The sequence below is a fragment of the Sycon ciliatum genome, chromosome 1 (assembly GCF_964019385.1).
Source record: "Sycon ciliatum chromosome 1, ocSycCili1.1, whole genome shotgun sequence".
NCBI classification, from domain to species: domain Eukaryota; kingdom Metazoa; phylum Porifera; class Calcarea; order Leucosolenida; family Sycettidae; genus Sycon; species Sycon ciliatum.
The window spans coordinates 92,861,871-92,931,904 of NC_088643.1; the positions used below are offsets into that span (position 1 = coordinate 92,861,871).

The 70,034-nt window shown below is 46.2% G+C and overlaps 6 protein-coding genes and 1 long non-coding RNA gene across 9 annotated transcripts in view; 2 read left to right on the forward strand and 5 right to left on the reverse strand.

Moving 5' to 3' along the window:
• Window positions 1-4,496: 4,496 nt before the first annotated feature.
• Window positions 4,497-10,214, reverse strand: LOC135806541 (uncharacterized). The gene is made up of 5 exons (XM_065320738.1): window positions 9,719-10,214; window positions 8,934-9,205; window positions 8,182-8,541; window positions 5,807-7,154; window positions 4,497-5,111 (listed from the first exon to the last, which is right to left on the reverse strand). The coding sequence occupies exons 1-4, from the start codon at window positions 9,896-9,898 to the stop codon at window positions 6,539-6,541; spliced, it is 1,428 nt and encodes a 475-aa protein (XP_065176810.1). The 5' UTR covers window positions 9,899-10,214; the 3' UTR covers window positions 4,497-5,111; window positions 5,807-6,538.
• Window positions 10,215-11,609: 1,395 nt separating this feature from the next.
• On the forward strand, window positions 11,610-15,044 carry LOC135806542 (protein arginine N-methyltransferase 6-like). 2 transcript variants are annotated; one of them, XM_065320739.1, is made up of 2 exons: window positions 11,610-12,778; window positions 14,550-15,044. In XM_065320739.1, exons 1-2 carry the CDS (start codon window positions 11,800-11,802, stop codon window positions 14,633-14,635), a joined length of 1,065 nt encoding a protein of 354 aa, XP_065176811.1. In that variant the 5' UTR covers window positions 11,610-11,799; the 3' UTR covers window positions 14,636-15,044. The 2 variants fall into 2 exon arrangements, with proteins under 2 accessions (XP_065176811.1, XP_065176812.1); XM_065320740.1 differs by lacking the exon at window positions 14,550-15,044 and adding an exon at window positions 13,879-14,242 and having other exon boundaries at window positions 11,611-12,778.
• Window positions 15,045-17,020: 1,976 nt separating this feature from the next.
• On the forward strand, window positions 17,021-36,154 carry LOC135806544 (VWFA and cache domain-containing protein 1-like). Of its 2 annotated transcripts, none has more exons than XM_065320742.1 (16): window positions 17,021-18,251; window positions 19,114-19,263; window positions 20,048-20,236; window positions 20,400-20,639; window positions 21,126-21,342; window positions 21,758-22,026; window positions 25,785-25,932; window positions 27,737-27,829; window positions 28,573-29,051; window positions 30,257-30,412; window positions 30,706-30,958; window positions 31,896-32,011; window positions 32,271-32,478; window positions 33,161-33,268; window positions 33,759-33,949; window positions 35,382-36,154. In XM_065320742.1, the coding sequence occupies exons 1-16, from the start codon at window positions 17,245-17,247 to the stop codon at window positions 35,569-35,571; spliced, it is 4,014 nt and encodes a 1,337-aa protein (XP_065176814.1). In that variant the 5' UTR covers window positions 17,021-17,244; the 3' UTR covers window positions 35,572-36,154. The 2 variants fall into 2 exon arrangements, with proteins under 2 accessions (XP_065176814.1, XP_065176815.1); XM_065320743.1 differs by lacking the exon at window positions 17,021-18,251 and adding an exon at window positions 18,665-18,692.
• LOC135806545 (uncharacterized) lies at window positions 22,661-24,755 on the reverse strand. The gene is made up of 2 exons (XM_065320744.1): window positions 23,489-24,755; window positions 22,661-23,390 (listed from the first exon to the last, which is right to left on the reverse strand). Exons 1-2 carry the CDS (start codon window positions 24,752-24,754, stop codon window positions 23,388-23,390), a joined length of 1,269 nt encoding a protein of 422 aa, XP_065176816.1. The 5' UTR covers window position 24,755; the 3' UTR covers window positions 22,661-23,387.
• Window positions 36,155-36,183: 29 nt separating the features above from the next.
• LOC135806546 (uncharacterized) lies at window positions 36,184-43,431 on the reverse strand. The gene is made up of 3 exons (XR_010551240.1): window positions 43,340-43,431; window positions 37,941-38,118; window positions 36,184-37,365 (listed from the first exon to the last, which is right to left on the reverse strand). It is a non-coding gene; the product is annotated as an uncharacterized LOC135806546 (long non-coding RNA).
• Window positions 43,432-46,620: 3,189 nt separating this feature from the next.
• LOC135806543 (large ribosomal subunit protein eL38) lies at window positions 46,621-52,083 on the reverse strand. The gene is made up of 5 exons (XM_065320741.1): window positions 52,015-52,083; window positions 51,859-51,884; window positions 49,606-49,666; window positions 47,618-47,740; window positions 46,621-46,687 (listed from the first exon to the last, which is right to left on the reverse strand). The coding sequence occupies exons 1-5, from the start codon at window positions 52,055-52,057 to the stop codon at window positions 46,662-46,664; spliced, it is 279 nt and encodes a 92-aa protein (XP_065176813.1). The 5' UTR covers window positions 52,058-52,083; the 3' UTR covers window positions 46,621-46,661.
• A 5,325-nt stretch (window positions 52,084-57,408) lies between these two features.
• The window catches only part of LOC135806547 (voltage-dependent calcium channel subunit alpha-2/delta-1-like), a 36,933-nt gene continuing 24,307 nt past the window's right edge, over window positions 57,409-70,034 (reverse strand). Inside the window, exons 13-16 of the mRNA XM_065320745.1 lie at window positions 69,121-69,328; window positions 66,378-66,485; window positions 65,614-65,804; window positions 57,409-58,241 (exon numbers count right to left, since the gene is read on the reverse strand). Coding sequence (XP_065176817.1) covers window positions 58,040-58,241; window positions 65,614-65,804; window positions 66,378-66,485; window positions 69,121-69,328 — 709 coding nt within the window. The 3' untranslated portion in view covers window positions 57,409-58,039. The remainder of the gene's footprint in view (window positions 58,242-65,613; window positions 65,805-66,377; window positions 66,486-69,120; window positions 69,329-70,034) is intronic.

The window sequence follows — 70,034 nt, forward strand, 5'->3', positions numbered from 1 at the left end:
GGGGGGGGGGGGTATATTCATACTCATAGGTTCGAAAGAACCGCACACACACTTTGTTGCAGACAGCGGCAAGCTTTGGCCATCGTACTTCGAAGAGGGAGCAATCCACTGCGCTACGCTTGCGATTAACAGCAAGCTTCGATCTTTCAAAGGTATGACTCATCACTGGCTCTGGGGTAATGTTCCTGGAACAAATGCCCCATTGCCGACTGCGGGCCAGGGAGCACGCAATCTGCCTTCCTGGGCGAGAAGTGTTCCAGCACAAGAAGCAGCACGAATACATGCTTACAAAGACCACCATCACCACCAGCCGGCACACAGCACTTCAAACACCATCCACTCCTTCCATGTGTTTGCACTGTCCTCCTCTAGCTCTTCACGCTCAACAAATACCACGCACTGCTCATCGTTTTTTTTTTTATGCTTCCTCTGGGTTGGCTAGCCCTTCGACTTGACAAAACAGCGATCACCACTGCTATCGTCACCTCATAGCAGTCGCTTCCACCAGTGGCTTTTCCTGTCTTTGCAAGGTGTCCAAGGATGGCTGCTGTTGTCACTACAGGCAAATCAGAAGTACTTTAGTGGCTGATGTCCAACCAGATCGTTGGAAAATCGATTTTTCCACTTCAGGGCTGCTGATCGCGATCGCGACTTGGTGACTTCGCAGCACCACGGTTACCTTCATAGAAGATGGCTCTGGAGAGGAAAAGGCAGACCAGAAAAAGGTTACTATTATCTTCAGCACCGATCTCAAGGAGAAAGAAATACGGTCTGCTGTAGCCTAGGCACAAAATAAATCTCACAACACGATTCGCGATTCGAATAATACCAACAACAAAAAAACTCACCTCTGGAGTAACTCCTGTTTGTGGCCCGAGATCGTTCTCTCCCGCGCCTTGAAAAAATCCTGCAGCTGCATCACAGTCCATGTCTCTCTCGAAGACTCTGCTCCTACCAGCAGGAGGTTCAGCACCGCTCGAAGCCATCGCAAACCACTTGAACTAAGCAGAAGACATTCCATAACAAACCTGAAACACACTGTCAAAGATGCTGTCACGTTCAAAAACTAGCTCGATCGCGAGTGAGGTTGCCCCCGTGCTCGAACCCAGTATAATAAGGGGATCGGTCTATTGTCTTTCATCTGAGCCCTACTTGAAAAATCGATGCACTTCCCCTTTAATTCGTGGAGGTCAGTGCCACACCAGTTTCACTGACGCATCCGATCGACTTATGAAGTTATGATGCGACACATAAGCTGTAGATCTATCCCATTGCAAAGATTGGCAACATGATCTGTTGACGCGAAATCACTGGTCTGGAGGCATGCAGTGCATCTAACGATGCAAAGCCACCCTATTGCCATGCCAATGTATGCTACCGGCATCATCCCACTCGCCAGAGGCAGAGTCGTCTCAACAGCAGGGCCGAGGGCCTACAAGCTAGTAGTGCCAAATCTGGAGGGAAACTAGTTACTTGAGCGATTCCGAGCGTGGTGGGATAGCTTCGCTCGCTTCGGCCCGAAGTTTGGATACACCTCTAACCCATTGAAGTCTATCCGCAACCGCTATCACCTTTATCATATACATGTACTGGGGTAAACATCTCAAATCGGATGGAGTGCTATACCTCGGAACCACCCCTGGATGATGAGTCGGCCGGATCAGCTTGATGTCTTTGTGGGACCACTGGCTCCCTGAGATGGTCGCCACCTGGGAGGCACAGCTCAGTGAGATCACAGCAGCACAACCACAATCAGCATATGCAGCTTTTGTCCAGAGTCTTCGAGGAAGGGACATTTCTGAGTTGTGTTATGCCTAATGCAGCACAATGCCTGCTTCCTCCTTTGGATGAAGCCGCCAACGACCAATGCAATCGACCGTAAATTACCCTGTAATGATGGTGTCCTCGTCATGCCTGTGGGGTGGCTTCCATGCATGCTCCTATATTATGGCACCCAGTGTTCATCATCAGTCACCATATTCTATGAAATTTTTCATCGCATATTGCGGTAAAAGCACAGTCCGGGCATTGCTGTTCCCCTAATCCGTAAAGCAAAGTACGAAGTAGAATCTGTTGCCCAGGATGCAATCGGGACTCATGCCGTTACCTTCACTACGTCCGTTCCTTCAAGAGGCTGTCCTTAGAATGATGGCTACTCGCTGGATAACTTGTCATTCGCTACGTCGCCTGTGATTGGTTCGCTCTCACCAAGGGCCCAGTGAATTTCGCGATGCCATCTCTTTTATAGGGTCATTCACATTACACAAGAGAGATTGGAAGCTGTGTTACAACTCTGAGTTTCACGTATTACTACGATCATCAGGCAACTGATGGCTCCAAAACGGGCAGCCAGAACATAAGGGGGAGCAAGGTGGGAAATTCTGAGGGGTATCATAGGCGGCGTGTATCATAGCGCAAGAGATTATGCGAACGCTCCTTGAAAGTATGATTAGGGCCACAGAACAATACAAACGTGTGTTCTGCAATGCCAGCAGGGCCCAATGCACCAGTGCATGAGTAAAATAGAATACACTGGTAAATGAATGGTCATTGGTGGCGTATGTAGACGGGTAGCGAGACAAGATACCCACATACACGTAAATTTACTCAATCTGCGGACAGAACTGTTTCGTCCTTTGTGGACTCATCAGCGCAGCACAGAGGAAATGAGGCCGAACCTGATAGCAATGGAAATAAAAATTTCCAATCAGGCCCGAACGTACCTTGCCAGAGTGCTCAAACTGACAAGTCAGTGAGCTCTGCATAAAGCAAACAGCAAAGGCACTACCCCACGCAAGAGTGCTCAACTGCTACAAGAGCAGGAGCGAAATACTCAATCTGCGGACAGAACTGTTTCGTCCTTTGTGGACTCATCAGCGCAGCACAGAGGAAATGAGGCCGAACCTGATAGCAATGGAAATAAAAATTTCCAATCAGGCCCGAACGTACCTTGCCAGAGTGCTCAAACTGACAAGTCAGTGAGCTCTGCATAAAGCAAACAGCAAAGGCACTACCCCACGCAAGAGTGCTCAACTGCTACAAGAGCAGGAGCGAAATACTCAATCTGCGGACAGAACTGTTTCGTCCTTTGTGGACTCATCAGCGCAGCACAGAGGAAATGAGGCCGAACCTGATAGCAATGGAAATAAAAATTTCCAATCAGGCCCGAACGTACCTTGCCAGAGTGCTCAAACTGACAAGTCAGTGAGCTCTGCATAAAGCAAACAGCAAAGGCACTACCCCACGCAAGAGTGCTCAACTGCTACAAGAGCAGGAGCGAAATACTCAATCTGCGGACAGAACTGTTTCGTCCTTTGTGGACTCATCAGCGCAGCACAGAGGAGGAAATGAGGCCGAACCTGATAGCAATGGAAATAAAAATTTCCAATCAGGCCCGAACGTACCTTGCCAGAGTGCTCAAACTGACAAGCCAGTGAATTTAGATAGAACAGACGATCTGGCAGTACTACATCACACTTGCCATGCAGTGGCTGTCCAATGAGTCAGTGAACATTAAATCCATGAAGATCGGTGTGAAAGCATAGGGGCTTTTTGATTGCAATAATATTATTTGACGCATGCAGGTACTGGATTCAAGTTTACAAATGATCGGAGCGTTACAGTTTCAGCCTGTACTGTCATGCTGTACCTTGGAAACAAAATTTTAGCTGCGTCAAATTCTAGACCTCAAAGGCTCAAAGGCTGTCGCCAAAAATATAGCAGAGAATAAATACGCACCGGATACTTGTTGACTTGCAGTATATCAAATTATGATCGGATAATCTCTTGATAATTCTGCCAGCTATATCATGATTTAAAGGGAAACTGAACGCCAAAAATAAGTATGGCTTATCCGAAGGAGAATTGGGCACTGATTCCGATGAGCTATGTCTCGAGCCGATCAGAGAAGAGGAACTGTGTCAAATTCCATAAATAACACCTCCCATATTTGGAAATTGGCCTTGATGACGTGCGTACTGCTTAGCTGTCACCATGCTGTGCATGTTCAGCAGTGTAATTGAATGGAAGAAAACAATAATTATTACTTTGGTGTTTTGCAGCTCTGTTTCGTTCCCTGACGGTAACCAAATCTAGATGTAGGAATCTGTTGAGCAGGAGAGTGACACATGTCTTCCCGAAGGCTGTCCAGGCTGCAGTGGTGATGAAGAAGACACGATCATCACCCCGAGATCGATCGTAGCGAATTGGAAAACTCATGGTGAATTTGCTTCCACTCCAAGGCAATGTCGAGGTATGAATGGTGCTTGTACTGCCTTCCAAAGTGAAGAGGAGATGAACATGGCTTTGCATAGCTGTTGTTCTATGCCAACTTACCTACTCTTGCTGGTACCGTAGTGGCATATTGCAAATTTCGTGGACGAACAACTCTAGTCACTAGTGGCTAGTGAGCAACACTAACAGGTGAGATTTTTCAATTCGACAAAAATTGTTTTTGTTTGAGAACTGACAGTGGCAGTCATTAGACTCAGTACGTGTCTCTCTGCTGCTTCTTTCCCTTCATCGGTAGGGTTGTGCTTGAAGTAAAAATAAATAGAAAATGTGGAACAAAAATCTGATCATGTAATTCGAATTTGAACTTCAAAGTATGTGTACATCAAATCACAAAAATGACTGTCAAGGTGGTGCTGTGCATTGAAAAAGACTGGGAGCTGGCAGCAATGGAAAGGGTAGAAATGAAACCAGTAATGCAGAGTATTCATAAGGTAGAGGGAGATAAAAACGGGAGAGGAGTAGTGAGCACTTCAATTTGAAGTAGTGTCAATAGACAGCATCGTGTTGCATACGTTGTGAATATTGTGTGAATCTAATAATTGTCACGAAATTGATATCCAAAATTATTATCCCCTGAGTAGTATTATGGTGTTCTCCTGTGTTTACATGCAGAGCCTTGACGTTGCTGGACGAGCGACAATATAAATTACATAAACATGTAGCTCGTGATGTGGGATGACTGCCGTATCGCATTGCCAACGCAAACCCATCCGGTGTCAGTGCAGCCATCCAGCAACTTGAACTCCCCGGACCAGATGCCGCTGCACCTGAACACCATGCCGATGGAAAGCCAGGAGTTGATAGCGAAGCATTCTGGTCTGCACAGTACAAGGCAAAGAACAATTACGAATTATAATGCATTGTAATCTTTCCCACACTTCTTTGTAAAACGAACAAACAGTGCCAGTATCACAACACTTGATCAAGCATCTTGATGGAGGTATTTTCCATTGTGCTGGCTCAGCATCTGCACCAGGAAGACCATGTACACTTACACGTATCTTGTGTGTGTGTGTTCGTGCGTGTGTGTTTGTGTATCTGTATGTGCACACGTGTGTGTGGGGGGGGGGGGGGGGCGCACATGTGTATGGGTAGGAATGTGTGTGTGTGTGGGGGGGGGGGGGGGTACACGCACATGTGTATGGATGTGCGCGCTGCATGCGTGTGTCTGTGGGATGGGGTGGGGGTGCACGCACATGTGTACATGTGTGTGCGCAATACAGCATGTGTAAGTGTTCGTTGAACACAGGGTGTACTCCTGATTACATAAACTTCGTGATCATTGTGATTTCATGTGCTTTGAAGTTGAACTTCGCAATACATGTACTGATGCTTGATTAGATTTATGTTCCACATGTTCTATTTATTTTATTTTACTTCAAGCACTTGTACTATTCAAGCACAACCCTACGAATGAAGGGAAAGAAGCAGCAGAGAGACACGTACTGAGTCTAATGACTGCCACTGTCAGTTCTCAAACAAAAACAATTTTTGTCGAATTGAAAAATCTCACCTGTTAGTGTTGCTCACTAGCCACTAGTGACTAGAGTTGTTCGTCCACGAAATTTGCAATATGCCACTACGGTACCAGCAAGAGTAGGTAAGTTGGCATAGAACAACAGCTATGCAAAGCCATGTTCATCTCCTCTTCACTTTGGAAGGCAGTACAAGCACCATTCATACCTCGACATTGCCTTGGAGTGGAAGCAAATTCACCATGAGTTTTCCAATTCGCTACGATCGATCTCGGGGTGATGATCGTGTCTTCTTCATCACCACTGCAGCCTGGACAGCCTTTGGGAAGACATGTGTCACTCTCCTGCTCAACAGATTCCTACATCTAGATTTGGTTACCGTCAGGGAACGAAACAGAGCTGCAAAACACCAAAGTAATTGTTTTCTTCCATTCAATTACACTGCTGAACATGCACAGCATGGTGACAGCTAAGCAGTACGCACGTCATCAAGGCCAATTTCCAAATATGGGAGGTGTTATTTATGGAATTTGACACAGTTCCTCTTCTCTGATCGGCTCGAGACATAGCTCATCGGAATCAGTGCCCAATTCCCCTTCGGATAAGCCATACTTATTTTTGGCGTTCAGTTTCCCTTTAAGAGCATTCAGTAGCCAACGGTGTATGTACAACGGTGTATGCCTCTCAAGCAAGTAGTCAACAATCAGCTTCCAGGCACATACAAAACAACGTGGCATCATCATTGGTGTATTCAACTCGTCTGTTCAGCTCTACCTCAACTGCATGCGCAGGCGTCTGATAAGTCGCCGTGTTTCTTCAAGTCGGTCGCCACCGCGTGGAATGGTAAGCTCCGTGGCTGATTGTTGCGGCAAACTCGCACTTCTGGAAGTCGTGCATGTACAACACTGTCTCCGGCCCCAAACCGGAGGTGCTGGATGTTGTGAATACACCGGTACATGACTACTAGTGTATGGACTGGCTGTGTGCTTTCCTTGGACTCTCAATGTGGATGAATGGCGGCTACGGAAGGGTGCAGCTTGGTCATAGTGGTTGTGCTGACAATGTGTGACTCCCACATCCCTGTTTAGATATGGCATGTGAGCATGATGTAACCCTGACTCTAAGGTTGCAGGATGACCCATTGCACGATAATAGCGATGCCGACGTCTCCATCTCTCCAGAACATCAGTACAATGATCGTCTTTGTCATTTCCAGCATTGCCCTGCGTCTGGACCTCATCCTTGATTGGAGCTTCTAGCGTACTCCTGTTGCCTATATGCTTAGTTCGGCCTTGCTCGCTCTGTATCTGATCACCAGGAGTTGGCTGGGTCCCGTGGCCAAGACATGTGTGCTCTAACACAAGCTGCTGACGTACACCTTCTCGTCTAGGTTGAACAGGTAAAGGAAAAATGACATGAAAGACTATAATTATGGCATAGTCATTATGTGGCATTCGATCACTGAACCCCCACACCCACCCACCTGTCGACCGTGCGGGCCAAACCGCGGCTGACCTTGTTAATCAATCAACTTTCTTGTAATCATGCCAAGTTTACCATGACAAAAAAGATTGTGATGGAGGACAGTAAAAGAACACGCATAGTGTGCAGGAAACGAGAACCAGAGTATGGGGTCTGGGCATGCTATGGCAGTAAGCAGTGCACCGTACAGTCACTGCCTCTATGATACAGTATTCTGACATGTCACAAGACTGTAGGCACGGAGATGACCAATCGCATTGCATCTAGCAGGGCCTAGATGAGGCGATCAAAGCATGCTACAAGAAGTAGAACTCCATATTTAGTGGAGCGGGCTTTGATTTTACGATCAAAGCCCGCTCCACTAGGGCTTTGATTTACTGATCAAGCTCGCTTTTTTTTTTACTCGACTCGGTCTCCAGAAGGTTGAGTCGTGCTTTCAAGCGCGATAGGAAGATCGAAGTGCGAGTCATGTCAGAAATCCAATCAAAACCGTCTTGTTCATGTTCTATCAGCCAATCACAGCCCTTCGCGAAGTATTTACAAGTAAGTTGGATATGAGTTTCAAGCGTGGGTGTATGTCAGAATTGTAATCAAAACACTCATACTCGTGTTCGATCAGCCTACATCACAGCCCTTTGCGCTTCGCGCGGCGGGCTGTGATTAGGCGATCTCACACTCGTACTCTTGCTTGATGCCATGCTTCTGGCAGTCAGGATTGTGATGCTAAGCCTAAGCAACTACAAGTATGGTAGCATGTAGTGACTCGGTTTGGCATAACCGTAATCCGGGCCCAGCCTCGGCACTGTAGACTCCTTGGGTCACACTGCACCCAGTCACTGTTCAGTATGATATTCACTGAGTGTTGTGCAGCAGTGCAAGCCTCCAAGGTCGTGTATGCCACACATCATGACAGATTCACATTCGTACTTACTCGGATGTTGATTCGGAAGTTCCATCCTGCGCAAACTGCTTATCTAGCACATGAGGCAGTGGCAGGTTGAGAGCTGAACTGATAGATGATCCACTACAACAAGCACCGATACTTGAACCATCACCACCAGCACTGCTTGTCCCAGATGATTGCGGTGATCTCACAGCACATGATGTACATGCGCCCGGCTCCGATGATCTACCAGAACCAGCCTCTTCATCTGATGTAGCTGTAGACCGAGATGAAGTCAAAGCATTGGAAAAGTTGTCTTCATTGTGCCACCAGAACTCAGACTCCTCCATTGACCCATCCCTACTAGCAGTCGTTACTCCATCAGCTTCTCTGAACCTCTGAACGTAGCTGCATGCGAAGATGCCAAACCACAAACACGCACAGTCAAGCCTTATCATAGCACATTTGTCCAGACTCTTCCATTGGAACTTGTAATAATGTGTAGCTACACCAGTCATTGGTTTGGTTTGGTTTTTATTATTAAATGTTCAGTTCGTTGCCTCAACGGTACAGAGTGCAAATCATTTGTATAATTTGTACTTCGTGCAAGAGGGACGAACGAAAAGAGATAGGTAAAACAGAGCAGAAAGGAAGATGCATCATTGTGCCATGCAAGAAGACACTATGGCTTGTTAGGAATGCCCAAGTAAATTATACAGCACAATATATACATGTAGTTGAGTATACTTGCAATACATATTGCACACAAACATTGATAGCTCCATCCATGTGTGGCTTACCTTGCCAACACAGGCTCTGTGCTGCTGCTAGTCAGGCTGGTACTAGTAGCAGGATGCTCATGGCTATTCAATGCTTGGTTCTTGGCTGCTGTATGTGCTGCAGGCGTTGATAGCTCTGCACTAGTATTCTCTTGCATTGTCGGTTGCCAGTAATCACTAACAGAGGCTCTTCCGTCATGTCGACAATGTCTACCTTCTCCGCTGAAGGTCACATTGTTTGGCAGTGTCGGCGTAAATGCTAGTCGCACTGTGCGCCTGCCTGCTGAGCGATGCTGCAAGGACAATGCACATGTTGTATTCCGTGCAGAACTGTCCAGCATTGATTTAAAACATGACATTGTTACTACACATACTATAGATCGGAGACAGTTACGTTTGTGTAATTGTACTTCAAAGTGCTATGTTCCGGCATGCAGTTGCAGGGCGACCTGAAACTACAGTCAACTTCGCTAATAACGACTGCGGATATAACGACAATTCGCGACTAACGACAGAATGTTCATGCCCATAGCAAAGTCCATTCGACCTGTATGCATGTACTGAGACTTCGGGTATAACAACACTTCGAGAAAAAGAACACTTTTCTGATGCTCGGCCGTGTGTCGCTATACGCAAAGTTGACTGTATTATTATGACATGACTATCAAGCTGACTATGATGCCCACAACAATACTCTTCTTTTTTCAAGGGCCTACGTTTCCCCTGATTTAGAGATGAACTTTTTATTATTATTTTAATGAGCCTCATTAGTTTTCGTTTGCAGCCCATTAATTTTAGTCACTTACCCGTCGTTTTTTCACCTGTGTTTCTTGTACACCGGATGATGGATGATAGAAGGTCCTCCGCGGAGATGAATCCACAAAGGGGTTTCCATTACCATGATTACTCCCCTCGAAGAAGATGCTACTACAAGTCCATGATTGTTTATTCGTTGAAGGTCTGCTGCTATTCTGAGAAGTTGCCATGAGCGCTGGCACCGCAGACCGATAGCCGATAACCGAGGTCTACGCCATTATGCGCTCATAATTATTCACTCCGCATCGACCACTATCACTGTATCAGCGCCAGAGAGATTCATTGACAGTCGATAGTCCGTCGCCGAGTCGCAACAACGCTAGTCACTCTCACGGCTAACCGCTTGTCAGTGGACCAGGACCACCTCTGATCCTGCAGTCACCCAGCGACCACGAATCACGGTGTCGGGAAAGAATTCCCATTCCTCGCTCCCCTTCCTCTACCTGAGTCATGTATTTCATTGACGATGATCTCGTCACTTCTCCGATCTTGACGCCTACAACTACAACCAAGAGTAGATCTACCAGTCTTGGTCCAACTACAGTCTACATGGTCTACGAGTACAGACTTTTACGTTTTAGATTTACAAGCAAGCAGGAACTCATCGACAGTACTGACATAGTCGCTAGGCTACAATGTCAATGGTTACCGGTATGTAGCACTTCCTAGATCCTCTGAATAATCATGATACTCGTACAGTAGATCTACGAGTCGTATTGTCAGTAATCTTTTTTTTTTTTTTTTTTTTTTTAGTAGTAAAAGCCTCTTTTACGGGCGAACAAAACACAATTTTCCATGGCGGAGGATTGAAAACAAATCACAATCATAATGATGACGTCGCATGTGATCAGACAGCAAGAGAAGCATAGCATAGTTCGCACAATCACGGGGCAAGGCTCAACGGGACACCCTAGCCTCCACGACAGCCAGGGAGGCACAGCCATCCATTGGCATTGGAGGCTGCCAAACTCGGCGAGCCCCACGCAGACACATGACACTATTTAAAAGAGAGGTTCCGGGGTACGATTTTCCGTGCCAAAATCCGTATGGGCGCTACGGATTTTTTCCAGGCGTGCTCCATACGATTTTTCGGCACGAGAATCCGTGTGGACTGGCTTTCATACGAACCATGCTTCGTATGGAGATTTTGCGTCATCGGGTGCAGAAAGATTTTTCGCGTACAAATTTGGTACGAGAAACATCGATTTTTCGCGGGAAGTTTTGATTTCGGTACAAATTTTCAAAATAAAAAGGCATAGCGCGGGAATGTGACGTGTTTGCGATCGTAACCTAGGCAATGACGGCAAACACATAAGTTCCGTACCCCGGAACTTTTCACTGCTCGAAAACAACGTATAAAAAATCCGTAGAGCCTCCACGGATTTTGGCACGAAAAATCGTACTCCGGAACCTCCCTATTGTCAGTAATCGGAGTCTGATGTCGATGTAAGGCCGTCATCACACCACGTTCTCCGACTCCCGTTTACGTCTACGTCTATGGTGAAAAACCAAAACGGGTGGTCGTGTCATCAGACAGGCACAGTTCTTGACGCGTACACGCAGTCAGGTTTTTGGAGAAATTTGAACCCACGTACATCGAAGTACAGGGTCGCTCGGAAAAAGGCTGGGGGAGATACGCACGTTCATACAAAAAGTCGTATACCCCCCCTCTCCATACCACGTCTACGTCTCCCGTTTCCTCTGCTCCCGTTTTCACCCCGTATACGGATCATCATGACAACCGACCAAAAACTCCTTACGTGGACGTAGACGCAGCGCTTTGTACCATGGTGTGATGACAGCCTAATGACCAGATGACCAGATTCCGAAATCTACGAGTACGACGATCAAGCGCACGTGCACACGTACATGTGTGCATTTCGAATTATTTCAAACGCAATAAATCCGAAAAAGCGAATGCAATGAAGAGTTTGCATTTTGGCGTTTACTCTTCTTGTTTGCAATGCTGAAGTCTACACACACAGCTAGCTACAGGTCCTGAGGTAGTGTTTGCTCAGTCATTCCATGCTGCTTGAGATTGTACTGGTAAGAACTTTTTACCTGAAGGAGTATGGAGGGTCAGGAACCCCAGGCAAAGCGTCAAAATTTCAGTGGTGAACACTTGGCAAGTTATTCGAATCGTGATGGAGAGGCAGATGAAAAGCACTATTTCAAAACGTACAGTGATCTATACGTTCACGAGGAGATGCTGCGGGACTTCGAGCGAACGTCAAAGTACCGCAGTGCCATAATGGAAAACAGTCATCTACTCAATGGCAAAGTAGTAGCTGATATTGGTGCTGGCACTGGTATTTTGAGTTGCTTTTGTGCTCAAGCAGGAGCTAAGAAGGTCTATGCCATCGAAGGCAGTGATGCAGCAGAGCATGCACGGCGTGTAGTTCAAAGTAATAATTTGGAAGACTGCATTACGGTCATTCACGGTATGGTTGAAGAGTGCCAGTTGCCGGAAAAGGTTGATGTGATCGTTAGTGAATGGATGGGCTACTTTTTGATGTACGAGTCAATGTTGAGTAGTGTACTGTATGCCAGAGAGCAATGGCTGAAACCTGATGGCGTGATGCTGCCCTCCCATGCATCCATATTTGTCGCACCTGTCCGAGCAGACAACTTCTGGGAGGACCGTGTAAACTGCTGGTCTCGCATGAAGGATGCATACGGCGTGGACATGAGCTGTTTAACTGATGTTGTCATGCGTACAACATTGCGATCAGTGCAGGTTGTTCAGTTAGATGGCGAAGATATCATCGGCGATAGCACGTGTGTGCTGTCGTTGGATCTGAAAAGCACAACTCAGTCCGACTTGGAGAAACTAGTGGGCACGTTCAAATGCCAATGCCATTGCAGTGCGCCGCTGCATGGCCTCGGTGTCTGGTTTGTAGTCACCTTTCCTGGTAAACCACCCGTTCTTCTCTCTACCTCGCCGTATGCTGTATCGACGCACTGGAGACAGTGCGTTCTGTTTCTCAACGCCCCTACCAACGTTGTCCAGGATGACATTGTTGAAGGTTCTCTCACTCTATCACCATGTGGTAAGCACAATCGCTTTCTGAAGGTGTCTTTAGTTTGCAAATTGCCAGGCAGTGCGGAACCACTTGAGAAAGAGTTTATCCTGGATGACAACACCTGCTGACAGCGAAACATGACATGAGGCATGCGTACTTTTAGGAAAGACTTCTATTCTCCCAGTGTCCAAGCAGTACTTGCTGGTTCAAGGTTGCTTTAGGGGGCACTTTTTAAATATTTTACAAATTGTTTCCATCGAAAGAATAGTTTAGAGGTGGAGTGCTTGTTTTTGTGCTTGCTGTGCAATGTGCAATGCACTGCATGTCAGACTTTGAGGGCAGTGCTACGGATTTTGGAAAGTTATATTTCACTCAGAATCAGAAGCCTCTTTTAGGCCTCGGTCACACTACATCAAAAATGCTGCGTCAGCGTCAGAATCATGAGTTTTCCATGGCAACTGATGAAAGCGCGGGAAATTTGAGTGTCAGACGCGAGCAAATCGGCTGCGTTGCCGCTGCATGCACTTGCATGAAAAATAGTGTACCGTACTCTTTCACAAGGATTTGACTCGTCGCACAGGGGTTTTGTGAAGTGCATCAGGCCGCGACGGCAAAAGCAAAACATGTAGTGTGACTCCACGCTAGCGTCAAGTGCTGTGGTTTGACGCTGCGTGCAGCTTTAAACTTGCCATAGTGTGACCGAGGTCTTACGGGCAAACAAAACACAATTTGCCATGGTGGAGGAGTAGAACACAATTCGAATAATAGACAAATACTGAAAACAATTGCATTAAAGGAAGAATGTAATGCAAGTAATACAAGACTCGGATTCGTAGCAGGTCCGCCGGATGGTGGGCTAAGTTGGTCCGGTTTGAGGGGATCCTGGGGGATCTCCCCGGACGTTTTTTGAAAAACCCGGTCAGAAATAGCAGAATTGGGCCCTTTCACAAGTTTTCAGAGCCCACTACAGGGAATAATTTTGCATGGATATCAATGTACAATGTACATGTATGGTCTACTGTGGGTGAATGTACATACATGTATGTATGCATGATCGATAATACATGTACAGACTACAATCATGTACATGTAGTCATGTACCCAGGATTTTTTCTCTCTGGTTTTAGACGAATCCCAGGGGTGACCTGAGCCAGAGTTGGTCCGGTGACAACCGGACCGGTTCCGACGGCCCTGCGTGATACACAGTACAACTGTGGAGCACTGAGCAAGACACTCGGGAGTTGCAACAAACTACAGCTCTGAATTGTCCCACCGCCTGCGTGTACACAATGCAATCGAAATTGGTTGACCCCACAGCGCTGCACTGAGTACGCTTAGGTTTCCTGGGTTTACATGCTATGTGTGAAAAGACTGAAAGTAAGACCAGGGATATTCAATATTCGGATGCTCCACTGCAGTGCAGCCAATGAAGACCAGGGAGTAGAGATATCATGGATTTTACCCTTCACATACATGTAGATGTTACCGGAAGTACGTGGCCCCCGGGGGGGGGGGGACATACATGAAGGAAGAAGAATGGAAGCAGAGAAGGCCTAAACGAAGTCACTGAACGTCCAGCCTTCTTGTAACCTGGTGGTGATGAGACTTCACGTAACAAAGCACAGGCAAAGCACAGACAGAGCACAGACCTTGTACATGGTATAGATGTACATGTATGTCCCTTCCCCTGGCATGTACTAGTATGTTGTTGTTGTTTTTGTTTGAAATCTTTATTCCCACGATGGCCTGTGGCCAATAAGAGAAAGTTGTTGTTGTTGTTGTTGTTGGAATCCAATAGATCACACCACCACATTGTGCTCTTGGCCGATCCAAACTCTGCACTCACATCACCATCACCACAGCGGGGACAATTCCAGTATATAGATTGATATTGACACATGTGCTACATGTTCCTGTCCCAGCCATGAGCGCGTGTCGTTATCACCTGACCTTGTTTTCACTTTTGTCACTTTTGTCACTTAGGGTATGCCACGTTTCTATGGAGAATGAGCGCAATTGCGCGCCAATTTAGCCCAATAAAGATCAGTCTATTCTTGTTATTCTTTCATTCAACATCATATGCCTCCACTGATGCGCTCAGGAGGAGCGAAACAGCTGTCTGGAGGGTCATTGTCAATATCAATCTATATACCGGAATTGTCCTCGCTGTGGTGATGGTGATGTGAGTGCAGAGTTTGGATCGGCCAAGAGCGCAATGTGGTGGTGTGGTGTATTGGATTCCATAATGGCCGGGTCGTCGCTACTTCTTCTGTTGTTGTTGTTGTTGTTGTTGTTGTTGTTGTTGTTGTTGTTGTTGTTGTTGTTGTTGTTGTTGTTCAAATCTTTATTCTCACTTGGTTGTTGTTGTTTGATTTGATTTTAATTCTCAGTTACCAAAGAATTAAGAAGCAAAGGTGTTCAATAACAAGGAAGCGAATGAAGGTGACAAGGAGTACGGGGGGACTCAAGCAGACAATACTGTAGAACGGGTAATTTTAGCGACTATTAATTTTAGCGTTTTCCCATTGTCAACTGGTTAGCAACGTTTTATTTTAGCGATTTGCAGCGATTTTACTCACGGGTCACCAGTGCACTACTAATGTCTCAACGGATTAGCGACTTGAAACTTTAGCGAAAAGGAGTCGATCGCTAAATTCGCTAGGGTTTTTACGTCGCTAAAATTACCCGTTCTACAGTATTAGATACAGTAATGGGGGGAGGTGGAGTCAGGTCCGAGATGGACAATGGGAGCTCTAAGTCTAATACAGACGGGCAAACATTTAGGAGAGAAATTTTCCAGAGGCTGGGTGGGAGGGGTATCTTCTTAGATCAAGTAGTGCCATGTAGAACAGTTGGTTTGTTTTCTACTAATAATGCCTAGTATTAGTAGTAATGGTACTGTCACGTGGCCTGGTAGACTACCATTAGTGGAAAGCACGTACATGTAGTACAGTCTGGTATAAATGCTCACATAACAGGATAGCAGGCCGGCTTTCAAGCACAGGAGCAGAAAGGCCGCTGAGAGACTCAGAGAGACAGACACTACAAAAAGTTGTAATTAGCTAACCAGGTGTGCACGGACATAAGTTCATAACGCCTATACTATACAGGCTATAGGCTGACCACGACGGCCCGGACATGTGAACAAAGACGAAGCAAGCATGAAGTACTGTAACTGTATGTTTGTTTGATGCTCCGGTTGACCGGACATTGGTGCAGGTCACTGAGCACTCAGATGAGGTGACCATGACTGAGCACGCTCACCGCGATCAGCTCATGACCGTGGCATAGTGACACGGTACCGGTAACGAGTGGAGCGAAACACGGCGATCGTGGCTGCATGAGGGATTCAATGTGCGGAAGGAAGGAAGTGCTGACTGTGCAAGGGAGCGTATGGAGCGGAACGACTTCATATCGCAGCGCTGCTAGTACTAGTAGCAAGAATACATTACACTAGTACTAGTAGCCGAAGAAAGAAACTGAATTACGGGATTGTGCCATTCCGACCGATTGTTCTGCTGCCGTCATGAGGCTTTGCAAGAACAGATGACATGCACATGAAGAGTATGATGTAGAGGTGGTGTTGTCTGTTACCTCGGTCTACACGCGTAACATCATGGCATTACTACAGTCAGCGTAGTACCAAACAAAATTATAAGACTCGGAGTTGGGAAACTAATACTTAGCTTTATCACTCTCTTAGTATTGACTGGCATAGATTTTTGCCATACCCAAGCAGTCAAATATTCCTGCATATTTCACTAATAGGGCTATATTGACTGCTTATATTATCAGTCTAATTATCAGTACAGTGTACTGATATCAAGACTTGGCGAGAGTAAAATGAACTCATAAAAATGAGAGATGAGATGAGATCACGGTCACCTTCAACTAACTCCCAGGCAGTTTTGACATGGTCAACCATCATGACTAGACTTGCATGACAGGTTAGTCATGGGCGTAAACTGAAGAATCTCATCGGCATCGCCTCGTCCAGAGCTTTGCCTTTGGCTTTTCACGAGCAGTGGCGAGCTACATTGTCATAATCATTGTGTTACGGTAGGCTGTAGCCCACAAACTGACGATGTGTAGCCTGTAGAGTGTAGTGTAGGGTCAAGGATAGCGCTACACCAAAGACTGCAGCACATCGTCGACGTCCGTGTTAGCCACGGTAGATCTACGCGGTCGGTAGTCTCGTGCATGCGCATGCTGTGGAGTGTGCGTGAACATGGTGAATGCATGGCGAAAGTGTAAAATAGCCAGCACTTTCGGGGATTTCCTGAACGCGTTCCAGCCCATCTGAATCCCAGTGAATCCCACCAAACCAAGCTGCACTTGCTAGCGAAGGCGAGAGCAGATCGAAGAACTCGGAGCTGAGCTGGCAGTGGTCTCACTCTCAGCTGCTGTTATCGACGATTTTGCGGTGACCGTCTTCTGGTCTTGGTCGTAACACAGGCACCCGTGGCTAGTGCCTTGGCTTGGGCGCGGCAGCTATGAAGGCATTTCGTGGCCAGGCGCTGTTACTGGCGTTCGTGCTGGTTCAGTGGACTTTGGTCGAGGGACAAGGATCTTTCTGTTCGTTCTTTGGAAATAAATCACCTTCTCCGCAACCCGGATTGCAGAACTGTACGTGGTATAGGGACAGTTCATGCTGTGTGAATGAGGAGATCAACTCACTATTTAATCAAGTACAAGTGCCAGCTAATTCCAACGGACATTGTCGCAATTACATCACCTACTTGATGTGTTACGTGTGCGATCCCAGGCAAAGTAACTTCTATGCACAGGAACGTCTGACTGTGTGTGAAGATTTCTGCAATGATCTACTGAGTGCATGCCAAGATGCTAGATTACAAGGAGTACGTTTGGGAACACGTTATGGCACTAATGGAAGTGCTTACTGCGCTGACCGCCGATTCCAAGTTTCCAACGTGAAAGAAAATTGCTTTACGCTAGAAGAAAGCAAGAGAACATTGGTTGCCAGCAGTTCATTGTTAAAACCAAGTATTCTGTTAGTCCTGCTGCTACCATTGATTTTGGTATTGAGTGGATCATTCAGTATGACTGGTAATGCCGGTCAGAGGATGACATCATTCCTGTTGGTAGCCGTGGTAGTGTTGGTGATCTGCAGTTCAAGTTCAGCTTTAGTCACTGACAACAACATCAAATCCATGGCAACGAGCATACAATCTTCTTTGATCAGCATTTCCAACGATGGCATCCAACGAGAACAGCTGCAGGAGCTCTACGATAACGCTACAAGTGAATCCAACGACCTGAACGTCACCTACATTCTCACTGAGATTGAACAGAAGCTGACGGCTCTCACGGCCGACTTGGACATGGCTAGCAAGGCTGTGAAGGATGCAGTCATTTCGGCCCGCACTCGTGCAAACAACCTACCGACCAAGTCGCCGGGCTTGGCCTCTCTGCCAACTTCTGTCTTTTTGGATGCTGATACTATGTTCACCAGTCCTGCACTGGAAGTTGAATATAACAGGTAAAGTGCAGTGGAAGTTGAATATAACAGGTAAAGTGCAGTGGAAGTTGAATATAACAGGTAAAGTGCACTGGAAGTTGAATATAACAGGTAAAGTGCACTGGAAGTTGAATATAACAGGTAAAGTGCAGTGGAAGTTGAATATAACAGGTAAAGTGCAGTGGAAGTTGAATATGATAACAGGTAAAGTGCAGTGGAAGTTGAATATAACAGGTAAAGTGCAGTGGAAGTTGAATATAACAGGTAAAGGGCAGTGGAAGTTGAAAGTGCAGTGGAAGTTGAATATAACAGGTAAAGTGCAGTGGAAGTTGAATATAACAGGTAAAGTGCAGTGGAAGTTGAATATAACAGGTAAAGTGCACTGGAAGTTGAATATAACAGGTAAAGTGCAGTGGAAGTTGAATATAACAGGTAAAGTGCACTGGAAGTTGAATATAACAGGTAAAGTGCAGTGGAAATTGAATATAACAGGTAAAGTGCAGTGCGTCTTATAAGGTTGTGTGATTTTGATGCATGTCACATGGTCATGAATAATTATGATCATTGCCGGCAACCTTACACACACTCTCTGCTCTCAGTCGCATGCGCAAGGGTTTCTTCTGATAAACATGACAAATTCTGAGCTTGCGCCGGGGGAAGTAGACAGGTCTAGCATAGCAGACGTACATGTACACCCACAGCACTGACTCAGGTAGAATTGCTCAACGCCTCTGTGTCTATGGAGTGAGTAAGCTCTGACGTTTAGGGCAGTACTGGAATGGTTTAAGAATATACCTATAGGTAGCGGTGATATCAGTACACGAGCATACACTTCAGTACATGATCCTTGCTGTGCTTGCCTCTTATCCCTGTTGTCCTGTAGCACTTTTCGCAAGTACGCCAGCTTCCAACAGAGCTCGGTCAAGATTCCCAGCTCTGTCAACCGTGATGCTGTTGATGTGTATGACACCGTGGAGTGGAGTGCGGGCATCGACCCAATGCTGAGACAGACAATGAAGTTCCGCAATGCCAGGTAGCAATTCCCACTCATGACTTGCCATTACCGAGACCCTACCAGTACAGTAATGTACAGTAACTAAGGACAAGCGTGCAGCTTGTGATGGAATTCAGTAGGGGCAGATTGTGCACTACTAGCCCCATTTCTATCCGATATGCTTTGTATGAATAATGGCGTACTTTGCATGGGAAGCCTAGAAAGTTCATAAAATATACCAATGCCATGGCATAGCTAAAAAAAATGGGCAACAGCGTTCTCTTTTTCTTTTGAGGAATCAGAATGCAGAGCCATTTGTATGCAGATGCCATGGACAATGGGGCACCGAAAGCATTGCCCAAAATCCATTGTCATGCCATTTCCGTTGTGTGTGTGTGGGGGGGGGGGGGGGGGCAAACAATACAGTTCCCAGTGGCTGACCCGGAATAAAATGCTTGTACAAGTAATGTGCTTTACATTGTACTAGCCTGACTACTGACACAGTGTGACATATTCACATACGTGTACATGTAGGGGTGGGGATCAGAGGACAGAGGACACTGCTTTCACCACCCACACCTGACAACCTCCCCCCCCCCCCCTCACACACACACACACATCCTGCGTACACCCCTAGTAAGCGTATATACACAGGCATCACGGTGGATGTTGTGAGGCAAGGGAAGTTAGACTTGTTGCTGGTTGCTGATGCACAGTAAGACACGGTAAGACACCGTAAGACACGGTAAGACTGCATTTAACAAGTAACTCACAGTATGCCTTTGTGCTGCTGATTGCTGTGCCCGGCATGGCACCTGTTCAGGTGGGCCTACTTTGGCGCAGAGACTGGTGTGTATCGCTCATTTCCTGCTGTGGAGTGGGAAAGTAACTTTGCCGGCTTCAGAACAGACTACGATCCCCGAGTTCGGCCATGGTACCTTGCAGCCACGTCAGGTCCCAAGGCTGTGGGTATCTTTCTGGACTGCAGTGCCTCGATGGATGACGACGGCAGGTATGTTGACTGCCCATTGGAAAAAAAACATGTATTATTGATCAATGCACAAAGCGCATGGTGTGAAAATGCATGTTTTACACTGCAACTGTCGTCTCTGTTTCTTGGCCTCTTGTGAGTGAGTGCTGTCATGCTGTGTTTGATGATGTGATCTGTTGGGCAGAATGGGAATTGCGAAGGCAGCTGCCAAGCAAATCATCAATTCCCTGACTAGGGATGACCAGGTGAATGTCATCTGTTCGCGTGGTAACTACATCAACTCTGGTGGTAACCGCCGTTCCTATGACCCAGTCGTACTGGGCTGCAACAAGAAAAAGTTTATGAGAGCCACTCCGTCAAACCGTGCTCAGCTAATTTCAAGCATTGATGCTCAGGAAGGTTATGGAAGTGGCGAGGAACATAAGTAAGACATGTATCTCGTCTTTCTGTTTCCAAGTGCAACGCAAGCAGTGTATGCCATACTACCGCATCATTACGTCATAGAAGAGTACAACAGGTACTGAGACAAACTAGGGTACCGTGATGTACTTTAATTTAAGATGCTACTAGTAATCAGTTTCAGATGATTTGTATGGAGAGGCATCGCGGGCATGGGTTTGCCACTCCATACACAAACGTGTATGATTACATCGCACCCGAATAACCCACCTGTGTGCACCTTGCAAGGTGAATGTATCCTTTACACCGCGCCACACCGGACATGACCAGCCATGAAGGTGCATGCGTGTGGGCGTGTATATGTAAGCACTGCGGTGGAAATGTTACCAACGGTAATTTCAGGGAAAACTGCTGCCATTTTTGAATTTGGTATGCCTCTGCCCCTGTAGTCTGTTCTAATTTGCACTCTCATTCTATTTCTTGCTATTCATATGCTATTGTTTTGTCATAGCACTGCCCTGAACACGCTGATAAGCCTCTTCCCGACAGCTACAGATGGCACTGGTGGCTGTGAGAAGATCCTCATCGTGCTCACAGATGGCAAGGACACGGACCCGCGAAACTACAAACACGTGTGCTATGACCGAAATCGTGGAACATACGGCTGTGTCTTGCTGCGCACGGAATTCAGTGAAATTTACAGCACGGTTTCCTTTGCTCACACTTCGGTTAGTTGAACACTACAGTCTCTGGTCCCTACGCTGCACTCACTGATAGAATGCTCCGAGATACACTCCATGGATGCATGTACTTGAGTACAGCCAACAAGCAAGGATACAGCTGTATAGTCCGTCATGCTTGGAGACACTGTGTATGACTTTCCTTAATCGGTTTGTAGGGAGAGGGCTGGAAATGAGAGTGTAGTGGGATGAGATTGAGAACTAGGGAGATGGTGAGATCCAGCTGGAGTGAGGAGACAGAAGGAAGAAGGGGGCAGGGAAGGAGGGAAAGAGAGAAAATAAGAGAGAGAGAGAGAGAGAGAGGGGGGGGGGGGGGAGAAGGGGGAGTGCGATGATTTAAAGTGTGCCATATCACAAAATGTGATGGTACGTCTTGGTGTTCTGTTCAAATAATGTACTTCAGAGTCGCAAGATCAAGGTGGTGGGTATCGAAGTGGGTGATGAAGGATCAACTCTACCAGGCAAGCTAGGCTGTGATAATGGTGGTGTGTACATTCAGCTGAGATCTAGCGATAACATCCGATCAATGATGAGCCCTTACTACAGTTACCTGGCCAGACTGGCTAACACGGACAATGATCAAATTAGTCCCACAGCACCCTATGTCGATGTGTCTGGCCTGGGAAGAATCATCACCCTCTCAAGAGCCATTTACGACCCACAAGATGCTCAGTAAGCATTGGCGGTATACATGTACTTTTACAATGTATGTATCACTGCATATCTGTGTGTATATCTGTATGTGTGACACAAGGTACCCTCCCACCAGCGGGTCACCTCCTCATTTTCGTTTGGTAGCCTCCTCCAACCAAGATTCACATGGCTTCGCCAGTTGTGTAGATTAGACAGTTATCTGGCGCTTGTCTTGATCTGTTTCACTCAGAATCAGATCCGCCGCGAGTATCGTTGCTCTAAAGAGAAAATCTGTGGGTGCATATCCAGTGCATTTGCAGATTTGCGTGTTTCTCATCTCTTGCGACTCGCGTATACATGGTACATGGTACATGGTGTGTGTGTGTGTGTGTGTGTGTGTGTGTGTGTGTGTGTGTGTGTGTGTGTGTGTGTGTGTGTGTGTGAGAGAGAGAGAGAGAGAGAGAGAGAGAGAGAGAGAGAGAGAGAGAGAGAGAGAGAGAGAGAGAGAGAGAGAAAGAGAGAGAGAGAGAGAGAGGCAGAGAGAGAGGCAGAGAGGGGCAGAGAGAGGCAGAGAGAGGCAGAGAGAGAGAGAGAGAGAGAGAGAGAGAGAGAGAGAGAGAGAGAGAGAGAGAGAGAGAGAAAGAGAGAGAGAGAGAGGCAGAGAGAGAGGCAGAGAGAGAGGCAGAGAGAGAGAGAGAGAGAGAGAGAGAGAGAGAGAGAGAGAGAGAGAGAGAGAGAGAGAGAGAGAGAGAGAGAGAGAGAGCAGAGAGAGGCAGAGAGAGAGAGAGAGAGAGAGAGAGAGAGAGAGAGAGAGAGAGAGAGAGAGAGAGAGAGAGAGAGAGAGAGAGAGAGAGAGAGAGAGAGAGAGAGAGAGAGAGAGAGAGAGAGAGAGAGAGAGAGAGAGAGAGAGAGAGAGTAAGTTACATTTATAAAGACAGGTAAGTCTAACAAATGAGGACTGAGACCTCTACAACAGGGTTTTTACGCCTGAAAGCAGGTGCATGATTTAACAAGCAGGTTGTCAGTCTAGATTTTATGCGCAGATGGAGAAAAAGCGCAGAATTTTTGTAATGAGATGAAAAGCAGAAATAATAAGAAATAATAAGAAAAGATGAAATGAAAGCCTGCTCACAACCCCGCCCAGCCTTGCGAACTGGGTATGGTGGATTAAGAACCCGGTTCAACGCTCGAGCAAGCGCTCTCCACTCAAGGTGTTCACAGCAACTGATAGGAACTCATATGGGGAAATTATAGAAAAGAAATAATAAGATAAAGAGAATAAATTTCAACGCACCTCAATAAACGGAGCCCCACATACAGTACCTCAGAAAAGTGGATCTTCCGACCAGTGTTTTTGTTGACGCCGCAACCAGATGATGTAGCTGCTTCGCAGAGACGTCTTACTGCACAAATTACAAATAAATTTTATTCTTCGATTAGAAAATCCAAGCGCTTTCAGAGCCCTCCGAAGAGAGTCCGGGATGAAACCACGCACACCTACCTCAACCGAAAAAGAAACGACCTGCCACCCGTTTGCTCGGCATTGATCGGCCAGATCCGCATACCGCCTGTCCTTCCGCGAGTTACTGACACTGAATCTGTCCTCAGCACAAACTGTCAACTCCATCCAGAATACAATCCTACGACTCGTAGAGTACAGAACTATATCTGGTCTTAGGGTGGTAAGTGCAACACAGCTAGGGAAAGAAATCTTTGCACTAACTGAGTCGACAAGAAGTTTCCAGTCTGAGGCCGCTGACAGGAGATCAGTCGTAACCAACTTTCGTCTGGGCTGAACGCGAACTGGCTTCTCTCCCGCCTTGCAAAACGAGATGAAGTCAAGCTCATTTGAATTTTCGGTTTGTACGGTGTTTGCAGCAGTGCGGATTCGAATCTCCTCACGCATGTTCCTGACGATGACCCCGAGTACGTTGTCGTGCCTCCAGGTGTAACGTCCCTGGTCCAGCGCTACGCGACAAGCGCCAAGCACGTGGCGCGTAGTACAGGCCCAGGTACGGCACAAACTACAGTACGGATCCACTACGGTGTTTCCCCAACGGCGTAGGTTCGTCGGAGAAGGTAGCACGTCGAGGGTTGATGCGAGAAGAAATTTCAAATCCTTACCAGTACCACCGTACAAAAGGGATTTCCACGAGAGGTCCTGCCACATCACCGATGTCCACTCCAACCACTTGCCTTGCACCTGAAGAGTCTTCAGCCTCAAAATCTGCTCCTGCGCGTTGATCTCCTCAAATGTTTGAAGGAGATCCTTCCTCGGGGGTTTGGAATGCTGCTTCGGAGCACGAGCACCCAACCCTGCACGATGACTTGAAGATGACGGTGGACGGAGAGTCCCTGAACCTACTGATGCCTCTGCACACTCCAGCTCTATTGTCGCCGCATATCGCTTTGTCAGCTTCGCATCCTTACTCCGACGCAGAGTGTACAGCGCCCTCATGCGCGCGTCCCCACTCGATCGAAGAATGTGCCATTTGATGGACTGGCACTTTTTCCACACCGTAGGAAGGTAGTGGAGGCGTAAGCCAAAGCGTTTGCGACTGCCAATAAAAAGAATGGCAGAGTTTGCGCATCGAGGTAGGCCTGACCATTTCTTCAGAAATGGTAAACACATAAAGTGCAGTTCACGTACAAAACCTTGTGTGAGTTCAAGAACCTGGAAAGACCAAGAAAGCTTGGGCACTACAAGATGGTGGTAAAGCCATAGCTTGTGGTGGTCTTGAAGCCAAGAGCCATCTACTTTTTGCATGAGAGATGCAGTGACAGAGCAATCAGCATGCAGCCTTCGCCCCAGGAACTTGAACTCTGCAGTGTCAATGAAAGCGATCTTCCTCCCTGACATTGTCAGGCAGGGATCGTAAGGTTTGTACCGGCCATCTACAAGCTTTGCTGCACTGCTTTTGCATTTGTGCGGCGCCGCCTGCATACATTGGGTCCACGAGAGAAAGTCCTCCGTGACCGCAATGAGTTTTTGACAACCTGCACTAGATTTGCTATAGAGGCCTAAGTCATCAGCAAAAGCTGTTTGGGACACTTGCAAAGGGGCAGATTTAAAATCATAGGAGAGGCAACTTAATTCAGGGGCTGCAAGTGAGTCCAGCAGAAGCTGGAAACAAATATTGAAAAGGACCGGGGACAAGGGGCACCCCTGGAAAACACCAATGTTGTAATTAAAGGTGGGTGTGTGTGGTTGTACGACGAAAGCGCAAAGACTGTCGTAGTAGGAAAAAATTAATTTCCTGAATTGCAAAGGAAGGCTGTAGTGGGTTAGAGCATACTGTATCAGATTGTGGCGCACTGAACCAAATGCGAGAGAGAAAGAGAGAGAGAGAGAGAGAGAGAGAGAGAGAGAGAGAGAGAGAGAGAGAGAGAGAGAGAGAGAGAGAGAGAGAGAGAGAGAGAGAGAGAGAGAGAGAGAGAGAGAGAGAGAGAGAGAGAGAGAGAGAGAGAGAGAGAGAGAGAGAGAGAGAGAGAGAGAGAGAGAGAGAGAGAGAGAGAGAGAGAGAGAGAGAGAGAGAGAGAGAGAGAGAGAGAGAGAGAGAGAGAGAGAGACACACACACAGACAGACAGACACACAGACACACAGACAGACAGAGGCAGAGAGAGTGAGAGTGAGACAGACAGACAGACAGACTGAGAGACAGACAGACATGCAGACAGACAGATAGACTGAGAGAGAAAAAAGAGCATTTGCCTATTCATTGTTGCTGACATGTCATGATTGTCGACTGCTGTTGCTGCTGTGTCATAATCATATGTCTCCCCTGTGACCACACAGGACTCTGCTTGGCGTAGTGGGAGTGGATGCAGTGCTGGATGATCTTGAGAATACACTACTGGATGACCAGTTTGGCCTGTCCTATGCATTCCTCATTGACACAGAGGGAAGAGCTATCGTTCATCCACGCCTGAAGCCAAGTTCAGAGGTATGTGTCTACCTTGCAGGCATGTGGCATAGCCACTAGAACTCGTCCAGCCAATTAAGTAGCATGTTGTTCTTGACAACCGACTCACTAACGCGATGTTATTGACAACCGAGTCACTAGCGAGTTGTTATTGACAACCGAGTCATAAATTTGCGCCATCAAGTACAGTCAAATCTCGTTAGGACGAACTTCAAGGGACTGAACAAGTTTGTTTGTCTTATCCGGAGTTCCTCTTATCCAGATCTGCCCAAAAAAATGGTATGCCTATCATAAGGATTGTATTTATGTGAAGGTGCATGTTGTGGCACATGTGAAGCATTTTATTCATAGCATAAGCCAGCAACAGGTAAGTACCGTGTGCAATGAATTCATGACAGCATGTCCTCCGCCTTGTACCATGCTGTCAATTCGTTTTGCCCCTACAAGAGGCCTCGACCATCGGAAAAAAAACTACAGCTAGTGCACGCATGTCACCTGAACGTTCGTACTCCGTGCTGATTTTGTTCAAATCACGCTTGAATTAGTTCGTCTTCACGAAAGTTCGCTTAGCAGAATTCGTCGTAAACGAATAATCTTGACGTGATTATGATATCTGGCCAACCATAGGATTCAGTGGCCCTAGTTCGTACGAATGGAAAGTTTGCCTTATCAGTGTTCGTCCTAAGGGGCCATCCGTAAATATCGATAGTTTTTTCAATCCGTGAATTTTACAAAGAAACCAGGACCCACCACCCACCCCCCTACTTTTTACGGAATAAAGTATTGATGACACATGTACTGTACCTACATAAATGCAAGCTGCAATTCTTCGATGTGGAGTTCAAATAAGAGCTGGACTTGACCCGGCTTAATCAGGTATTGTGATACTTCGAATAATTGTGCAATAATTATACTTGTGAATAATATCTGACAAACTTCCCTCTTTCTTTTGCTTCAAGAGTTTCGATCTCCACTACATTTTTTGGAGACAACAATCTACGTGTACGTGTGGTTCGACGCACGCAGACCCACGCACACGCAGTACTGGGCGCCAGGTCCGCGTGTCATCGATATTTTATTTACTTTGAATTTCGGCTGCACCCACCACCCAGGTACGAAAATTTCACGGATTGTAAAATATATCGACATTTACGGACGGCCCCTAACGAGGTTTGACTGTATATAAGTGTCCGCTTCTTCAGTACCGGCCGAGAATAGCACTAGGGTTGGTTGGAACTTGCCTGAAAGTAGTCCAGGTGAGTCGAAGTATCCTGCCCGACCAGCTGTACCAGCTGCAGTTACCTGTACCTCTCTGCAGTGCAAGCATGTGAACAAGACTTGGTGTCACATACCGTGGGCAAATACTAGGAAGTACTTTCTAGTACTCCTTGCCACCGTCGTGATAACTACCTTACATGTACTGTGAAAATTATCATACTGTCGGTGTCCTGGGTTTTGAGTTTTTATCTTGAGCGAACTGTTATCATCATGGCCGTTCCGTACAACACAGCCGCAGCGTGCTGTGTGTGTCAAACATTGTGTTACCCATACTTCAAGTAGTATAATTATAGCTACCAGAGAGTACTGTTTTTTGAGTAGTCCTTGATAACAACTAGAGGCATATTAGCCGGCAATGTGTTCGGGGTAGTGTCACGGACACTGTCAGTTACACGCGGGTCTGAACGGCCGGGTTGTTCAACATCTTGGGCAGAAAATGAATAATAGTAATAGCATTGGTAAAGGCGAGTGCTTAGAAAAACATTGGTAAACTACAAACAGCTGAGCATTGCCTTGTTCTATTTCTGGTGTTTGTCGGTTCATTCAGCTTGTTGATGATCCTGTTTATCCACGAATCTCAAGCTTGGAAGTTCATGACGGTCTACCAGTAGAGTTTGACCAAACCAACGGAATATTAGCGGTAAGCTAATGATGTGTGGGCAATGTCCCCAGTGTTAGTGCGTAGCTTCAGCCCAGTAGTAGCAGGGCTGCTGCTTCCCGGGAGAGAAATCTACTTCAAAGGAAATGTATAATTATAAGCTACGGTGTGGTCATCCCAGCAGCGACTGTTCAACATTTTCTTCAGATTTCAACGTTTTAAGTACATATCCGACAGTAGGAGTACATGAAACGGAGTGTTAAACTCCGGGAGAGTCCACGGCAACGTTTTTTTGTTTGTTTAGGCCATGATGACTCATCTTTCTTGCATCTCACACCGGTTCACATGGTCATTTTACCGGCCAACTGGACCACCAAGATAATAGAAACTTCTGCTGCTGCTTGTCAGACGAAAGGTGAAAACACACGGGGAATCTCCCCTGATCACCTTAGTGATACTGTGATTTAGCACTGAGCCTACGGCATGACGGGTTGTCTATTATTCATGATAACCTATTGGCTAAACAAAAGCTTCGCTTTGATTGGGTTTATGGCGCATAGATACGGAGCTGCACACTCTGGTTTATGTACTTGTAGTCTTTCAGTGACAGTGGTAGTAACTTTCTGACAGTGCGGGTAGTAACTTTCTGACAGTGGTAGTAACTTTCTGACAGTGGTAGTAACTTTCTGACAGTGGTAGTAACTTTCTGACTGTGCGGGTAGTAACTGTTGTAGCGGAAATGAGCCAGTGGAGCGTTGTAACCATGATTCTACACTCTTGTACAGGACTTGATGGCCCAGAAAACTGGTCAACGGACAGTAACAGGCCCTCGCGCACAACAGCTCGGCGGGTTGGAAGATGGCGTCAAGTGGATCAACAATGTCCGTTTCACGTACCATTTCTCTTCTGTCCGGTCGACCGACTATGCGTTTGCTTTTGTCTTGACTGAGGCGGATGCAAGCCAGGTGATGCTTAGTAACACCATGTATACGCCGGGACAAGCCCACAATTACTACCATGAGATCAGTAAGTATGACAGCGCCACTCGAACCACCATTGGCTACACGACCAATAGCAACAACTACAATAACCTGGCGGTCGCACTGAAAGCGTCAACGTTCAAATTGGCAGGACAAGCCTTCTGCGATCCAACTCAGTATCTGTTGTCGGATGAGCCTAACTCAACTCTTGTTGATAGCTACTACAACAGTGGTGCCATGCTGGCTGCCTGTGATGCTGGTGGAATATTCCAACCAGAGACCAGGTACAGTGCACATGTTTGGGACTAGCATTTCCAGCATGATTGTTCAATTACTGTGTGTACTAGTGGATTGTTATTTTACGACTCCCTGGTTACTGCACTGCACCAGTCTGATCTCAGAGGACACATAGATGTGCCTCAACACACTACCCCTGCCGTCGATGTGTGCACACATGGAAGACAATACCGCTCAGGACTAGGTTGCTACTCGGAGAGAGTCGTTGCCACTCTGCGGCTTTGCCTTCCAGGTGTGTGAGAGCATTGAGCCTGGCGCACCAAGTATAGGAAGTTCACTCGAAAAATCAAATTTGTGAGTTTTGCAAAAAAACGCTAGTTTTTCCAAACCGGGAAGATGTGAGAAACAACCTGTGAAAATTTGAACCCAATATGCCAAGGCTATCTAAAGTTATAGTTACTTATGTATGTGGACGGTGTGGTTTCCGTCCACTGAGCACTGCACTATCTCGTACGTACATGCAGGTGCGAACTGAAGTGCATGGCGATACAGGATGTGCGCATGCATGCCGTGCACGCCTACTTGCACAACTCACACATTTTCACCGTCGCTTCTACAGTGTGCGCACAGTTCACTCGATTTCTTCGTCCACCGCCAGGAAATCGCTGTTGGCTGGTTTCTGCAATCATTTTCCTTCTACCACAATAAAGCGAGAGCCTAAATGTTCTAGAATCCTCTTGTTTTTGTAACATGGGAAATCGTGGGCACAAGTTATGCGATCGAGTCCACCAACTAAACCAGATTTTGAACAGTCAGACGTGCACAATCTAGCACAAAACTGACCTCTTGTTTTAGACTAATTCGAGGCCGCTGAACACGAAAATTGGGTGTTCCTCCCGGGGCCCGGGTGTGCATCTAGTCGAGATCAGTACTTCGCTATGCCTCTGCGCAAAGCGCGGCAGTCATTTTTGTTCAAGCAAGGCATGTGTGACATCAATGGAAAGGTAATGACCTCAGCTACCTAAAAATAGCATCGACGAGGGAGTACTGGCCACGGGATCAGATATAAGCGGGCTCGAAGTCAGGCCGAAGAGCTGTCAACCGGGCCCCATTTAAAATGTACAGGTGAGTTGTGACTGCATCTTGGGCCTGACCCGGACCAGAACTGAACTCCCTACCAAGTACTAATCCAGCAGCTGTTGCTACTTTCTTACTCATGCTGTATTTGTACATGTACCAACATCTGCTTCAGGTCCACTGTTTGGGTAACCCAGCCAGTCGAAGCAGCTTGGAGGGCCCGTTCAGCAGCCGTATCTGATGAGATTATTTGGACTTACTTTGGCTCTGCTAATGGAGTATGGAGGAGTTTCCCAGGATCTAGGTCTACACGCAACTATGACCCCACCAGGTAAGCGTGTACCTGTTGATAGTTTAGCTGTACTGCTATCACCACAGCACATGAGTCCAACGTCAAAGGAAACACGAAGTCCAAAGGATGAACAACCTAAGTACAACATTAATGTAGGAACTTAGACCGTGACAAGGACGGCACAAGTGCATGTACATTGACCTGCGCGGTGGAAAAAGAGAGAAAAGAAAGAGCTTTCTCGATTGACCTTTTGTGGACATTTTTGTTGTTGTCGTCGTCATTATCGTCGTCATTGTTGTTGTTCTTCTTCTTCTCCTTGTTCATTCTTGCAGGCGTCCCTGGTACCACCGTGCATTGGCAAACCCACCATCTCAGTACGCCACTTCATCTGTGTATTTGGATGCCGGTGGTATTGGCAAAGTGGTGACAGTAGCTCAGACCGTATTCCAGACCCGCTCTGTTCCCTCAGGTACTGGCTTGTGTACTGCAGCTACTGGAAGAGCTGGCAACTGTGCGTGCTCAAGTCATGCTCAATGCCAGTCTTTGTACTGCTATGGTACACCAAGCATGTGTGCCAATCCAACGGTAGGTGGTGCTGTGTCCCTGGACCATTGATAATATGTGAGCAAAGACATATTTGATCATAGCCTACATAGGATGCTGTCTATCACTGCATGTACATGTACAGACAGACAGACAGACAGACACAAACACAAACACACACACACACACACACACACACACACACACACACACACACACTGTACTGTATTGACAGCTACCCTAACGGGTCATGCCGCCCTCCACCCAAGCATGGGTATGATGAGGGGCAGTGGCAAAAAAAACAAAAAAAAACAGCAAGCAGAGAGAGATAGCAGGAGAAAGACAGCGATAGTAGTACATCTGGTGTGCGACGTCCTAGTATTATAAAAGAGAGATGACAAGAGATACGCATAAAAAGGAAACAATAATTATTTGAACCTGTATTATTGCAGTTCCAAAATAATCAACCAGGTGATGGAGTGTGAGCACCCGAAGTCCCACCTGGACTCCACTGGAAGAACATTCCACGCAGGGATATCAGCGATAGGCCAAGCGTTGAAAAACAGCCATGAGGACACATCGTCTAGAAGTCCACCGCGCTCGAACTGAAATTGCAGGATCAAACAATTTCCCACTCGTCGTCAGGCAGCGTAACTCTTCTCCCCGCATCACCATCCATCTCCAGCAACCGTCGCCACTCACAGCTCATGCCTCTGCCACCACTGTACTCCGAGCTTCGCAGTTTGAAACCATTCGGGGGTCAGCTACACCACCGCGAATGGAGAGACGAGGACGACAACGGTCGTGACAGAAAAGACACTGCCCTGGCGACCGCGTCGCGGAACCCTTGCCCCCCCCCCCCCCACACACACACTACAACTTATCAAAACCTAATACAAAACTGTTCTGGCACATGTAGTATCAAGAGTCCAGGTGTTGATATCACAGCTGCTGCTGCTGCTGTTTTTGGTTTGTGCAGATTGCTGGTGTGGGTGCAATTGATTTCCGCTACAACATGTTTGCTGGAACCATCGAATCTGCATTGGCTATACCTGGTATCGTTACGGCTGATCGATGTAGTCAAGCCGGTGTCAGGTTGGTGCAGAACTTCAAGTCCAAAGTGTATATACGTACACGCATAGATAGAGCTTTCACTCAGTTTTCTTTACCGTCAGTGGCCAAAATAAATGAGCAATAGAATCGAGGAACTACCGGTACGTGTGTGTAGTTGTGGTTTGAAGCAGTCGCCTTGCATTATATCCATGCATGTACTTGAAGTAGGAAGCATGATGGGGTGCATTACGTGTGTTTATGTATGTATGTATGTATGTATGTATGTATGTTCGCTGTACAGTTGTATGCTGGTGAATGATGCAGCTGAGGTGGTGTACCACGCCAGCTTTGCGTCGGTACCTGACGGCGATCCACGTAACTACCAAGGTGTACCACTCGGTTACTTGAACGGGGCTGTCATGCTGGATCTGGTGGATCGAGGGGTCTTTGACCGCTTCACCTTCAGGAACTTGCAGGGCACCTGTCAAATTTCACCATATGCACCTCGAGTACGTCATTGGCTTTCTTTAATACGTTCAAGATCTTTCTCTACAAGTCCAGTTCTTTAGCATTCTGTATTGACACAGCATTACTAATGATACCCAAGAGGCAATAGAGAGGTTCCGCACTACGTAAAGTTGAGCAGCTTTACGTTAGTGGGTGGGAAAAACCCGTGAATTCGCGAGTTTGCACGCCACTTACGGAAAGTTGTCTACGTAGACTAAGCGTACGTAGATAGAGCTCTGATAACGACTGGTTACGTAGCTGGTCCGTAAGTGGTTTGGGGTACACATTTATGACTCTCTCCCCAGGTCGATCCGGTCGTACACTGCCGCGTTCGGAGTTGCCAAGGGCAGCTACGTGATTTGAAAACTTCGTATGGCGGAACACAGATCCGCATGCAGTTTACATAAGACTTTCCGTAGATCGACTACGTTTTTTACTAACGTAATTACGCTATGCGGAACCTCTCTAATAATGGGATGAGCACCATGTTGGTGAGAATGTGAATCATATCAGGAAGATGAAGTTGCGAGATCATTGTAAGATCGTTAGCGTCATCGCCCACATGTACTTTACTACAGCAGTTTTCTTAGCTTTGGTGTCTGAAAAATACCATCAGAGAGTGCTGTGACTGATCGTGTGTGTCTCTCCATCTCTTTTTGTCTTTGTCCCGGCGAAACTCTGCAGGCCACTGATCGCGGCCTCATCCTATCGGCAGAACAGGAAGACAACTACTACGTCAACCGCGGACCTATTCCCCGCTTCCAGAATAACTATGGTTGCCCACTTAATCAGGTATCATCAAGAGTCCATAATCCCCCAGAGTGCGTAACTTCACTGATCAGATCTGGGACAGCGAAATCCGTGTTGCGCGTCATAGTGTGACATCATGAGCAGGGGAAGTGTTTCCGTGGTGGACTGCGTCGCCGGAATGACGCAAGTCCGACCCAAAAAATGATGTACATCACGGATTACGCCGTCCCACAACCCCATCCCAGTTGTGCACTCTGGGGGATTATGGACTGTTGGTATTATCTACTGCCCAGCGAATACCAGTTGATGCAAGAGTGCTGCGGTGTGTATGTCTCGATGCCGCAATTCAACATTATCAATACAAACGTTATAATAGAAGTAGCGACTTTGGTAATACTGTATTAGTAGACTTTGGTAATACTGTATTAGTAGAACAACCAACTTCGTTATCATTGTAACTTGTACCGGTAAGAACTCTGTTTCATGATAAAAGTGACATTGCCCTCTCTCGGTTTCTTGCCTGTGACCACAGATTCAGTATCAACGCAACTTGACGAAGGTTGACTTCACTAATAGCGTGACCACACCCTTCCAGGGCCCATGTATTTATGGAGACTATCGTATCTTCCCTGTTGGGGACACCAACCTTCTTCTACTTGTCATTCAGACCACAACCAACAACACAGGCAACTTCTTTAACTTCAACTGTCACATCTTCAACAAGTAAGTTATGGTAGTTGTCAGTGATGCTCCTCTGTTCAAACACAATTGCTTTGTTGCAATAAACTAGCCTGTGGGGTCATGAGAGAAGACATCAGAGCTGTCTAACTCCAGGTTATAATGTAGCAAATGCACACTATGCTACCAGGTATGACAAGCTAAATCCTTCAGTATGGACTTAGGCACGCAGTACGAGAATGTGCCCAGTTCATGGCACCCATGGTCTGCTGTGCTATGCAGCGAACTACCATTACATCTACAGGGAAAACCCCTATCCGGGCACCTTTCTGACCTCTCTCGAATCACAAATATCGGCTTTTCAGTGAAAAGGCCCCAGAAACTATTGAATGGCGTAAAACATGTCTACTTGCATGCAATAAGTTGTGTACAATACATGCATGTTCTGAGTTCCGGGCAGTGCGCAGTCTCAACCTGCCTGGAAAAGGGAAGTTCTACTGTATTCGCTGCTGCTCATGTCTTGTCGTATCGAGTATAGAAGGCAAAGGGAGTGAACTTGAGATTAACAGCCATTTAATAGCTGAGTTACATAAGAATAGTTTTTCACCATCAATGGTGCTTCCCCAGGCCACTGTCCTGCTTCTGGTGTGTGCAGTGATCATGCGTTTGTAATCACTTTAAAACACTCAGCACACTGCAATGTATGTGTTCAAATGTCCATCCAAACGTCTGTCTCACTACCGTATTATCTCTAATATAAGCACGGTCCTTTATTTTTTCAATGTACCTTCGCCCCGTGCTATTAATGGAAACGTTCCTTTATTGGATTTATTGGATTTATTGGAGACTGTTCCATGTCTACAAGAGTACATGAAAAGCAGAGTGTGCAGCTCGGATGGGTTGCTGTCACGGCGAAATTCCGTGATTACATTATTTTAGTGATGTAGTGCGTACAAGCAGGATTCAAGCAGGTCTCTTTCTGCACAACTGCAGCTCAGTTGTACGCACTACGCCATTTCCCGCCTCAGATCTGTGCCAAATATGATGTAATCACGGAATTCCGCCGTGACAGACACCCATAGTAGAAAAAGCTCCAAGCTGCACACTCTGGTTTTCATGTACTCTTGATTATTATTTCAACCTCATTTCAGAGGCATGTTGCCATGCCAAATTCATGCCAGACACACACATTTCAGGGTACTGCATTTTAGAGATAATACGGTACATGCATTTTACCAGGTACCGATAGACAGTGTGCTTATAATGGAGACTGAGCACTTTATTTTTTGAATGCCACCCCAAGGTGTTCTATTATTGGAGACGTGCTATTATTGGAGACTGTGCTTATAATAGAGATTACACGGTATCAATGTATCTACCATATCTCAGCTAACAAGTTAGCCCTAACTCATTACTGACATACACTACTTCTGCATTGATATCTGTATGGTTGTTTGACTTGTCCTGTACCACACAGTGTGGCAAGGTCTGGTGGATTTGAGTCCAAGGAGACAGGATGTGCCACTAACTTTGATGATACTGAAGTCAGGGCAACTTGTCCCACCGCCGTCAACTATGAGCCATTTTGCAATTACAACTCTGCATCTCTGCTGGCATGCTCCTCATTGCTTGTTGCTCTCTTGGCAACTATTTCTTGCCTGCTTTGAACAGATGCGTAAACTTGTAGCAGCAAAACGGTAGACGTTAATTCATGTTGCTAGATGTCACATACAAGCTGCTTTGCCTCGTGCGAATATTTTCTTGATTATTTGTAGCTGTCACCGGGTGTGACTACTAGTATTCTTGTGTTTCTTCATTTATCGTATGTGCTTCACATACATTGCTTTTTTTCTTCTTCTTTTTTTTAAAACATTTCCTCTTTCTTTACCTAAAGGATTGATAAAGTGAGAATTTATTTTCAACTGCGGGTTCCCTTCTTTCCTTTGTTGCCCGCAAAGTCTAGATTTTTCTTTTATTAATTTTGTTGCCTGCAATGTCTAGATTTTTCTTGTGTTCTCTTGGCGGCTGGCCTGCGTCGAGAGCGTTTCACGGCCTTGCCTTCATTTCAGATAGTAGAAACCTTGTTGGTGTAGGGTTGCTAGTGTTTGTAAAGCTAAGGATAGAGATCTGATCATAACTATCTCTTTCCGACTATATTCTCAATTATGCAGTCTTTGTGATCGGTCCCGAATAAGCACAGAGGCAAGAAAGTTCAAGGACTGTAATAGTGTCTTGATGACATCAATTATACTATAGTTGCCTTGATGACATCACTATCATCTGGTGATGAATGCCGCCTAGCCTTGGGTTCTAAAGCGGATATTGTGTTCTGCTCGGTGGCCATCAGGCCTGTTGCTGGGAGTAAGCTAGTACCAGGCAGTAGTAAGTTAGTAACAACTACTAACAGGTATTTTACTTATTACAATCAGCAAAATGTGAGATCAACAATGGACAAAGAACTCAACGGATTCAAATGTAATCCGGGCTTGTTATGACAGTGACTACTACTGCCAAATCATGCATACGTATGATACCAGAGGCAGAGCTAGAGAGTTACTGCTGACCAGCCCGCAGCCTGCATGTACATGTATGTAGTTTACTCAGTGTGACTGGCTGGTCAGTACTGCAGTGGCATCTAGGTAGACGGGTACGATGGTCTTGTGTTGTCTCACTAGCTACTCAACTGCCTGCTGGACATACAATGAACTTCAGAGCCAGTTCTCACAACTTCCAAATTGCAAGATGTAAGCCATGCCATTCCTCGAGTTGAGCAAGTCAATCAATGAGCCAAAACTATTCGAAATTCACAACGCTATAAGTACATTTAATCATTAAGGTTAGGATCAAGGGTTAAACTGGCACTGCCAGGGGAAAAAATGAAACGCTTCGAATTCGCCTGACCAATCAGCACGGAGTGGGTGCTGGTTGTGTCACGTCTATAAAACTACATATGAATAAAAACTCGGGAGACTTGGCAAGTGCCACAAAAAAGGCTATTACAGAAGCCCCAAAACTATGGGATTGGTTTCGATCAAAGCCTAGCCAGCCTCATCAGACAAGGTAAGGTTGTCAACATACTATTGCATACCTCACCTAATTGATTTCTTCAACAGTAAATTCCCTGAGAATTTTGTTCATAAGTTATCTGGTCAAGTAGGAAGCAGGAACTGTTAGCGCAGTACGGCTTCCTGAGTCCCAGGCATATTGCAGCTGTGTATGATTGTGTATGTTGGGCAGCAACACAGTACATTTACTCACTCTTGATCAAGGGCCAGGCGGTGACAGCAATGGCCAACAAGGCGATCAATGCCGGCGAGTGAGAGAGTCCACCGGCACTATCAAACTCACATGGTGGCACATATTTCACCGGGGTTGGGCACGTTACGTTGACACCGACATCGCTAGAATCACTACCGCATGCAACTACTTCTTTGGTTTCAAAGCCACCAGAGCGAGCAATACTGAACACAACACAGGAACAGAGAGACCATCATGAAAATGTTAGCACACATAGCTACAATGTTGATAGTTTCAGCAAACCCATCATACACTTGAAGCCTTCTACATCCGCAACCAAAAGCCAGCGCAGCACATCAAGGTACTGAAGCAATTTATCTGAAGTCACAAGTGCCATGACAACTGAACTAGAGCTACATCTACATCTATGTCTGTAGATATCTGTGCACTTGCACACAATTTACACTGTTTGTCAGAACGACAAGACCATACACGTGTATACAGAGAGCGCAGGGTTCTTCCCAAAAGAGGATATTTCGTGAACACCAGGGTGAGATCTTGCCGCAGTCTTTTATTGATGTTCACTGGAAGAGTACGCGTTGAAACAGTGTGTTCTATTGGGACTGCACCTGTTCTGGATCGTACGGGGACCAAACAAATGCACCCTGAATAACAGATAGGACATGATTGTAGTAATACTGTACACTACTAGAAGTACAATGGTTCTCAGCTGCATAATGATGCACGGACACGACAAGCCAGGGTCAGTATCTTGCACAAGAGTGCATTGCCAACTTACTTGTTGAAGAAGTTACAGATGAAGTAGCCTGTCTTTTTGGTTGTGGTCTGAATGACAAGTAGAAGATTATGGGCTAGTGGCCCATGCGATAGCTTCCACTACTGCATGGGCTCTGAAAATTTCTGAGCCGCAAACTGTTTGTGAAGTCCATCTATGTCATCGTACGCTGATACTGGATCTAATTTAGCAAAGGCAGTGGGCACAAGTAAGAAGGTAGAAAAAACATAATATGAACTACTGATTATCAACCTGAGTCTATAGAATATGCCCCCCCCCCTTTGGCTAGAACCCTGCAGCACACTGAACAACGGTCAGTGTTTTGACACCACCGTACAATGTAGAGGAGATAATTGTTGTATCAGTACATTTCTATCACGCATACGCATGCACACGAACCCCCTGCCCCCTTTAATTTTGACTCGATTTTCTTTCATCGACGCCATAGCCCCTGGCTGGGTAAATCCTGAAATAAAGACCATCAACGGGAGCTCCTTCAATTGAGCAGTATGCCTATTGTGTACAAGTAAGTATATACTGCAGAACATGTAATTTTAGGTTGTGCTCGGTTCATAGCTCATGATGAGTGCACCATGGGTACTTGACCTTTGGTATACCAGTGACGGGGTAAACGCCTTCTAATGTTGACTTGCCCAATCGACTGCGGTCTGGAAGACATCCTTGAAAACTGAAAGCAACTGCATGTAGAGTGTGTATGTATGGTATAAAAGAAGCCACTTCATGTCGAATGAACCTTTCCAGTATTCCCAGAACCAAGATGCCTCATGCTGCACGAGGCCGGGCCAGTCCGCCACTTGCTCCACGGAGGGGGGACTGCTAAGAGGCTACTGGTCACAAGGAAAGCTGATCGGTATCATCATGCCCTCATTCCACCAGAAAGTTAGTAACTTTGTGAAAAAGGAGTGATGACATCAAGGTCTCCATCCTGAGACGTGGCGTCCTGGTGGAGGATGTTTTTCCTTGTGTGTTCTGCGCAGCCGAAGCAAGTGCATGAGATAAAGGAGTTTCTTCTCACGTGGAGGAGAAAAGATGCTAAGAGTAAGTGAAATGCTGTGGTTATCTTACCGACATGTCCGCAAAGAAACAAAAGGAAACAGGTACGATAGTCTGAACTGTGCCACGATGCACACCAAAGAGAAAGCGAAACGGCAAGAAAGAAGAGGATTTCATGTTTGCCCTTTCAAGTAATACTGAGAAGAAGCAAGTGGAAGACACCAGCAAGGTTGACTTCTCGGACCCAGTCACCCTATTCTGGCTGTCCCTTGTCAAGGACCTACGCAGGCTGGAAGAAAGAACGTATGATATGGCAAAGTTAAGAATAATGCAGGCTATCCATTGAACGAAATATCCACCATCACATCTTAGCTAGATCCTGCAAGTTTGACATCCGCGCTGTCTTCCAGGTTCACTACCGTAAGCCGACGGCACCACTTTTCTCTAGATTGTCCCTCTTGCCACTTGAGCATATTTACCGCCAGAAAGTCTTAGTCTTTGTTTTCGTTGCCTAAATACATCTGCCAGTTCGTGTTTTCAACATTTTTTTCATTCCCATACGTGATAGCAGTGTTCTCTCCGAGGAGCAGTGAGCAATCAAGCGTGGCCAATCCTTCGGTTTATTACGAATTCCCTTTTTCCCAGGGCCCTCTCTGGCCGACGCACAATACAGTTTTATGGCAGCTGTCTACGGAATTCTCTGCTCGCAGATGTCAGAGTGGCCTACCCTGTGGATTATATTAAGTCCACTCTCTCTCGTCTCTCTCTCTCTCTCTCTCTCTCGTCTCTCTCTCTCTCGTCTCTAGATATTTGTGCCCTCAATTCCTGACTTGATGTTCTTGCTGTAATTGTATACTTCAGTATTTCCACTTCCTAACTCGAACAAATTGATGCGTACAACCACTTCATAAGTCACAACACCCACCCATTTTTAGTCATGCACAGGACATTGTGTGTATATCGATAAAAATAAAGTGAGCGCACTCATACCACAACAATGGAACAATATTTTGGGATTTGAACGTCGTTTTCATGTGATTATCATCAGAAATTTCCTTTGTAGTCCAGCTCTCAGTGTAATGACGATTTCTTATGACAATCACATGAAATACTGAAATAATCACATGAAAACTACGTTCAAATCCTAAAATATTGTTCCATTGTTGTGGCATGAGTGCTCTCACTTTATTTTTTTATCTTTATTTTATCGAAATGAGGTTTCTGTCTCCACGCAGAGTTTTTAATTACATGTGTGCACACCTACCACACTTTGAACTAGAATAACACCGCTAGCCGTGAAACCTATACAGCCCCCACATTCACACACAGCTTTCCACACAGCGCTACAAGACCCGCCCTCTCCTGGCATATATACCGCCATGGCCAGTACCATCCTCATGTTGCCTAGCATGCCTGATGATTGCGTAAGCATGAAACTTTAAGTAGCGACTAACAAGCCTTGCTTGCCCTTGTTGTTCTGTGTGACATGATTGTGTGTATGAAAACTATTTTTTTTCAATTGTTCTTCTCTACATGTACCTCTACTTAGGGTGCGTTCTTATATTCTCTAGCTTCTAGAAGAAGAAGAAAAGAGAAGTCGAAGAAACTGGGATTACTCAAGAACGGGTCTCGAAGAATTCGGAGATATTTTGGCAATTTTGCACATGTCAAGCAAAATAAAGCGTCAAAGGGGCCGCGATCTTGAGTGATGAATGTATGTGCGTATGCGAAAAGGGAAATGCGTACACTCATGATGAACACGTGGCTTTTAGTCGTAGTTCGCATGCGCTGATCCCAAACCGCGGGAATCTCCAAGTTTCAACCACCTCTGAAGCTTGGAGAGCTCGGAGAGCTTTGGAGAGCCTCCTAAAAGTCGGAGAGGATATAAGAACAGCTCTCGAACTTTTCGGAGAGTCTCCAACTTTTCCGAGAGGATTTAAGAACGCACCCTTAGGCTGTGTTTACATGAGGCGTTTCAACCCGGGTCAGATTTCAACCCGCCATGTGCACAAAAAATTAATGAATGGCGCGTTTACATGACGCATTGCGCTTGACCCGGGTTGAAATCAACCCGGGTCAAGAAAATCGTACTAACGTACAGTGTTACCAAGTGGCCTCTACCCCCATGCGTATTGGCCAGTGCCATTTTGCAGAACTTTTCAGAGGTTTCCGTACTCGTTTTTCAGGTCAACATTTTGACTGATTTAGTTCAACTGTAAAGGCTACGCACAAATTCAGTACAATTTTCAACTTCACTAGGTTTCACTCTGTTCTACTTCGCTTGATTTTCACAATCTAGGGCTCGTTGGAAAGCTCTAGGCAGGAGCAACGCCAGGATGCCAAGCACCATTATGAAGCCGCCACAAATCAGGCGCCGTAACACAGCAAAGTCGTCTCCAAGCCTAATATGCAAGCAAATCATCCCATCAACACCATTCGACTCTCCTTCATCGCAGAACGCTCAAAATTGTTCGAGACGATTCAAACTTCAGCCGGCTACATCATTATAAAGTGCTCAATTGCTCAAAGGGCACGCAAAAAAGGCCCCCCCCAAAAAAAACAATGGCGAAGAGTTCGATGAAAAATTTGTTTTTGCCAAGGTAAGAATACCTGAATACGGCGCGCGATATCTCTGGAGTCGGACGTCGCTTCAGCGATTGTTGCATTGGGCGGCTTGGAGTTTTTGCTACCGCGTAGACCCTTCGATCGTTGACTTTGCACATGAAACGATGGAGTTATGATGGTTTTAGTAATCGATCATATACATGATCGTTTGCGGGATATTCGGTTGAAATCCGTACTGCGGACAAAACTTCGTTTTTCCGTAAAAATACGGACAAATACAACGCAACACTGAACGTACTTCTGTGCGTATCTCGCGCCAGGTTTGAACAGCACTGCACATGCAAATTTCGCGCGAACGGATTCACGTGACCATACACTGTCAGGACTCTAGAAGTGGAATTTTGGCGGCATATCAGTATTTGACCCGGGTCAACTGTCTTCATGTAAACGCTCACCTATTTTGTCTATCGTACAGACTTTCAACCCGGGCTGAACTCGACCCGGGCTGAACTCGACCCGGGCTGAACTCGACCCGGGCTGAACTCGACCCGGGTTGAAATTTCTCATGTAAACACAGCCTTAGTTATCGTCATAATGTCATAATCATTAATCTATAAGTTTTCATCATTCTGTGAGAGCCAGCTAAAAAAAAGAACACCATACATCTGTGACCACCTGTGTGCACACTGCACACCTATAACAGCATAGAAGATACCTTCTACGGCTTGACTTGGTTGACCCAGTCATCCTTCGCATTCGTGTTGCATATTACTATTGACCAATGTATACCGTATTTCCTCGATTAATGGACCATGCTCGAATAATAGACCATGCCCAAATAGTAGACCCTCCTAGAGGCCTCACGGAAAAATAGTAGACCATGCCCGAATAAGAGACCCGGTCTCTTATTTGAGTTCATCGCTTTGCGCATGTGCACTAAGAAAGCACGTGGTGGATCAAAAAAGGACGCGATTTTCGGTTGCGCAACTACAATTTTTGTAGTGGCTAGTGCTTTCTTTCATTATTTGAGCATGGTCCACTATATTTTCATCGGCCCATCGCTAGAAATGGTGGATTTTTAACACGTCATAATAGAACTTCTATATTAAGACGTGTTAAAAATCCACCATTTCCAGCGATGGGCCGATGAAAATATAGTGGACCGTGCTCAAATAATGGACCATGCCCAAATAAGAGACCGGGGGTCCAACCCTCTTCAAAAAACAATAGACCGGGTCTATTAATCGAGGAAATACGGTAGTTGAATAAAGGCTCGCCTCGGCCTCGGTCAGACTTATCTTCAAGACCGGTGATTATGCATTCCATGCAAAAGAGACTGGTGACCAGCTCATGCTGTTCATCCCGACTCCCAATGGAAGGATGCCCTGGTACAGTTCCCTTGTTTCTTCAGGGTCGCAATGCAACATATGAAGCGGGAATTCATAGAGCTCCGCCAACTGAACCATCACTCCCCTCCCGCAAACACGGTGCTATGCACACCAAAGTACACGTATCTATCATTATCTACATGATGATTGTGCTCTGGAAGTGTTCTTCATTGCTGCAGTGCAGGGCTATCGTGCAACAATGGCATACAGTGCTGTGCACGCACCGTGACTAGAAGTAGAACTGCACAGTTCTGATTATATGTTTACTATGCCGAAGTGTGGGTACGACTCCCTGGTGCGGAAATCCCCCCCCCCCCCCCCCTGTACCCGCACCAGGGAGTCGTACTGGATCGTGCCCAACTCCCTGATCCGCTTATAAATTTCCTTGGTATGCAAAGATCTGCATTGTGGTCAGTGTGGAACCGATAGTCTTACCTTATTTCCTTCAGCTACGCGCCTATGACCTTCTGCGAATCATGACGAGTCACAAGTTAGTTGCAAGCGAAAGTAAACGTGTAGCCGAGATTACAATAGAGAGGTTGCGCACAACGAAAATTCGTTAGATTTCGACCGTCCGGGTTCGAGTAACGAAAGTTGCTCCGAAGATCCGTCCAAACGTGACCGAAACAGAGCAGATCTACGAAAATATTTTTCGTCACCTGGAGTACTAAAATATTGATATTTTACAACTCCTTGTCTTGACTCTTCGTACCCGCGCGGCCGCCGTGTCGACCCACTACGAAAACGTTCACGCGTTGTGCGCAACCTCACGGTTGACGAATATTCGTTAGCTTTTTTCGTTAAAATATTCGTTACGGCGCTACGAATTTTCGTTGTGCGCGACCTCTCTATTAGAGAGGTTAAGATGCACGTTATTTCCGACGTGACGCGAAAGTTCAGCTCGCGTTATTTGCTCGCACGTCGAAAAATCAACGCGAGCGACCTGCTGCTCACGTCGAAATTTGGAGTTTTACGCCAAGTTCGACGTGAAATTACGCGTCACGTCGGAAATAACGTGCATCTTAACCTCTCTAATAACTCGTACCGGTAATCGTAGGCCATCATTTTCTTGAATGCATGATCTTGGTCGTCCCGATTCCCAAATGGGAATATCCAACACCACTCAGTCCATATAGCCTAGCCTATAAAAAGCTATATATGGGGAAGAACACCCCATGGCATGAGACAGTCAACGTGCTCACCTCAGCTGTTCAAGCTCAAGCTCAAGAGTCGACTACACGTGTAGTCAAAGCCAAGGCAAACCGAAAGCGAAGCTGTTGGTCATCGACCATGCGCTTTTTGACTCCGTTTTTATTCACATTGTACGACTCCCTGGGTAAATGCCCTCCCCCCCCCCCCCCCCGGGCGGGATTGGAAATCATGCAGGTGCATGACCGGAAATCCAGAAAGGGCCCTTGCCTTGGGCATGTATGCCTCCCCCCCCCCCCCCCCCCAACCCCTCCTCGCAACAAAGAGGCGAATGCATCGAATGGTCTGTGTCATCTCAGAACAGTCATTGGGTGGGTGTACATGTACATGACATTGTGGTACATGATAATAATTATAATAATTATTATTGATAATGATGGCCTTGGCGGATAATGCTCGAAAAGGTGGCATATTCTGCTCGAAAAGCAGTGAAATTGGCAGAACCATACAAACCTTATGGCGGGCAATTCCTCGAATTCTGCTCCATTTCTTTAACCACATACCAAACATGCATGAAACTTACCAGAAAATGTACCGAATTCTGCCAATTTTTCTGCCGGCATTATCCGCCAAGGCCTAGATGGTATCAGGGAGTAGTACGATACCTATGTACTACTCCCTGGTATGCATGACAAGTCATAACAATTATCTCTGACACAAACTCAAGTCACAATCACATTACAGGTCAGAGTACAAGTACGAACAGCCTCTTTTACGGGCAAAAGCAACACAATGATGAGAAACTACACGGGTGTCGGGAAAATATGTCTCCTGAGTGGCGAGAGTTTTACACTAAAACACAACTGGTTGTAGATCCGGCTTTCAACCACCTCCAGCTCCCTGAGCTCGTTAGCTGGACGATGGTATGCAGACCGAGACCCACGAATACACATGACAGCGGACCGGAACGGCGCAAAAGACAGCCTGCAGCGCAGGTCAGACCTCGCTATAACCGTAATCTCTGGCGTAAAGCAATTTACGTGTTACATGTATAGCGAGGTTTGTGTTGGTTTTGACTTTTGAAGTAGTGAGTTGGGCACAACAACACGCAACATGTATCCTCTCGTGAACCTATGGATTTTGGGCAATCGCTAAAAAACAATGACACCAACAAAGTGAGCAAAACTATGTAGCATTGTTTACACCTCTACAGGGAGTACATGTATACCGGTACATGCACATGGATGTAAGCATGTACCGTAGTGGGAATCGGCCCTAAGAGACGGGGCCTGACGGCAGTCAGTGGGAAGAGCATTCCATCTGTCTGCCGCCAGGAACTTGCATGAATCCGTACCAACAAAGTGCATAAATTATACCGTAAAGTGCCGTCGACCCCCCCCCCCCCCCCCGCCATGTCGCTTCCCAGCTGGGTTTTCGGCAGGGGGCGGGAATTAGACCAAGGCTGTCAAGTGCAGTACACTAAGGGCATGTTCGATTGGTAAGGATCGGGATCGGGATCCAGATCTCGGATCCTTCAGATTCAACTGAACACTTTATTTTGGACCTTGACTGTTGCCATGTTGACAATGGCGCTCACAAGTCACCCAAAAGGGTGAACGTCGTACTCATCGCGTGCGTCGTACCAAAAGTCAACAAGCTCTATCTCTATCCACGTGTGCGTACCACAATGTGTACAAAAATGATTTTTACCCGCCATATACGCACAAAGGTCACATTTGGATCCGTTGGATCCGGTCAACCCTGCTCCCCGAGGTGGGTTGACCGGATCCAAATCCGAAGGATCTGGATCCGGATTCGACCAATCGAAAGGGTGCGAATCCAGTGGATCCGGTGGATCGGGATCCCGATCCTACCAATCGAACATGCCCTAAGTTGGAGGATCAGACTCGATGTGCTGGATTGTGCACATTTTCATCCTGGATCGGCACAAATTGTGTACAGTAGTGCATGGGTCGGTTCAACATTATTTCGCTGTCTACGCCAAGTCGCTTCAGAGGTAGAAATCGACGGAGGGAGGGGAGGAGATCAACGGTACTTCACGGTAATCTCGCGTATTTGCTACATATACATAATGACTTGTTTTCGCCCGCATAACTTAATTTTTTTCCAAATTGGGCGTCTGTTATCCAATCGTTTAGAAACTATAGGAGAGTAATTGTGGAGCGGACCTGAGCAATATTCCGAAAACTATTCTCAAAAAGGTCCAGCCAAATTTGAAATATTTCACAAACGCTACGCGTCTATAGTTTTGAAATAGACTGTAGGCTTCGTCTTGGGGGACAAATCGAAGAAAGTGGTAGAAGACCTACAGTCATGTCAGTGCTCCACTCACACCTCAGAAATGGCAATGGGGCTACTTTGTCATGCAGAATTCCATGTTCGGAGCAATGCAGATTTATACAACCATGCACAACCTTTTCCAGCCACCCCTCTTCAATTTCAAGATGTCCACAACTGTGCAGATGGATGGTTGTGACAAGCAGTGGACGTATGACGAAATCAGCTCAACACCCCACACCCAGATCCACACATAAAATACATAGTAGTTGACCAAGTCGACTGGTATTTATTAGTCCATACGTAAAGTTCACTTGAGCTCCTTTACAGAAAGACCTGAACAAAGCAAACAAGTAAAGCCAGCACAGAATGGGCGAGTATCAGTTGCACAGAACAATCAGAGATAAAAAGGTTGGATAGAAAGACGACACGATGCAAATGCAAGATGTGACGCCAATGTACCTTAATTAAATTTACAAATAAGGCCACCTAGAATTAATTCGTTGTTTCAGGTCACTTCACTCATCCGTACCAGGGTCGGTCGGGTTTTTTTAATTAAATTTTTTATTTTGGTTACGGCCATGTGCATACATGTACAATTGTGCACATCGAATAGCTTTTGTCCATCAAGCCAGTCGATCAAATCTGACTGTAGATGATCCAGCGCAGCCATTGTCCCATCAGATTCAGGTCCCCTCCAGGACCAGATCTTGGCCACGCTGGCAAACGAGTCTGACGAGCAGCTTGAAAACTTCTGTCAATGAGCGACAAGGTGGCGGAGCTGATGCTGTTTCAGGACCGATTGCGAATCGGAGATAGAAGACAACGTCGTCACCAAGTGTTGCATCCTGTCATTTGGCTGCTTCTGAGGTCGATGTCTGGACTACTACTAATTATTAGGGTCGCGTGTGTATATAGTCTGGTTGTAGTCATGTACTATAAACAATTTTTTTGCGGTCGTGTGACCCGAAACAACGAATTAATTCTGGGTGGCCTATCAAGTATAGTTGTTACAATAAAACTTGGAACCATGTATAGGGAAGACGAAAGAGGAGAGAGAGCTGAAACACTATGGGCGCTGTAAACATGCACCAGGTATCACGGGCCACATTCGAACTTTCCCAGTACTATCGGCCGCTGAAGAACGGTTTCCACAGAACATACAGGCTGGGATCATACCAAGCACAGTATACTCGTATTAGTATGTCTGCTGTGGCTAGGCAATGGCTCTCCACAACACAAAAAAGACTGTATCAACGTTCTTACCCGGAGGGAGAGACTGCTTGAGTTTATCTGCCTTTTCTTTGTCGGTCACAACCAAGGTGTACAGATAGCGACTGCATCGGACCTTGAACTTCGTGCGGTCCTTCAGCTTCTTGATCTTGACAGCTACAGCATGAAATCAACCAAAAGCACACCGAAAAACAGGATGTCCAAAAATGCTTTATACACTACATCATTATTAAGAGCACGCATGCGAAAGTCTATGGTTACCGATATGAAATGTTTTCGTTCGGGGGTGGGTTTTTAGGACTTTGTTTTGAAAATAATTATTGAATGTACATGGAGAATGACCTGTTACTTCTGGGTGCCGAAGATCAAAATCAATATTATGGTGGATACCAATACCAAAACTTTTTGTCTTGCAAAAACAATCAGTAAGCCCGGAGATGGAGAAATGAGAGGTACGGGGCCATGCCCTTCTTGGAAGCAGACGGTCTATAGTATGGGGTCTTTGACTTGAGAATTTGACATCACATGAAAACCCATACACACTATCTCCACAGAGACTAATTACACAATGTTGTATATGGATGAGTGCCGCAGACACTGCAGTCATTTGACATCTACAGTCATGAACTTTGCAATCTGGACAATAGACCTGGGTATATGTAGTATACATAAGCGATGCACTAGGAAAAAGTCAACATTTCCTCTGCATGAATGTGCACCTTATCAAGAGCAGTATGTACATAGTGTAGGTGCTGAACATGAAAACCAACCTGAGCTCATAAATATAATATTAATAATCCCAGACGCGGGGATGAATTTACTGTCATATTGCTATGCGAAATCACAATTGTGTAGCAGGCTTTGATTTTGATTAGCACCTTTTCTTTAACCCTTTCAGTGCCAAGGGGGTCAGAAAAATTCAAATTTTTCTGAGTTGAGCTGAACTCAAATTTTTCATAGCTCAGCTGTATATCCACGGATCTTTACAAACGATGGCTCTCTGGAAAGATATCATAGCCAGGCAGACAGCTGTGAAGAGAATATGCAGCGAAAATAGTCTTCCTCGCGAGGGCGCCTGAGCGAAGTCCGTTTTCCGCATTTTCGTAGCATCTGCACTTTCTCACGCGCGCGAGCAATCGCAGTGCAGTCAACTTTCAACGCACGGAATTCGGACAAAGTTGGCCTGAAAGCCGCTGAAAATCTCGATGTTTTGATACCCAATACGCATGGGTTGCCGCGAAAGAAATAGAGAAACCCGCGATGCGCATACGTCATGTTTTCTACGGGCGACAATTGTTTGTCCGAGCGCGCGCTTCAAGCTTCGCCCCTGGCGATATCTATCCTCACGGACACAAAACGATGTGATGAGTCGATAGCCAAGGTCTTCCTGAACACGTAGAGTGGTCGTTTGTAACTCTCCTGTGTGTAGAAGTGGAGATACGAATTTATTTGTACACACATACTCATTTTGGGCGACTAAAGTCGCCCGTGGCACTGAGAGGGTTAAGGTTGGATGTTTACCACATTGTCCTTCTTGAGAGTGATTCCTGAAAGCCCATTTGCAAAAAAACCCGACTGAAGCATACATGTGCACGCAGATTGAGAGTACCTGCACCACATACACTGCACTGTATGCATGTTACTTGACAGCACGGGCTAGGCATGGATAGCTTGTATGTATCGCAATTTTCTGCGAGTCACGGTGACTTTTGGGTAGCAGTAGATCGATGTTGCATCGCAAATTGCGATGCAATACAGGATAAATTCATCCCTGCAGACTTGTATCGTACTGGTGCCACCAACACTGGGCAGGCTACCACAGAGTATCAGCCAGAAAAAATAGAGAAGCTTATCATAGAAAACTATACAACCACTACTCAGCCGTATGCCAAAGTAGACTTCTGTAAATCGCGTGTCAAGTATGATTTGCTGTTGCAAATTTCTCTTGCGCAAAAACCATTTTCGAACCTGAAATCGAAAAAAAGGAAGAGTAAAATAAGCAAGCACTGCAGTGATCTTACCCTTAGCGTCCTTTCTCCTCGCAGTGAGGAGAAAGTCCTTAATTTCGTTGACTTGCTTCGGCTGCAGAAACATAAACAGCAAGCACAATGTCCATTATATCTCTGTGGATACAAGATCAACCAAGGCAGAGTATGCCACTGACAACACAGAGCTAATAGAAAATGGCCACGAAAGTGTACCCTGAACCATACTGGGAAATGAATCCACACTATGCACAGGAAAATTCGCCGACAGTAACTCCGTAGCCGGTGCACAACCTTAGCTACATATTGAAGAATCAAGCAGCACAGTCTGCATTGAAATTAAAAATCCGAGGCACATGTGCGCCATGTGCTAGTACAAAGATGCCGAACGGACTTCCCCCGAGTTGGCTCGCATACAGCACCCTAATCGACAGTGGTCTTTGAACACTACATGATCTCTTCAACGCCGTGTTTTCCAGGGTCAAAGCCGCACTGGGTTATAAGACGCAGCATCCACGTTACGTGCAAATGCCACGTTCAAGAAATGGAAATGGGCGTGCAGGACGATCGCCGCTGAAAATGTGGTATCAGTGCTAGCGATTACAGTCCTAGTGGGTGGGTGCAGTAACCAGAACGGTGGCCTACTGCGCTCTTAGTTGAATATCTTTTTGTTACAGACCTGCATACAGTGCTATGGTGACTACTAACCACCCCGACACTCAGTCTTGCTCAAGACAAATGCATTGCCAGAGAACAGGTTGGCAAGTGATGAAGAACGGCGCAGGTCTCACTGTTCACTGTGACTGAAACTACATTCATTTACGCCAAGCTGAGTAGCAATTCATGGGCTCGTACTACTACTACTACTACCGTAAAGTACCGTTGATCTGCCCCTCTCTCTAATTCCCGCCCCCTGTCGATTTTCTACCTGTGAAGCGATTTCGGCATATACAACTAAATACGATGTTGAACCGACGCTTGCACTGCTGTACACAATGTGTGCCAATCCAGGATGAAAATGTGCACAATTTAGCACATTGAGTCTGATCCTCCAAGTTGTACATCATACTGCACTTGCAGCCTTGATCTAATTCCCGCCCCCTGCCGAAAAACCGGCTGGGAAGCGACATGGCGTGGGGGAGCGGATCGACGGTACTTTACGGTGCTACTACAGGAGAGCCATGCGCCAAAGAAAGTCGAGCCGAAGAACGTCCAGCCTGAAATGCTAAGAACGCCACAGTCTAAAGTTAAGAACGGCAGTGTTGGTTTTCTAGCAGCCTTTGGGATACATATGATCCAGTACGAATTCTTTCTAAGAACATGCTATAAGAACATAGCCAAATTGCAGAAAAATAAGGACGCCCTAGGCTAACCCTTTGGAAACAATGTTCTTGGATGAGCGACTACTGTTCTACAGCGACGAAGTCTCTGCTATTCCATTACAGTCTCGGCACACCAGCTAGGCCTCAACATTACCATACGCGTACTGGCAACCGTATGATCATCGTGCAATCATGTAGCCGTGAACCCATTACATGTACGAGTACAATCTACTCTTCACAGAACGTGCACCGGCCGGTTCTACACACGGACTGCAACCAAAAATGAAGCACGCCGGTGATTGTGCTGACGTTCTTTGCCGCGGACAGATAGTCACTAAATAATCGAGGAATATGCGACGCAACGCAGAAACGCGACAAATGGTGCAGATACGTAATCCACAGGGGGCGGTTTCAACTGAACGGGAGACAGTAATTTTCAAGCTCTTTTCTAATACCTCTGAACTCTACATTCTAAACTAAACGTACCCGGAAGAGTGGACTGCTGCATGCTCAGCATCAATGGCGGTCACAGGATGAATGTGTATGCCGTAGTATGAAATTCTTTAAACTGTCAAATCTACTAGTATTGAGAATTTTTCATTGTTTCCAATAATGATGATCATACTACTGCCCGGGATACGTTGTGTGTCTACATTGCAATGCAAGGGCATTGTACAACATCAATTGGCCCTCCTCAGTTCTCGCGGAGAGTTTCTATAAATGAGGAAATGTTAGTTATTGGACTCCAATTGCCTTGATGCAACTTGTATTCTCCTGTTTCCAATTGCAATTCCCTGTGTGTAGTATGGATACAATGATGAAACTGGAAGCCTAGAGACCGCTGGACTAAAGGTTAACTTGCTGAAAGTGCTATTCTCAAAAAGCCCATATTGATATGACCGCTTCATGGTACGAAATCAATGAATTTGCAATAAAAAAAGAAGAGTAAAAACACACGAAAGCTTACCATGATGTTAGATACAGCGCTCTCCCCTGAAACCAAGATAATAATAGTGGATATCCTCAGTCAGCTCACATTCAACATGTAGATCTATTCAACACTAACAATGCGACGTGCAATGACAATTTTCAACTTCAGCTAAAGACGAACAGCCCATCTTACCTCGAGATGGACGCTGCCGAAAGAAAGATCTCAGCGCGCGCATGCGCAATTACTACAGTCTGAAAAGCGTTTTGCTTCAAAAATTTTGAATTTCAAAAGCTCTTGACTCTTGTGTTGCTGTTGGCAGTCACTGTTGCTTCCGTACTGCATGCGCTGTAGCTCTCGTCGTCTCGATCTCCGCGATCGATCCCGCCCTATCTCTCGAGGGCTCTATCAATCTGACAAGAGTTTTGGAATTTATGTTCTGACAAGAGTTCATGCATGCCTCCAGTCCAGATGAAACAAAAGAAATTGGAGTTTACGGATCTGAGCTGTACTGAGGAAACCGAGACATTCATTTTACATGTAGTTGGTTGAAATTCTGCTTGCGACGATAATACGGGTACGAGACGTTCAGAATTTACCCCAACATCACTGTAGGTATCTTTTCTTCCACCAAAGCTCCTGAAGATGGACAGCAAGCTTGAATAATACTTGAAGCACTTGGCAGTCTTTGAACGTTGCCTATCAGGAGGTCCATGGACTCATGGTTGTATCAGGTAAGATGGCTGTTTATCATCTTGTTACAGTCCTGGATAGGACTTAGTTGCTGCATAACTCGTTCTCATGTGTTTCTTCTCTTTTTTACAATCATTAAATTTTTATTACTAGCTCAGTATCCGAGTTTATTAATACCGTAAAGTACCGCCAGAGCGCCCCGTCTCGCGAGAGCGCCCCACCTTGATTTTACAGGCAGAGAAAGGAAAATCGTATGGCAGAGTGCAACGAAGTTTGTACGATGTGAGAATCTTAGTGTACTAAGGTCACACTTGGCAGGGTTTTGTGTGGAGCTTGTGTTCGCTCCAAGGTACGGATTGACTGCAAAACGTGCAATATGTGTACAAGGTTCATGTCGTATGACCTACAGACAGCAGACCACCTCCACAATAGGGCTTGAAAGTGCTACGTCACAGCATAGCAACAATTTCAAAAATTCAAAAACTGGATCCACTTGGATCCAGTTTTTGTATGGATCCAAGCACATTTCAAGCGGTCTTACCCACAGCATGGTGATGTAGCCAGTGAAACTGACTGATTTGGCTACTGGGGGCGGGGTTACAACTGGTGGCGAAATAAAAGTCACACCTGCATGCGACATGAGTGGGTTGCTATGCACCCACATACTTAGGCAATAGCAAAGTCACACCTTAGTGGATCCAAAAATAGAAATCTGATGTCAACTTACTACTCCCTGGCCGTTTTGACGTCATCACTTTCAAGCCCTATACGACCACGAAAGGACGAGATGGTGGGGCGCTCTGGCGGTACTTTACGGTAATAATACAGTAATTTTTACTTCGTTTAGGAAACGTTGGAATGATTATTGTGAAATGAGTTGAACTATTGCAGTGTTAATGGAAGAGAGCGTGTAGGCTCTACTCTGGACTGTTTATGAAACTGCAGGAAGCCTCCCCACTTTTACATTTTACATTGTAAACGTATTATGAAATAATTACTGTACTGTAAAGACAAGTCCAGTACAAGTACAAGTACAGTGGTGGTGACAGTCAATTTTTTCTTCAGACTTTTCCCGTTTGTCTAACAAGTACAGTCAGTGTAACATACTTTTTCTCTTTGATGTACTTGTAAGTGCTTTTTAGGACCCTGAGTGGCTGACCTAACCGGGTTTCCCTTTCCAGTCACTTGCAGACCTGCCAACTTCGCCGGCTTTGTGATAGGGAGAGCTCTTCAGTCAGTGGACTGCCAGTAGGGATGTTGCCTGCCCTCGCAGTATGCGGGGTGATAATGGGCAATAAGCGAATTTTGGGCCCGACAACGGGGGTGTGGCTTAGACCCCAGTGCGGCTAATGCCCCGGAAAATACGGCACTTTCCGCATAATCCATGCTGAGTATGTAGGTTTTCAATTCTGGCAGGGAGATTTCGTACCTCTGCATCATCAAAGTTTACCTGGATATAGAGTGCATTGGCAGTATAAAGTAGATCTACAATCAACTTCGCGTATAACGACACTCGGCGGGGCATCAGAAAAGTGTCGTTATACCTGAAGTCTCATTATATGTATTACAGTTGGAAAGGACTTTGCTCTGGGCATGGAAATGCTGTCGTTATTCGCGAATTGTCGTTATATCCGCAGTCGTTAGCGAAGTTGACTGTACTGATATTTACACCCCTTGGATGTACCAGTACATCGTATGAATGTTCACTATACATGTACTATAAGGAAAGAAACTATCAACAGGCGCTGGATTATTTCCTCCTGAATTCATCGATGACAGTACCCGGGCTGTACTCACCAGTGCTTGGCTAAGTTCTGATGTAGGAGACCACTGGGTATGGTGCAAGGGTGGGTATAGCACCCGGCCCGGTCATGGCCATATTTCAAAAAAATGTGCAAAACAAGGTTTTTCAATTGGCGCACAAAGTGTGAGAGAGGGATAATAGCCAACCATGGCAAGAAAAGAAAAGGAAAAAAACTGAAATCCCCGCGCTACAGCCCTGAAACAACAAAAGGAAGGGCTGCCTGCAGCAAGAGCTTTCTTGGCAAGGTGGCCAAAACTTGACGATAATGACGTACTAGAGAAGAGTCACATGTCGAAGAGCATGTTGAGCCGGCCTATGGAAGGCAACTAATTACTTGAAAATGCTCAGCCTGGTAAATAAGGTCACTCCATAGGGTTAGAAATGAGATTCTACTGTAGAGTGGACGATTCTGCCACTCTCTGCCTTTGGGAGAGTGTGTGAAGAAAAAAGGTGCAATTTCGGGGAAAGTTTCCAGGGGCGGCAGGTCCGGCCAAAGCTGCACCAATCATTTCATCTTGTGACTTTTGAAGCAATGAAATATGGGCTATTTGGGCCCACTTTCCCGCTGGGGGGGGGGGGGGGGACCTCGGACCCCCACCTACTCATGCGGCTGCACTAATGTCGAATACCTTCCGATGCCCCTGGTTTCACATTGTATATTTTGCTGCTGCTGACATGATGGATTGTTTCTGTGACCTACTTCTTTCGCAGAACCTCTCTGTAACTACTGTACAGTCATGTAGTTGTCCAAGAAGCTTCCCAGAATGTGAAGTGCTCTGCATGGGCTCATTGCAGGGTTCTAGCCAAAGGGGGGTAGGGGCGCAGCGCCCCCCCCCCCCCCCTACTCCGTTTGCGCGCCCCCTGTGAAATAGTGCCGCCCCCTACTCATTTTCCGATTTTTGTGTTTTTTGACGCCATTCAACGAAAATACAGTCGATAGTCACTACTAGGGGGTTCATAAAGGCACATTTGTGAGGGGTGAAGTCGGGGGTTCACCCTGTATGTTACATTTTGCATGGCGAGACAATTTTGGACAATGGAAAAAATGGGTCATGGGGTAACTTTTTCCCATGCCCGCCCCCCTACTATTTTGACCTGGCTAGAACACTGTTATTGTATACCCAGTTTACTATGATGGCAAACCGTGACAGCACCGCATCATGGCAATGATGTGGTGCAGTGTTTTTGTCGACAAAAACACTGCACCATAATCACTGCCATGATGCGGTGCCATCGTTGTACATGGTAGCGAGCAAAGGACACGGTTGTAAAACACACCCACGAAGAAAAGTGCATGAGGCCGGCAGGGCAAGAATGCACCCAGGTCATAACCCAGTTTACATTGGCTGCTGTGTTATGTAGCACGGGTCTGTTGTATCAAATACACGGATCGGAAAGGGAGTGAACTTGAGATTAACTGCCATTAGCTGAGTTTAATAATAGGCCACACGTTTTTATTTCTATGTTTCTCGTCACCCGCGCGCATACGATTCAGTAGTCTGGAAGAAAAAAAAGAAAAAAACTGTGCTGCACTGACTGTGCATGTGGGGACCAGCACACTCATGCACATGTACATAATGTGGCCTGGCCTGTGCGACACATGATGCGAGGGCGGCATTTGTTGTGCGCAATCTAGCTGCACATGCACGGATTGTGACAGAAGCTCCTATCACATACTAGTTGCTAACTATGGATGCTATTTTGCATTGTGCATTGGTGGATTTTAGTGTGAACAAAGGTCTAATAAACTTGTTTTATTCTTCGGTCATTTTTTATTTTTTTCCACCTCTCGCATACGTTTTTAGATTTTCAGGTGACGAGAAACATAAATAAAAACGTTTGGCCTTACATGTATAATAAAATTGAAGGATAGTTTATCACCATTAGCGGTTCTCCAGGTCACTGTACTGCTTGTACTGTGTGCAACAAGGAGTAGTAAAGTGTTTTACTACTTCAGTACTTCCTGGTGTGGTGCGGCAATGATCATGCGTTTGCAATAACTTAATGTATAGCACATAGCGATGTTAAAATAACTTTCTTGGAGACAGGAAGCCTATCAGGGAAAGAAAAACTACAAATCTCAAGCATTTAATCATCATCATCATCAATAAGGACTCCGAAATTCATGAACCAGTTTTCGGGCATTCTCTTCAAATGAAATACAAGCAACCAGAACCAATGAAGCATAGGGATAAGTAGCATCACAAGGGTGGTGACCATTACAACTAGCCTGTAGGTGATCAATTTAGGGAAGAATTTATGCACAAGGGCCTGGGGAGATAAGAAAATGGGGAAAGAGAGAAAGAGGTGAGAAGTGAGACAGACATAGCGATGTATGTGTTCAAATGTCCATCCGAACGTGTACTTCAAGTATGGTTGTTTGACTTGTCCTGTACCACACAGTGTAGCAAGGTCTGGTGGATTTGAGTCCAAGGAGACAGGATGTGCCACTAACTTTGATGATACTGAAGTCAGGGCAACATGACACATGTCTGTGGAGCGATGTGGGTGTTGCTCTGGGGATATCAGGGGTGTAGCAGCCGCTCCGGCCGGTCCGGCTTTGGCCGGACCACTTTTTCGCCCGACCACGACCACCATAGTAAAACAATGCCAAAAGTGCCCAGAATGCAGGATTTTGTACCCTAATTTCAAAAAAATTCAGGGGGGCGATCTCCCCGAACCCTCCCCCCCCCCCCCCCCCCGGCCGGACCACCGCCAACGGCGGTGCTACGCGCCTGGATATCCATTCCAAACACCCTTGGGTAGAGTTGATTTGTGCACACTTGACGTTGTGTATCTCATACATGTATTACATCATTGCCTACTGATCTGGGCTATGCTCGGGGTCTGCAGGTCATGGCCTCGACCGCAATACTAGCGTGTTGCAGACACCACAGATCATGTAGAGGTTCTCTATTCGGGTTTCAAGCACACATTACAGCGGGTACATGTACGATGGTCTTGTGTTGTCTCACTAGCTACTCAACTGCCATACAATGAACTTCAGAGCCAGTTCTCACAGCTTCCAAATTGCAAGATGTAAGTCATTCTTCGAGTTGAGCTACCGGTAGTCAATCAATGAGCCAAAACTATTCGAAGTACACCACGCTAGAAGTACATTGTATCATCAAGGTTAGGATCAAGGGTTAAACTGGCACTGCCAGGGGAAAAATGAAAAGCTTTGAATTCGCCTGACCAATCAGCACGGGTTGGGTGCTGGTTTTGTCACGTCTATAAAACTACATATGAATAAAAAAAGAAATAAAAACTCGGAAAAACTTTGGGCCTATCAGGAAGCACAACAAAAATTATAGAAGCCCCCAAACATGGGATGATTACTACAAGTATTTTTTATATATCCACCCACTAAGTAGGTACACCTAGCCTACGCAGTATATGAAGTTATAAATACAAACCAGCATGATATGTTCCCTTAGACATGAATGAATGAATGAATGAATGAATGAAGAGACACAACTGAGAGACAGCAAACACAACTAAATACAACATGTGACAATGAGATTGTTGCTATGGTAGGTGAAGGCAGGACATGGGATGATCAAAATATAACCAATCTCACCAGACAAGGGAAGGTTGTCAACACACTAATGCACATATCACCCAATTGATTTTCTCAACAGTAAATTCACGTAAGAAGCTTCACTCAATTCCAATAACAGTCTGCAACCGTGTACGCGTATGTTTGGCAGCAACACACTACGTTTACTCACTCTTGATCAAGGGCCAGACGGTGACAGCAATGGCAAGCAAGGCAATCAATGTCGGCGAGTGAGAGAGTCCACCGGCACTGTCAAACTCACATGGTGGCACATATTTCACCGGGGTTGGGCAAGTTACGTTGACATCGCTAGAATCACTACCGCATGCAACTTCTTTGGCTTCAAAGCCACCAGAGCGAGCAATACTGAACACAACACAGGAACAGAGAGTTAGGAGACAAAAGTGTTAGCATGCATAGCAACAATGTTGTTACCGGTGATTTCATTTATTGGTTAATTTTAAAACTGTCAAACCATTTCGAAAAAGGACAGTCCAATGAGCATCCTGGAACAGCGCAGTGACCGCTTCAGTGGTATTACATCAGTTCGAAAGCAGCAAACCCGTCATACATTTGAGGCCTTCTACATCCGCAACCAAAAGTCAGCGCAGCACATCAAGGTGCTAAAACAATGTACTCCCTCAAACTAATGAATGCTGTAATTACATGTACGAGCTCGTATCATTATTATTCACAAATATCCGCCGGATGAGTATGCGTGGCCAATGCAAACCACAAAAACAAACCAGCAGATGTTCCCTTAGCAATGTTCCCTCAAGGTTTGGGTGCTGACAAGCCCGTGACATTTCTCTCTCCTCTTTCTTTCCTCTTTCATTGTCTTTCATCTCTAAGCAATGACCGGTAAGTTTTTAGTACCGTAAAGTCCACTGCAAACGCTCATGTTGCAGCAAACACCCACCGTTAAAGTCCACTGCAAACGCTCATGTTGCAGCAAACACCCACCCCAGCTGGTCTGTACTATTTCCACAAGGCAGGTAATTTGTTTGTCCTTCTCAGACAATTTTCAGTAGAGAACGGTAGGCAGTTTTTCAGCTCCGCCCTGTAGTTGATACTTCAAGCCCTCCAGTGTGTCGGAGGGGGGCTACTGCACTGTACATGGAGCCCCCAGAGCTAGCTGCGGACCATGGAGGAAGGTACCTGTAACCAGCAACAGTTTTTGCGGGCCAGTCCTTTTCTTCCAACCCCAACACATCATCCACGTCACACTCCACTCGACCCCGCTACAAGTCCACCAACACAGGCACTTTGACGTAACACCCCAAGACGATATGCGGTGGGCCCAACACATCATACAAACTACCAACAAAGCCAAGAAATTACTGCACCAACTCCACAAGACACGTGGCAGCACAATGAGCACTTCCAGGCCTGAAACCAATATGTACAACACACATCCGACTTGTTCGGCGATGTATTCTCTCCAGTGTATCCTGCTGTTGCTGTTGCTGTGTGTGGTGTTGGATAGGGTAAGGTTGCCATATTCGAGAACAAGTCGGATGTACTCAGTATGCTGTTACTGTTGTATATAATATTATATTATAGCAGAGCTTGAGCAAACTCTACTAGCATGGGACACCCACCATATATGCAACAACCTCATCTTGCGCCCCAATATCAACACCAACCATATACCCTTTTAGAAGACAAGCAGTCCTTCCCCAGACGCGCAAAAAAAAGACCTCTCCCACTAATCCCGATATAACAGATTCTTGACTGATTTTGGCCGCGAAAGCGAAAAAATGTTCTCAAATTTGAGAACTGTCCTAAATTGGTTCTGAGAGATGGAAGCCGTTTTACATGGCCTACGTCGTTTTACTTTGCACCACCTCGTTTGATTTCACACTATGTATTCTTGACGGGACGCTCTTTCGGCAGATATATTTTTAGTGAAGTTTCGTAGCGGAGACATATATCGAAAATGTTGTGAACGAAGCTGAAATTGGCATTTTTATGCACCTAATTTCAAGCCGAATTATCGCCAGAGCACGCAGCGTTTTCGGCCAGCACGAAGGCGGCAACATATAGAGGTAAGCAATACCTATCACTTACAAGACAAATCTGATCTGTTCACGACCTCCAAATACCTAAAATTCGGAACTTGCTGTGCTTGCTTGGCCCTATCTACATGTATGTTACATAGAGTATCACACATATTTGGCAAGTACAATGCACAACATTATAATGCCGTCTTCTAAGCTGTAGTCTTCACTGATTTACAGTTTTAGATATGTAGAGTAAAGCCTCATTCACACTTCGCTTTGCGTAAGGGAAACACGTCACAACGGCCGTTTGCGGCGAGAAAGTTGACTTGATCTTGAGTTGAGTTACTTGTTTGGTCCATCGCGCGACCTTCGCCTGTGCACATTGCGTTCATGAAATGAAGTATGAATCAGTCTTGAATGTGCCAGTCCATTGCTCAGTTTTACCATGTTCTTGCCTAAGTCTGTTGTGATTTATCTTGAATCCGTAGACATTTCGCCGTATTGGTACCATCCGTTCCATAAAAATGCTGGTTCTTGTAATGGCATGCACCATAAAATGACATCTGTTCTATAACCGTAATCATCTGCCCGCCATATCTTCTGATGAGATGTTGCCTAGGGCTGCTGCACTGTATGCATGCAGTTGTAGTTCCCGCCGCCTTGATGCTGGCGGCGTATTCAACATGACATGTACGCATTGTATGCACGTCTATGGATTCGTCCTTTTCTCGTGTAAGTGTACACTCAAAATTGTTCTGTCTAATTGAGTGATCTAGACTTGTTCTCACTTGGACACCAATATTCTTGTATGCGAATCGTTCAGAGTATAACTTCATTTTCAGGCTCTCTGGTGTGTACATTCTCTCTTGCTGTCCAGGGTTGCTGCACTGTATATTTGTAATCATCGCTAACTGGCTGTTGGCAGAGTATTTGATGTGTGCACGTGTATGGATCCGTCCCTTCCTCATGTAAGTGCGCCAGCATTTGTGATATGAAGTTGAGTGATATAGAACTCGTCTCAAATATAACACCATTTGCCAATCAGCGGCCGTTCTAAGCGGGATATATTCAGCGATATATCCCGCTCGGTTCACATGGGTCACTTCGAGAATAAGGAAACTTTAAGCCTAGTTCACATTCGACGTAACGCTGACGGTATGGGACGTAGGGGTCTGTTGGGACGGCCGGGGTGAGCTGTAAAATCTTGTACGATTCGTAAGACACAACATGTAGTATGACACGACATGTACCGTATTTTTCCGGTTGTAAGTCGACCTTTTACGACTTAAAATAGACGGAGAAAGGGTGGGGGTCGATTTACAACCGGGATTCGACTTATAACCGGGAACTATCAGTATCTTACTTCAAATGACCTGGACTGCATGCGCGAGTGCACCATGTGTACACATTGTTGCCAGTTTATTGGCATTTTTCAAGGATAGGGACGTTATACCCTCCAATAAGGAATGTTTATAATTTGTTGATGTGTTAGTAGCAGGAGGTGGTTAGTGGTGCTTCTTTGGGTGAAAACTTTAAAACGCAGAATTGAGACCTCCGGATACGGGGGTCGACCTATAACCAGGGTCGACTTACAACCGGTAAAATACGGTAGCAGCTATTGAGATTTTCAAGAAGGGACACGAAATCTTCTCTTCCTAAAATTTGAATCAGTTGTGCTAGCCATTCGACGAGTTATCATGGGAAGCGTAGTGTTGACCATGTTCGAAATGTTAAGAAACCTAAGTGTGCTGTAGTGCGCATCGGGAGGGATCAGCGCACGACACATCTCCTGTTCACACTCGAATACAGTTGTTTTGTACGCTTGCGTTCCCGTCTACGGTCTGAAAAGTTGAACTGATCCAACTCTTCCCCTCGCTTCCCAATCTGTAGGGTAGAACGGTTGCGTTCCCGTTCCTGGTGTTCACATTGGACGCTGTCTGTCGGCGTCATAACCGTTCCGTCGGTTCCCGTCAATCCTTACGTCGCGTCCCGTTGCGCCCCGTCGAATGTGAGCTTAGCTTTCGTGTTGGTCACGCTCTGTATTTAGGAAAGTACCATGCGAATGGATTATACCATTCGTACTCTGTGTATACCGAATCCCCCAATTGTCCCTCGTCCTAACGCACTCTCGAAAATATTCGCCGTATACCCGTCATATTCATGGTATAATCCGTACCTAATATATAATCAGTATCATCTGCTGTTTATTTCCACTGCAGGTTAACGTCTCAATCAAGCATCGTCATCAAAACTTTGCACAGAAGAGTGTTTGTCAGTGGTGTCGGTCATCCTCTGGGATCCTCTTTCTGTTATAACTGAAGCTCAATTCCTAATACATGAACTGCTTTCCACAATGCGCAACATGCAACACCTGCGATGAGCTGCAACTGCGACAGACGATTCACAATCTGTTTTGTTTCTGCGGCATCTAAGTGCAGTGCGTAATACCCTCACGTGCACCCAGCCTAGTGAACTGAACTCCATTCGTGTACAACGCGCTTGGCAAGAATTATGCTTTTGCCAACTTCTGGGACAGTGGCCCTACAACTGCTTGCGACAGTGCGCGACAGGCATTTCCTCGCCGCAAGTGTTATATCGCAGAAAGTGATACATGTAATTGTGAATTGTAAATACTTTTAATCCAATTCAACTTTTAGTGTGTGCTTCTCTTTGTTGAACAGCAATGGGTAACCAACTCTTCTCCTGTCCATTCATTCTCCTGCTCGTGTTTGTATGGTGGTTGTATACTGTATACCCATTGAATGATAAATGTACTACAGTATCAGGTTTTGTCTGGTGATATATTCACGTCCGAATATGTTCAATTTTCACTTGAGCACACAAGGGTTAGAAGCTTAGAAACACTATACATCTATTCTTTAGGGTGTTCCCCATTGATATATTGAAAGATCTCACCTGTTCAAGACGTCTATGTCGACTTTGAGGCCGAGTTTCGCATCGATGTCGGCTATTTTCTAGCACTTAGAAAATGATCCCTACCACCCGGGACGCATTCTATCGCGTTGTTTGCATTCTCCTGGCGGCAGGGCATTGCCAATCTGATAACCTTTCATGTGAAATAATTCAAGGGATGTGGAAGAAGCCTTCACTGCTCGACCAGGCCGATAACCCTATTTCATACATACCCCAAAACTAGACAAATTCGAAATTTCTCAAGCTTGAGAACGTTTCCCGGCAAAAAAACCCTCGAAATCTGTTATATCGGGATTGGTCGTTTGGGAAAGGACTGAAGGACTTACTCCATCGGACTTGCACACACCAACAGGCACCGGGATTCCCCCATCAACAGTGCCCATTACAACTTAGTAACTTACTGCCTATCAACATCACAACCTAACCTGGTGGAAATTCTTTCCGACAACATGCATTCAGTCTTGTTCTGAGCAGTACCTGTTCCTACTCTATGCATCCTCCTGGTTTCTGAAATCTCAAACATGTCACACACATTCAACTATCTCGACCACACCTGTTATTGTCCCTGCATGTTTTCATGATCCATTGTTCATTGCCTTCCCGGGCTAATTCCCATCTACTTCAAGTAGCTGTTTCTGACTAGTAGCCATACTATCATACTCAATCTTCCTTATTAGCGTCTCGCCATCGCGGAATGAAAGAATTAAAAAACAAGGCTGAATTCGTGCGAGAACGACTGTACTGCCTACAAACTGCCTATGTCTTACCAGGAGGCCCTGCACAAGCCATTGTCAGTATCCTGCATTAACCCTTAGGTGCCGGTAGGTCGATTTCGACCTATGCTGACAGTGCATACTAAAATCGAGCACAGAGCCAGTCACGTACATCGCAGGTGCCTGATTTTTGTAGAGAGACCCTTCAGTAGCTGGCGTGTAGATAGCAATAGAGAAAGTAGGGGGTTTGCATTTGAAAAAGTCGAGTCGTGATCAACGACGATCGCGCAGATCGGTGGAAGTCAATCGAGCGTGGCATGCCTACGCACGCGTCCCGCAACACGAACAAAACGTTGCTGTTTCGCTTCGTTTTCGACTTGTACAGTTCATGGCTACTGCAGCTGACCTCCGTCATGGATGCTGCAGGAGCGCTTGAGTTGTTTGAAGAGCTGGAGGCCGATGATGCCCCTGTAGAAGAAGAATCAGAAGACGACGATGATGAATAATCTGACGCTCTTTTCTCTGACGGAAACCTGCCGTCATCAGATGAGGAAGACTGACTCAACGATGATTTGGTTTTCGGTGAATTTCTTGAGAACGGCAGCTCTTCAGATGAGGACAAAATTTCCGACGATGAGCTTCAAGGAGCTGTAAGGCGAGGGCAAGCGCAGCCAGTTCGTGGACGTGCTCCGCTCGCGCTGCGCGGAGGAATTGCTCGCGGCGCTGGTCGAGCTTAGCCAGCTGATGGAACAGCTGATCGTGGCGCGCGTGGCGCGTGTGGCGGAGGCCGTGGCGGAGGCCGTGGACGAGGTAGTGGATTCGGCGTGCTGAGTGGTGTTGGCGACCAAGATGTTCTTGGACCAGCGCAGTACACTGACCCTATTGTAGATTTTTTGCAAGTTTTGCGTAGCTAAAGTATGTTAACGCGGTGACGTAATGTTTTCACTGTATGCTGATGTCTATCACGCGCGTGTTCGCGCCAGCTCACGGATGCGCCGTTGTGCGCATGCGCAAACTCTCCCAGCAGCTCGCTTTGCATACGTACACCCTTCAGCAGCCTTCGTGCCTGGCTCTCTTTGTTAGTTGCATTGGCTCGCATGACTCTTGCTCCGTGTTTTCACCCACCCACCCACACCGACTTCATTGTGTTACAATTCTCATTCTGTAGCACCCCGCTTATACTACTAACCTCATTCGTCTTCCAAACTCACTCTGCTAAACAAAAACAAGCAGGGATTGGGCACTGAACTCTCAGTAGCTGGCAGCATTCTCTCTACTCTCCCGAATCACTCTATTCGGTTACTGCCCTTGGCAGGTCAGCCGCCATTTCGGTCTCACTCTCGGTCCCCGCCTCTGTCGGGTCGGCCGCCTCCATGGTTACACACTGCCAGCTCCTTCGCCCAGTTACCCTGTGGTGCCAACCAACTACTGCTGTGTCTGTGTGTGGGTCGTGTATGCCTCCGCGTACGGAGCATGCGTTAACTGACTTGAAAATTCAAAAATCGGCTTTTGCTGTGTCTTGCCATTCAGAATACATACTTTTGTCGCTACATTATCTAAACGGTTGCGGAGATATAGGCTTTCCAAAAAATTGAGCCAAAACTACGAAAAATCTAAAATTCAGTCAGGCACCAAAGGGTTAAAGAATAATACGGTGAACATTTCTATTCATTCGATGAATGGGTCTACAAGTAGAACGCCGATTTTCTGGACGTCAACTATCCGGATGATCGATTATCCAGATCGCCTGTTCGGGCTGGACAAAAATGGCAGTTTTTCGAGTCTTTTTGCTGATTTCCTCCACTCGGCGCACCATTCAAGCATGTAAGATGCACTTTCAAGTTCATCACGTACCGTACTGGTGACAGTGCATGCGGTCAGTGCATGCAGGCCTGTACATCTTGAAAAAGGGAGGATGGGCTTTTGCAGCGGGCTTTACGGTACACTGTACATATAGAGTGTACACTGTGTATAGCTACTACGTACATGTACTTCAAGAAGTACAGTGGTTGTTTGTATGATGAATGATACACGGTGACATGGCAAGGCCGGGTCAGTGTGCCATACAATACCTCACTGCCAACTTACTTGTTGAAGATGTGGCAGTTGAAGTTAAATAGGTTGCCTGTCTTGTTGGTCGTGGTCTGAATGACAAGTAGAAGAAGGTTTGTGTCCGAAACGGGGAGGATACGATAGCTTCCATCATCGCACGGGCCCTGGAAATTTCTGGTCAGACTATTTGTAAAGTCCACAGATGTCATGTTACGCTGATACTGTATCTAATTTAGGAAAGACAGTGGGAACAAGTAAAAAGGTAGAACATACATAATATGAACTAATGATTAGGGACAAAGTCTATAGAATGAACCCCCTCTGTGAATGCTTGTGTGTGTGTGTGTGTGTGTGTGTGTGTGTGTGTGTGCGCGCGCGCATGTGTGGCGGTCAATTTTTCAGCCTTGCAAGCTGTTGAATGGTGCAATCCCAGAACAAGTTGCTATGGCTTCTGCCGTAGCATCGCTATCATCGCCTCCGACGATGGGCGTCAAATGGTCAATGGTGTGTGTGTGTGTGTGCGAGTGTGAGTGTGTGCGTATGCATGTGTGTGTGTGTGTGTGTGTGTGAGAGAGAGAGAGAGAGAGAGAGAGAGAGAGAGAGAGAGAGAGAGAGAGAGAGAGAATAGACTCCAGAAGGTGGCAGAGGACATCCTTCCTGATTTCCAGCGCGGTTTTCGAAAGGGCAGGGGCTGTTGCGACATGATTTTTGCTGCCCATCATGAAGAGGGCTGTGGAGCATGGCACCGCGGTCTATACTTTGCACGGACATGTTACCAGCAGGTGTGCAAGTAAATTTACCTGATCTTTTGGACAGCCATACTCATTCTTAAAGCGAGGAGTGGGACCTTGATTCTTAAAGTAGTTGTCTACTTGCTCGGCAGACAGGATGAGGTCACGGTCAGATGCCTGCAGGAGAAGCATTAACAACAACATGTAGATGCATGAAGAACATTTTATGCACACAGGAACGCAGCTCCACATACCTGGTACAATTCTGCCCAAGCCAGTAAACAGGGGCATAGCCCTGGGTCAGTTTGAGCAGTGGTTTCCAGATACCTAGGTCCTCCATACCAGCAGGGACCGGCTTACAGTAGTTTAAAGGGGAAGTTAAGGCAAAAATTAAAATTTCACCAGTTGTAGTCTTCGGGGTGCTGAGTCGAATGGTAGTGGTCCGAGGAAGCTGAGACGCTCCCTTCCTACTTGAATCCCAATCGAACTCGCGCACTTCCACCGAAACTGGGTGACTGCGCCCTACTAGATGGGGATTTGTATGCAAAATGTCACTAAAAGCGCCATTTCATTCTTATAAAAGCATGGATGACCGCGATTGGCCCAAATGTTGTACTCTTTTGGACGCTGAGTCGATTGGTTTTGGTCCGAAAAGGCTGCGATGCAGCGTTCCTCCTTTATTCCCAATCGAACATGGTTGAACAAGCGGTCACGTGCTCCTGCGTACACCAGTCACCTGGTCACCGTGCCTGCAGGGTACAACTTACTAGCCTGTTTGACCTTTTTTGGGTGCAGTCCTGTCACTCGAGTTGAACTCGAGTTGAACCTTGGTGTGAAATTTGTCGCCTGCTGGCGTGGTGACCAGGTGATTTGGGCACCCAGGAGCACGTGACCGCTTGTTCAACCATGTTCGATTGGGAATAAAGGAGGAACGCTGCATCGCAGCCTTTTCGGACCAAAACCAGTCGACTCAGCGTCCAAAAGACTACAACATATGGGCCAATCGCGGTCATCCGTGCTTTTATAAAAACGAAATGGCGCTTTTAGCGACATTTTGCATACAAATCCCCATCTAGTAGGGCGCAGTCACCCAGTTTCGGTGGAAGTGCGCGAGTTCGATTGGGATTCAAGTAGGAAGGGAGCGTCTCAGCTTCCTCGGACCAAGACCATTCGACTCAGCACCCCGAAGACTACAACTGGTGAAATTTTAATTTTTGCCTTAACTTCCCCTTTAAAGGGGAAGTTAAGGCAAAAATTAAAATTTAACCAGTTGTAGTCTTCGGGGTGCTGAGTCGAATGGTCTTGGTCCGAGGAAGCTGAGACGCTCCCTTCCTACTTGAATCCCAATCGAACTCGCGCACTTCCACCGAAACTGGGTGACTGCGCCCTACTAGATGGGGATTTGTATGCAAAATGTCAGTAAAAGCGCCATTTCGTTCTTATAAAAGCACGGATGACCGCGACTGGCCCATATGTTGTAGTCTTTTGGACGCTGAGTCGACTGGTTTTGGTCCGAAAAGGCTGCGATGCAGCGTTCCTCCTTTATTCCCAATCGAACATGGTTGAACAAGCGGTCACGTGCTCCTGGGTGCCCAAATCACCTGGTCACCACGCCAGCAGGCGAGAACTTTCACACCAAGGTTCAACTCGAGTTCAACTCGAGTGACAGGATTGCACCCAAAAAAGGTCAAACAGGCTAGTAAGTTGTACCCTGCAGGCACGGTGACCAGGTGACTGGCGTACGCAGGAGCACGTGACCGCTTGTTCAACCATGTTCGATTGGGAATAAAGGAGGAACGCTGCATCGCAGCCTTTTCGGACCAAAACCAATCGACTCAGCGTCCAAAAGACTACAACATATGGGCCAATCGCGGTCATCCATGCTTTTATAAGAACGAAATGGCGCTTTTAGTGACATTTTGCATACAAATCCCCATCTAGTAGGGCGCAGTCACCCAGTTTCGGTGGAAGTGCGCGAGTTCGATTGGGATTCACGTAGGAAGGGAGCGTCTCAGCTTCCTCGGACCAAGACCATTCGACTCAGCACCCCGAAGACTACAACTGGTGAAATTTTAATTTTTGCCTTAACTTCCCCTTTAATACTGTTTCGTGATGAATTTGGTGGATTTAGCCTAGGTTCCCGGTAGCGTGTTCTACTACAGTCAGACCTCGCTTATCCCGTCCTCTTTTATCCGGTCCTCTTTTATCCGGATCCCTCGCCATCCGGAAGAAAATCGCTGGTTACCGATTTACAGCATATGTCATGTACACATACAGTTTGTGTGTTCGATTATCCGGTTCCCTCGCCTATCCGAATATTTTTGTGGAAAACGGTTGTGTGCGGTTAAGCGAGGTCTGACTGTACACTCTACTAGTTCCCGGGCATGTCATAAACCAACCGCCCTATGTCTGTGGTAAATATGCATATCGTCAACGTAATGAAGCTGCTGGTTTAGTTGTATACCGTCGGGCTTCTACTACACATGGAAAGAAACCGTGGGACAAGGCAAACTCAGAACATTCCACTGGACTTCAGTGTAAAAAAAGCTGAACACTAACACCTGTGTGTGTGTGTGTGTGTGTGTGTGTGTGTGTGTGTGTGTGTGTGTGTGTGTGTGTGTGTGTGTGTGTGTGTGTGTGTGCGCGTGTGTGTGTGTATGTGTGTGCGTGTGGGCCACACATTTTTTTAATTTTTCCCCTTTAGTTGTTATGCCAGTGATGCCATGCTTCCTGATTACCCCTGCAAGGGACGTTCGACGCACACAACACTATGTTTACCTATGTAGCTAGCATAGGAACTATCTGTACATACCCGTGGTGCATATGGAGAAATTCCACAGGTGCCTTGTAGGTTGGCAAAGCTGAATCGATTGAACACACCTTGATCAACTAAGTCCAGCATGACAGCACCCTGCAAGTAGCCCAATGGTACATTCTCATAGCTGCGCGGATCACCATCAGCTGCTGCGGCAAAGCTTTTATCATAGACCACCTCGGCTGCATCGTTCACCAATAGACAGCTGAACAGCAGAGCAAAGAGATGACAGAATGTGACAAAGTACAGTATTAGTACACTATTAGGCCCTACAGTAGGGACAAGGTGCAGTGGACCTTGGCGTGAAAGTAATCTTACAAGCAGCCATTGTCCAATTTTTTTTGAAAGTAGGAATGAATAAGGTACTAAGCCGAACATGTAAAAGTGAGCTAGCTTCAGCCGAGCAATGACGCCACAAGCAACACCACATACTCAAGTCAAGTTAACAGAGCTGACGTCGATGAACTTACTAGTAAATCAAGTTAAAAAGTGGTTGGGGCAGCACAACTTTCTTGGGAGCATTTTTGACTGCATTGGTGAGTTCATCGGCAAGATGGAGATAAAATTTGAATTTTTGACGGATATTTCATAAAAACATCTTCAAATTTTGTCCAAAAGTAAAACTGAATCTGAAGGTTGTTAGAGAGTGGGCTATTCTCCGGAGATTAACTTGATGTACTGAAGTTCTCCGGATTGGTGTTCATATACTTTGAACAGATAGCAGTACTGGTGGAATCCGGATAATTTGAATATGGAATAATGCAAATAGATATACATGTACTGTCTAATTCTACAGCCCAGCTAACACCAGTACAGAATACCTTTAGTTAACCCAGACGTAACCCATTGCTAACCCAGAGGTAACCCATTGCTAACCCAGAGGTAACCCATTGCTAACCCAGAGGTAACCC

Bases quoted from the DNA above. Each gene is read 5' to 3' on its own strand.
- LOC135806544 (XM_065320742.1), top strand. From the start codon at position 17,245: ATGAAGGCATTTCGTGGCCAGGCGCTGTTACTGGCGTTCGTGCTGGTT. The intron at 19,264-20,047 runs GTAGCAATTCCC...GCACCTGTTCAG, and splicing joins ATGAAGTTCCGCAATGCCAG to GTGGGCCTACTTTGGCGCAG. The intron at 29,052-30,256 runs GTACAGTGCACA...CATCTGCTTCAG, and splicing joins ATATTCCAACCAGAGACCAG to GTCCACTGTTTGGGTAACCC.
- LOC135806543 (XM_065320741.1), bottom strand. From the start codon at position 52,057: ATGCGCGCGCTGAGATCTTTCTTTCGGCAGCGTCCATCTCGAG. The intron at 51,885-52,014 runs GTAAGATGGGCT...TCTTGGTTTCAG, and splicing joins TCGGCAGCGTCCATCTCGAG to GGGAGAGCGCTGTATCTAAC. The intron at 49,667-51,858 runs GTAAGCTTTCGT...ATGTTTCTGCAG, and splicing joins GCGCTGTATCTAACATCATG to CCGAAGCAAGTCAACGAAAT.
- LOC135806541 (XM_065320738.1), bottom strand. From the start codon at position 9,898: ATGGCAACTTCTCAGAATAGCAGCAGACCTTCAACGAATAAACAATCA. The intron at 9,206-9,718 runs GTAAGTGACTAA...TTGTCCTTGCAG, and splicing joins CACAGGTGAAAAAACGACGG to CATCGCTCAGCAGGCAGGCG. The intron at 8,542-8,933 runs GTAAGCCACACA...CTTCGCATGCAG, and splicing joins ACAGAGCCTGTGTTGGCAAG to CTACGTTCAGAGGTTCAGAG.
- LOC135806542 (XM_065320739.1), top strand. From the start codon at position 11,800: ATGGAGGGTCAGGAACCCCAGGCAAAGCGTCAAAATTTCAGTGGTGAA. The intron at 12,779-14,549 runs GTAAGCACAATC...GGAATCCAATAG, and splicing joins TCTCACTCTATCACCATGTG to ATCACACCACCACATTGTGC.
- LOC135806545 (XM_065320744.1), bottom strand. From the start codon at position 24,754: ATGCAAAAAGTAGATGGCTCTTGGCTTCAAGACCACCACAAGCTATGG.